Source organism: Triticum aestivum, chromosome 5A, assembly GCF_018294505.1.
Source record: "Triticum aestivum cultivar Chinese Spring chromosome 5A, IWGSC CS RefSeq v2.1, whole genome shotgun sequence".
NCBI lineage: Eukaryota > Viridiplantae > Streptophyta > Magnoliopsida > Poales > Poaceae > Triticum > Triticum aestivum.
In genome coordinates, this window is record NC_057806.1 from 81576859 (window position 1) to 81648947 (window position 72089).

Sequence of the window (72089 nt, forward strand, 5' to 3'; positions counted from 1 at the left end):
GCGAGCAATACTAAGACACCTCAAACGGCAACACGTTGTCAAAACAACCATGATATAATATGACAATAATGGTATCTCGCTAGCCCTTTTTGAGATCGCAAAACCTAAATGCAGAGCACCTCCAAAGTCCAAGCAACGACTAAACATTGTAATTCATGATAGAAAAGATCCAGTCATGATGCACCCAACATTAGCTACACACAATGCGTAAGTCATGACAGCTGTGCTCTCAGGTTCTAGTGCTTGTTTTAGAAGGTGATGACACAACATAAAAGTAATAGATAGTCACTTCGTAGAGGGAAGCAGTGATTTGCAGAGGTGCCAGAGCTCAAGTTTTTAAACAGAGATAAATGATATTTTGAGACATGCACCCTTCTCATTTACTTCACGACCATCAGTTATCAATATCTTCCATGCTAAGTATGCTAGTGGTGGTTCCCAAGCAATAAAAGTAAATATTTTGACTCCATTGGGAGTTTTTGTTTGATTATTTGAGAGATTAGCTCTTTTTGTATTTGCAGTTTGGGACTGGGCATCCCTATTACCGCCTTTTTCTCGTGTGATGGCAAGCGAATAAACACTCGACCCGAGAATAACCCGCTTAGCATGGAAGATACCGACCACCTCCTGTCGTTCCATGAACGATCCATGCACACAAAAGGATAATTATTTAGAAGTTTTTAGAGGTGGCACATGCAAATTTACTTAGGACGTCAGGGCAATACGGCATATAGCACTACAAGAAAATACACTTCCGTGATGATACGTGTTTGTCACAGTAGGTCGCTTTTTTTGTCATGCATGTACATCCATGACAAATTTATGACAGAATCAAGATAGTCATACCTGTGCTGTCGTAGAAGTGTTCCATGACATTACCAAAATTATCATCATGGAAGTGTCCACTTCCATGATGATAAATTGCGCGTCACAGAAGTGCTTTCATCAAGGGTGACCGACACGTGGCATCCACCCTAGCGGAACGCCGTTAAGCTATCGGGTCAGGTTTTGGATCCGATAACCCGTTAACAGCCCCGACCAATGGGAAATTTCCACGTGTAAAATTCTTATTGGCCGGACGAAACACGTGTCAGCTCGTCAGTGGGTCAGATAGGCGCCTATGATACATCGACACGTGGCACGGCCCAACAGAGGCCCATTCCTGTGAAAAGGCCGACCCGTTTGACTTGGTCAAAAGGTGGCGGGCTGGCCCATGGAAAGCCTGTTAACGGCCTATTCGCATATAGCCCATTTACAGCCCGCTAACCCAAGGCCCATTACGCCCTATACGAATTAGGCCCAGTAGCGTCATCTAGGCCATCCAATATGATTCCAGCCCGTTTTCACTTCTGGCCCATGTATGGCCCATGACGTCTTTCGGCCCATATGAGGCCCTATGTAACTCTTGGCCTATTAACGGCCCGTGGTGTAACTAGCCCGTAATGAACAGTGTATCACTTTACACCCATTAACGGCCCATGGTGAAACTGGCCCGTAATGAATAGTGTATCACTTTATACCCATTAACGGCCCGTTATTCCGTTGGGCCATTTCCAGCCCATGTTATCTTTCGGCCTTCTCAGAGCCCATTTACTCTTGGGCTCATTTCCAGCATTCGTTTACTTACGGCCCGTTACTATCATTTTCTACTTGTGGGCCAAATTCAGCCCGTGGTTACAGTCGGCCCGTTTGTGGTCCGTTAATACGTTGGGCCGTTTTCATAGCGTCATCAAATACGACCTATTAATGATGGCCCGTTACGGTCGGCCCATGAACGGACGATTCCAACTCTAGCCTGTTTATGGCCATAATGTGGCCTGTTATTGGCCCATGTTTGGCCAATCGATCATACGACCCGTATAAGGCCCATTGATGATACAGCCCGTAGAAGGCCCGTTGTTTCTACGACCCGTAGAAGGCCTACTGTTTCTACGGCCCATAGAAGGCCCACTGTTTCTACGGCCCGTAGGAGGCCCAATGTCACTACAATAAATATTAGCCCATGGTTATTGTGGCCTAGTTTTAAAAAATAGGTTATTGCATCCACTAGTTAACCGCAGAAAAAGAACTACAATGACTACAAGCAAACAAATAAACAAGACAACAAGGAAATAAATAAGCAAGCAACTAACGCTAGGCTATCACGGCTATTACACATATTACATCCACTGGGCATCAAAGTTTGCCACCAGTACAAATATAGGGAACAAAGTAGCATATCATATACACTGGCCGTCAAAATCGGCCACCAGTGCAAATAAACGCGGCAGCAAAACAAGAGCATAACTGAAACAACTTCGGAAGAGCTCAAGAAACGTTATCCTGGGTATCCACCATGCTGGCAATAAGCTTAGAAAGCTGATTAGCTTTGTCCTGTTTGGCGCTAAAATCCTCCAACGCTTGCCGTTGCACCAGAAAGTATGCATCAGAATGCTCCAGGGACTTCCGCAGTCCTTCCGCTTCTTGTCGCAGCACAACTGATGTCTTTCAGCTTGTAGTTGAGACTCAAGAAACCGAACTGATTCATACAGTGAGTTTGAATAGCTTGTGCAAGTGGTAGTGGCCAGTAACTCCAACACTAAACCAAGACAGGATGTGTCACTATCCTGAACCTTATCTGCATTACTTCCTTTACCGTTGCTTAATAAGGCACTCTTCCCCAATATTCTGTCAGCATTCTAAAAGAAGAAACAAGCAGACACATAACAAGTTTAGCATGTACTAGTATATGAAACTCATTTTGGTGAACCAGTTCATTAGTAAGGTGGACAGGATTAAACTACCAAGTCTTCTATTGCCAAGTACTAGTACATAATAAAAGCATCAAACAAACATATATCTATGTCCTATGGTAGCAATGGAATCTTAAATTAGAACAGTTGTTCTTCAGGTTTAGGCACTTGTTCTACATGAACAGAGTACAATAAGATGCAAGAATATAATACATAAAAATAGAAAATGAGCTCATAGACCTTACCACATTCTTGGTTCGGTACCAGTACAGAACAAGGCGTTCCCAGCCATCGTCCGGTAAATGTGTCTCAGGAGAACGTAAGAGAATTTGATGAGTTTCTTTGCTGGTGAAGTACGTTTTCTCCAGGTAATTCCGATACTACCACCAAGCATTCTTGAAGATAGCAGAGGTATTAGCACAGGTTACCTCATCCTGAGTTTCCAAATCGGTCCTTCTCTATAGAGAAAAATGGGAAAATTTGTTGCATTATAACCATCATGGAGGTATGATGTTTGGGACGAAGCAAAGTAATTGCCATGAATAACATTACTTACACATAACTCCTGGACAAACACCTGCAACTGGCATTTTCCTTCATCTTCAGTATAATATTTCCAAGATGGGAAGATACGCACATATGATTTAACAACATCAAATGCAATAGATGCTAAACTACGACTAGCTGGTTGTGCTTCCTCCACAGGAATAAGCATACTAACTGGTGGAGTTGGGGTTCGCCGTGATAGTACTGGCCCTTTGGGCACTGGAGCTGCCTTACTAACTGCTCTTATTTGGGAGCTCTGTGATGGAGATGGTGCTGTGTCAACAGGAACTGGGTTACTATCGGCTGGGGTTGGGGTTAGATTGGGTGAAGCTGGTTCTCTGTCCATCATAGTAGGGGTACAATCCGCGAGAGTTTGGGTTATGTGTGGTAGGGCTGGTTCTTGTGCATGTACAACCAGGGTGCTATCTCCACCAAGAGGTAGCACTGTTTTATTTGAAGACTGTGTTTTTAGTCCACTAGATACTGGCATCACCCGCTCCAATTCAAATGGCTGATAAACAGGAAACATAGTTGAATGTACAGGCATTGTGTGAGAGACAGATGCAATAGATAGTGTGGAAAAAAGAGGGCATGAAATAGTTGACATGTATATTGTTTAACTAAAACGGATAGCATGGCATAATTTCACATATATGATGTCTATCTAAACTGGATAGCATAGCATAACATAATTCAAAGATATGATGAATAACTAAACATGATCGCATGACATAATTCACCTACATGTTATCTAAGTAATCAAGATCGCATCATTTAATTAACATATGTGATTTATATGCTAAACAGAGGGCATTCGATATGATGTCTGAACTAAGAACATGGTGTTGAATATTGTGTATATGATGTCTAAACTATGCAATGCAAGACACCGTATGCATGATATGAGCAGTATAACCGTGCCAAGTTAGAGCATACACCTTAGTGGGGGAATAGGACTGGTCATCTGTCTCCGAATCCATCTCTGAGGAGCTATCGGGACCCAACAAGAGATCTGCTTCGACAGGTAGCACTGTCTGCTCTGAAGGCCTTGTTTTCACTCCGGATTTTTCCATCTCCCACCCAAATGGCTGATTCACAAGAAGAGTAGTTTAATGTACAAACTTTGTCGCCAAATGGAAATGTAATGAAGAAAAGGATGGGCAAGATATCATTCAAATATATGATGCCTGGTTAAACAGGATGGCATTGCACATTTCACATATATTATGGCTGGCTAAAAGACATGAGAGTGCATAATTCCCATATATGATATAGAAACTAAACAGGTGGCATTATAGAACATGTCTAAACTAAGTAGATGACATATATGATGTCAAAAGTAGGCACTTCAAGGCAACATATGCATGATATGACTAACATCATCATGCCAAGGTAGAGAAACACCTTGGGGGGTAAATAGGAGTGGTCAGCGGCGTCCGAATCCGCCTCAGAACAGATATCTGTCGGCGTTCTGGGAACGGGGGTCCCCAGACTTGCCTGCCTGCAGCCTGCGGCGTGGCTCAAAAGGGGGCCCAGCGCGGCCCATCTTCATCAACACAGACCCAAGACCCTCGCGAGGGGCCAAGCCTCGCGGGGCGGATGACACGGAGCTTCCTCAGGCACGGCCTCATTAGGCTGGCTCACGAGGAGGTGGAGAGATCAAGGAGGGGTACCTCACGAGGTGCCCGTGACACAAGCCATGACGACCAAAGGCGCCAGGCGGGCGCCGGCCGCGCAGTGTCCTCCTTTCCTCTTTGGTGCAAAGGGAGCAAGCGCAGGCGAGAGCATCAAGCAAAGGCACCCGTTTCAGTGCAACGAGACCAAGATCAGTCCAACGGCAGGGAGGAAGTCATTGTGGAGCCCAAGCCAGCGTCACCACCAGAGCCTTTGGCAGGCGAGGACCAACTTTAGTCAGGATAAGTGTACCAGATGTTCCCCTTCAAAATGGCCAATTGTTGGCGCCCTTCCCGCTCAATATTTGGGAAGAGGCCCAGGGCCTTTGCCTATAAAAAGGACTAGCCACCCCTAGGGTAGAGGGGGAATCAAGAAGGGAGAATCTAGAAGCCAAGAGAGAAACTAGCTAGGATCGGATCGAGTAGCATCACACACACAGAGAGAGAAGGGTGACTGAACTCCTCCTAGCAGTTCATCCCCCCAGCCAAGAACAGACCCTCGTGAGGCTGTTCTTCCTTGTATTGCTCATCATCATCAGCCCAAGAGGCAATCCACCACACCACACACTGGAGTAGGGTATTACACCACAACGGTGGCCTGAACCAGTATAAACCCTATGTCTCTTGTGCTGTTCTTTCCATAGCTTAGATCTTAGCGAGGCAGAGGGGTGCAGGTAGGTAGAAGGCGAAATCTCCGCGCGCACCCCCGTGTTTGAACCTCAAGGGTCTGCCGGAACCCGAAATCCGACATTTGGCGCGCTAGGTAGGGGTGCGCCAGAATTCGTCTTCCACCACCCCGTTCTCTTCCGACCATCACGTCCATGTCTGACGCTCGTCGGGCCCGCGCCAAGCACCGGGCCGCTCTCGCTTCCCGCGTCGCCCAGACGGCTCCTGTCGGCGGGCGCCCTTGCCGTTCCCCATCACCTGCCGTCAACGCCGCCACCGGCTCGGTGGGGAACGAGCAGCAAGCATCGTCTCAGCATCCGTCCATGCGGCAAGACGGCCGCACCGCTACTCCCTTGCTCACCCCAGCTGGTTCTTTGTCTTGCGTGCTCCGCGCACCCATGGAGGCTCGAGCTGCGCTCATCACGGAAAACGAGCTCCTGCGCTACCCTCCCGTCGACAACGTCTACGAAGAATGGCTCGACCGCGTCGCTGAGCTCGTCCGCGCCGCAGGGGGCTCTCCTGCGCCGTCCGTTCCGCTGCACCGCACCCCGCCCCGCACGGGTGACGAAGCTCCGGGGGCGCCCCAGCCGCCTCCTCCTCAAGAAGGCTCCATCGCTCCAAGGCGCGTGGCCCCTGGGCGGAACCCGCTCCGTCAGGTGCCAGCGCGACAAGAGCAGAGCTGCCAAGAAGTCCCTCGCCCGCAAGAAGCTGCCCGGGCGCTCCCTGCTCCAGCACGTCGCGACCATGCTCCTGCTCCCGCACGTCAGGACCCCACGCTGCTCTCAGCTGCAGCGCGTGGGGACATGCAAGACCAAGCTCTCCGTCACCCAAGGCCTCCCGTGGCCACAGCAGGCTGCCGTGCCTTCACCACCGAGCTACGCAGCGTCGTGTGGCCCGGCATGTTCAAGCCAGACCTGCCTCCTCGTTACGACGGCACAGCCGACCCTGCGGAGTTCCTCCAACTCTATGAGCTGGGCATCGAAGCTGCCAACGGAGACGAGAAGGTCATGGCGAACTGGTTTCCCATGGCGCTCAAGGACGGGGCCCGCACCTGGCTCCTGAACCTGGCTCCAGGCACGATCTCCTCCTGGGACGAGATGCGCACCCGCTTCATCGCCAACTTCCAAGGTACTCGCGACCGGCCACCCGCCGTGAGCGACATGCGCTGCATCAAGCAACAACCCGGAGAGACCCTGCAGAAGTACATCCAGCGCTTCAACAACGCACGCCTCAAGATTCCCAAGGTGACCGAGGAGGCCATCATCTCAGCCTTCTCCGACGGCGTGCGTGATGTCAAGATGAAGGAGGAGCTGGCGATGCATGAAGACCTGTGCACTTCCTTGGAGTTGTTCAACTTGGCAACCAAGTGCGCCAGGGCTGAGGAAGGGCATCTCTCCCTCCTCGAGCTGCCTTTCGCAGACCCAGAAGAGAAGAAGCCCAAGGCCAAGGATGTGAAGCGCAAGGGGGCTGCCGTGCTCGCGGCAGAACCAGACACCAAGCGGGGCAGAGATCAGCCCGAATCTTCCAAGGATAGTTGGTACTGTATGTACCACGACCTCCACACCCACAACACCAACGAATGTCAAGAGCTCCGAGCCGTGTGAGAAGGAAGGATCGGCCGTCGCCCCGACCACGGTGACTGGGGATACAGTTGAGGAGGAGGAAGGAACGCATGACGCTGGGAAGACCGCTGCCCGTGCCAAGGGTGGCGCGATCGACATCGCGAGGATCGTTGTCAAGACCCGCCTCACGAGGGAGACTGGAGGGATCAGCCTCGCGAGGATCGCCCACAAGGCAACGCAGGCCTCCCTCCGCTGCCGCCGCAGCTAAGGAGAAACGAGGACCGCCATCAGGACGAGGGAGCTGGGGGTGTCACATCCTAGCTAGTCATGCATTAGAGTGTTGCATCATGTTTACTCTTTCATCAGAAACTTGAAATGAGGATCTGTGAAACCCTCAGAATCATTTTTGAAAATGATCCAAATAAAAATTTCTCCAAAAGGGTCCAAGAAAATGCTCATGTTGCTCTCTGAAAATATTGGACAGAGATAAAAATCAAACCAATATTTTAGTGGCTCATGGACATTTATTTTTGGGCATTTGGAATTAAAGCATAAATATTTGCATTGGAAATATATTAATTATATATATTAATATATGCCCAAATATTATGCCAATTATAAAAGAGCTCTGGAATAATATAAATAGCTCCTGCAAAAATTGGCATAAGTTAAATAGATGATTTAATATATTTTTTAAATCAAAACAAATGTCAGAAATTAAAAAACAGAAAAGGAAATGACAGGAGGAGCTTACCTGGGCTCCTCCACTGTGCGGCCCAGCCAGCTGGCTGGCCCAGCCAGCAGCCAGCCCAGCCCACCTCCCTCCTCTGTCGTCTTCGTCCAGACAGAGGGAGGGGAGTGTGGCCGGCGCGCGCGCACGGCCGGAGCGCCACGCCACCAGCTCGCCTGCCTGCCTCCCCCGCCAGCGCGACGCCGTGGCGCTTCTTCTCGGTGCCGCCCCGATCCCCTGGCCTTATCCCCCTCTCTCTCCCGTGCTGCTCCCTCTCTCTCTCTCTCACGGCCGAAGACCACCGTCGCCGCCGTTCGCCATAGCCGCCGTCTCCGACCACCCCTCGCTCCCCCGACTAGCTCAGGAGCTCCGCCTCGACTCCCTCTTCCTCCCCACCGCTCCACAGCTCCCCGGAAGCCCTGCATCGCCGCCACCTCGCCGTTCCCCTCTTCGGGCCCCGACCGTCGTCGCCGTTGAATTCGCCGTCTCCGGCGCGTCCCCGAGCCCGCTTCGACGCCCACTGCAACCGCGGTGAGCTACGCCACCGTTTCCCCCTCTTCTCCCCCTCGTTCCCTCACCATAGCCTCCTCCCCACCACGGCCGAACCTCCGCCGTCGCCGAGCTCGCCGTCGACGCAGCTCCGGTGACCATTTGGTCACCCCGACGAGTCCAACGAGTTCGCAAGACCCCGTAGAGCATCCCTAGCGCCTCGCTTCGCTCGACTTCGAGCTCCAACCCCGTTCCCGTGCACGACCGAACCCCGGCGGCCGCAGCCGAGCTCGCCGCCGTCGACTCCGGCCACCCCGACCCCAACGGGCTCCGCCAAGAGCTGCGGGTTGTCCTCAGCTCCGCTCCGGTGGTCTCCGCGGTCCATTTGGTGGCCGAAATGGCCAAAACCACTTCCGCCGCCGCGTCGGGCTCGCCGGCGGCTAAACGCCGGCAGCCGACTTTGACTTTGACCACGGGTGGGCCCTGGTTGACTCCCCTGAGTCAATGACAGGTGGGGCCCAGCCCTGTTAATTAAACAGGATTAGTTTTAATTAAATTTTAATTAAAATAATCACCCTGACATGCGGGACCCACTGTCAGGTTTGACCCAGACCTGTTCCGTTGACCTGCTGACGTCACACTGACGTCAGGCTGACGCAGTAATTGATTTTCTGGATTTAATTAAATCAGGAAATTCCAGAATATTATTTAAACTTCAAAAATTCATAACTTTTATTCTGTAACTCCAAATTGGACAAATTATATATGAAAAATGATCAGAAAAATCCAATCTATCCATCTGTACTATTTTCATGCATGATCAAACAAGTTAAATTGATGTTTTAAGCAGAATAAGGAAAAGCACTTAAAGAGGCCATATTTGAGTTTGAAATTTGAATCTTTGATTCAAATTTGTTCAAACCCTTCTGGTTTTAGTTGCATTAGCCCAACACACTCATATTGCCATGTTTCATGCATGCATCATATTGTTGCACATTGTTTGGTGATGCTTGTGTATCGATGTCCTTTGCGACAGGTTCTGCCCCCGAGGAGTACCGTGATTACCCTAACGAAGAACCGTATCAGTGCATCGAACCATCAGGCAAGCAACCAACCATTTGATCATATCGATACAATCCCATGTTCTCGCTCCTGCTCTCTTTTACTGCATTAAGACAACGCGATTCAAACTGCTGTGTGCTACGGTAGTTGAACCCATTTCCTCTGCATGACCTGTCATTGCCACAGTAACTAGATGAAACCCACTAGCATGTGTAGGAGTTGATTGAGCCATATGTATGTGTTGTTCCTACCTTGCTATGCCTGCTATGCTTAGAGTCGTGTCAGGTCTGGTTCATCTGGGTGATGGGCTAGAGTGAAATGATTATGTCGGTAATGAGAGTGGTGTGGTGAACACGATTTGGTAAAGGTATCGATGAGAGGCCATGTAGGAGTACATGGTGGGTTGTTTCATTGAAGCCGACCTTAAGCACTGAGATCTGTATGTGTGATTTAAGATACAGCTACTACCATGCATTGGGCCCTGAAATATGACCCCGCTCGACTTCTTATTCACCCTAGCTCTCTGTCCAGGAGTTGCAAGTAGTTTCTGGTGTTTGTAGCCTACTGGAGGCCGTGGACAGCGCTGACCGTAGGGGTGGGCTGTGATGCGGTAGGTACGTGGCACGGTGTACCGAATACCCGTTAGGTATCTCGGGAACCCTGTTCACATCGTTCGGGGCCGTATGGGAAACCTCGGCCGGACTCCCTGCGGATGGAACCTGAATAGGCGATAAACCTGGACTAGAGGCTTAAGTGTTTAGGTAGGTCGTGGTCTACACCCACGTCGGCTTTCGCTTGAAGTCTGCCGAGCACATGTCGTGTGCAGACGCTAAGTGGTGGAAACATGTATGAAGAAGTACACCCCTGCAGGGTTATCATGATCTATTCGAATAGCCGCGTCCGCGGTAAAGGACTACTTGGTTGCCTATACAGTTCATAGACAAGTAAATGGAAACTACTAAAAGCCTCAAGATAAGTGTGAGTGCCGAGGATGGCTCTTCCGTAGGAAGACGGAGGTGGATCCTCGGTAGTGTATTGAAGTGGTGAGTAGTGGACTCGTGTGCGCAAAACCATTTCAAGTTGGAGTATCGTAGGATAGTCTAGCCAAGAGTCAAAGCTGGCTTGCTGCAATAACTCCACCAACCCTTCTTGATACTATGCATGTATGTAGGATCTGATGTAAGTCTTGCTGAGTACCTTTGTACTCATGTTGCTATAATCTACATTTTTACAGAAGACGCTGCAACCCCTTCTGATGGGTTCTATGTAGACGTTGACATCAACGAGTAGGCTAAAGACCCAGGTGGTGACCCTGAGCTTGTGATGGACCACGTAGTATAGCTAGGCTTTCCAAGCCTCTTTTATTTTACTAGTTGTCTGTACTCAGACAAGTTACTTCCGCTGTTGGCTTGTATGACTGTATGACTTGTATGTTGGGTCGTGAGACCCGTACCTTTGTGTATGATATGTATGGCTCCCTGAGCCTTAAATAAAGTACTTGTGTCGTAGAGTCATGTTGTGATGCTTCGTTGTATTTGCACATATCGAGCATATTGTGTGTATGATTGAAATGCTTGGTATGTGTGGGATCTGACTATCTAGTTGTTTATCTTTAGTAGCCTCTCTTACCGGGAAATGTCTCCTAGTGTTACCGCTGAGCCATGGTAGCTTGCTACTGCTCTGGAACACTTAGGCTGGCCGGCATGTGTCCTTCTTCGTTCCTGTGTCTGTCCCTTCGGGGAAATGTCACGCTTTGAGTACCGGAGTCCTGTTAGCCCGCTACAGCCCGGTTTACCGGAGTCCTGCTAGCCCAGTGCTACAGCCCGGACCCACTTGCTGATGACCGACACGTTCGAAGCTGGGTCATGGATGCCTGTCCCTGTAAGTCTGTGCCACTTTGGGTTTACGACTAGTCATGTCAGCCCGGGCTCCTTATCATATGGATGCTAGCGACACTATCATATACGTGAGCCAAAAGGCGCAAACGGTCCCGGGAAAAGGTAAGACGACACCCGTGGGGATACCGTGCGTGAGGCCGCAAAGTGATATGAGGTGTTACCAGCTAGATCGATGTGACATCGAGTCGGGGTCCTGACAGCGTTGGCATCAGAGCCGGACTGCCTGTAGGTTCTCCAAGCCAAACTGGTCGATGTTGAGTCTAGAAATTCTTTAGTTATATGTAGGGGAATTGTTTGTGGGTTGGAACGTAAGGCTCTTTTTACTCCTTTATCTTATGACATTCTGATCTGAGTCAGTCCATTCTTCCACCGGGGGTTAAGGAATTAGGATCTGTTCTCTCTATCAGGATCACGAGTTACTAATCAGTAGTACCTTATAAGTTTGATGGATACAAGCCTAGTTCAGTTCTACTACCACATTATGTTGCCAGAATGGTTTCAGAACTTTGATATGATGATGTTGAGTGTGTACGAAATCCTTTGTCAAATGTCTCAAAATCCTTTTTGAGCATTTACAGCTGTTATGCTGCCGAAATTTTGCTAGAAATTCTAATGCCTTTGCATTATGATTGTGCTTTCAGATGGCCACTCGCGACCTCAATCAAGTGGTTCGCCTGACTCGATGCCTAGATGTACCCGGCCATACTGCTAAGTTGGTCAGGGTAATGACTGAGGCTGGATACCGCTGGTATCCTGAGTACACGGTCGAAGAGCAATTCCGGGACTTCAATCAAAGCCAGTATCTCTGCACTGTCAGGATATTTCCATCTTATCCTGGATCCACCGAGCCTCTTCACTGTTCCTATGGACTCGGGGTTACTATTGAGATGGCTGTGCAGGACGCCGCCTACTCTATGATGACCATTATGCGAGTCAGATCTGGTTATTTCGGGACTCTGATTTCCGGTATATGCCAGGATCACTTCCGGGAGCACAAGGGTATCTCCAGGCTATCTATGCTGACTCCACTCAGGAGGATTCACGGACTCGCACCACTGCTGAGATGCTCGAGGATAAGGACCGTGAAAATCGGGCCTTAAGGTTAGAGCTCTTCAATACCCGTGCTGACCACTGGGCCACTTTGACTCGGTTCGCACCGGCGGTGCAAGCTGGATATTCAGATATGCGCGATCTCTATCCTGTGAGATCTGCTCTGCCAGACGTGATGGTTTGGCGTGATGTAGGAGGCATCACCCCACCTCGCGGTCCCCGCAGGCCACCGTTTGTTGGTCCAAGGCCTCATCCTAGCCCCTATGGTCCACAAGCTCCGCGAGACCGTCTGTTTCCGGATGATCATGTTGAACTTCCAGGCTATGGAGGTGACTTCTACGAGGACTACTACGGATCGGTCTGAGTTAGTGGTAGTATCACTAGTTCGCACTAGCCGTGTCGTCTATCGTCCTGCGTGACTCGTGGGATATGACCTAGTTTGTACTCTTTCCGGAGGTGTAGAAAAATAATGTATAGGAGCTTGGAATGCCTCCGATGAGATGTAATCCTTTTTCACCGTAATAGTACTTTGTTTGGTCTTGTACTAAACCTTGTATGGTGTGTATGACGATGGAATAAAAGAAGCAGTTTCTGTATCTACCATGTCATACGGATGATCATCTTGCATTCCGAGTTATTCCTTACATTATGTATCCTATGTCGGAATTTTATCATCCTGACTAAATCATTGTCTTGTTTACCTAGGATGGTCAACACGCGCGCTAACCCTGCTTCCCAAGAGCAGGCCGAAGGCAGTGAAGCCAGGAATGAAAATCTGCCTCATCCTCCTTCACTAGCCGAGGTTATGATGGAAGCTGAGAGAAACAAGCGGGAGACAAACCGTTTGTTGGAGCGTATTGAACAGAATACAGCACACCATCAGAGGGCTAACGTGGTGTCACTCAGTGATTTTATCAAATTGCATCCACCCACGTTCCACCACTCCGTCGAGCCTCTCGACGCTGATGACTGGCTTCGCAGTATCTCTCACAAGCTGCGTTCCGCGCTGGTAGCGGAGGCTGACAAGGTCACCTTTGCTGCATATCATCTTGAAGGCCCCGCCAGTCTATGGTGGGAGAATTATGGAGCTATGCGCCCAGCGGGCCATGTCACTACTTGGGCTGAGTTCAGCGAGGCTTTCCGTGAACATCACATTCCGGAGGGTCTCATGGACCGTAAACGTGAAGAATTTTGCAATTTCACCCAAGGCCGACTTTCTGTGGATGTCTATAGCAGGGAGTTTGGTAATCTCGCACGATATGCAACTGAGGAAGTGTCTACTGACGCCAAGAAGCAAGCAAGGTTCCGTAAGGGCCTTAGTCCTGAGCTTCGCCGCGACCTCCGTCTGCATGAGTGCACATCTTTTTCGAAACTTGTCAACAAAGCCATCAGTGCTGAAACTGGTCAGACTGACTATGACGCAACACGCAAGCATGGCCGTGACATGGGTTCCTCATCCGGTGCTGGTCCTCAGAAGCGCCGCGTGTGGGTACCCAACACCGCCCTGCCACCCAGGTTCACACCGAGGCCATCTTTCCAGGCGCCTCGCCCTGTTCAACAGTCTGCACCGGCCAAGCCCTATGGGGGTCCAACCAATAATGCTCCTCCACGTACCAGTTCCGTGACTTGTTTCAAGTGTGGGGAATCTGGCCACTATATGCGTGAGTGTCCCCAGACCAACCCCAATCAATCTGCTAAAGCTGTTGGCCGTGGCAAGCCGACAGGGAAAGTGTTCCACGCCAAGCCGGTCACCGCTTCACGTGGCCATGTCAACTGTATCTCTGCCGAAGAAGCTCAAGAGGATCCCAACGTCGTTCTCGGTACGCTTCTTGTTAATTGCCACCCGGCATCTGTTCTTTTCGATACAGGAGCCTCTCATTCTTTTATATCTGAAAACTATGCTCGCTTGCATAACGTCGCATTCGGTGATATGCCAACCTCTATGGTAATTCAAACTCCGGGATCCAAATGGCAAACCTCTAGAGTAAGCCATGGAAATGAAATCCAAGTCGACAGACTTGTTTTCCTCGCATCTTTGATAGCCCTTAAATCTTCAGATATTAATATCATTTTGGGTATGGACTGGATGTCAGCTCATCAAGCCAAAATTGATTGCTTCTCTAGGACTGTTCAACTCACCCATCCTTCGGGGAAGATAGTCAATGTCTTGACCCGAATAGCCAAGCGACAATTATATTCTCTTAACGCCAGCCCTTTGCCAGACCTTGAGGACGTTCCGGTAGTCCGTGACTTCCCGGATGTCTTTCCAGAGGAGTTGCCAGGTGTTCCACCTGACAGGGATGTTGAGTTCGTAATAGACCTCATTCCAGGAACCGTTCCGATTGCTAGAAGACCCTATAAGATGGCACCCCTAGAACTAGCCGAGCTTAAGAAACAACTCGATGAATCCTTGAAAAAGGGTTTCATCCGCCCTAGTTCATCTCCGTGGGCTTGCCCCGTCCTATTCGTCAAGAAGAAGGATGGTACGGACCGGATGGTTGTAGATTACCGACCTGTCAATTTGGTCACAATCAAGAACAAATATCCACTTCCCAGGATCAACGATCTGTATGATCAGCTCGCTGGATCCTCAGTCTTCTCCAAGATGGATTTGAGGTTGGGCTACCATCAAATCAAAATCAGAAACGGGGACATTCCTAAAACGGCCTTTGTTACTCGTTATGGCCAATACGAGTACACCGTCATGTCCTTCGGTTTAACCAACGCTCCAGCCACCTTTTCTCGGTTAATGAACTCAATCTTCATGGAGTATTTGGATAAATTCGTCGTAGTTTATCTCGATGATATACTCATCTACTCCAAGAACGAGGAAGAACATGCCGAACATTTAAGGCTAGTGTTGAAGAAACTTCGAGAGCATCGCCTTTATGCCAAATTTTCTAAATGTGAATTCTGGTTGTCAGAAGTGACCTATCTGGGTCATGTAATATCTGGTAAAGGTATTGCTGTTAACCCTGAGCGAGTTCAAGCCGTCCTTAATTGGACTCCACCCGAATCGGTCAAGCAAGTTCGGAGTTTTCTAGGCTTAGCGAGCTATTGCCGTCGCTTTGTCGAGAACTTCTCCAAAGTTGCTAAACCTCTAACCGAACTCCTCAAGAAAGATAAGAAGTTCGAATGGACTCCACAATGTGAGCACAGCTTTCAGGAACTGAAAAGACGCCTGACCTCTGCTCCCGTACTGGTACCGCCAGACTTCTCCAAGGACTTTGTTATCTACTGCGACGCCTCGCGACAAGGACTAGGTTGCATTCTTATGCAAGATCGACACGTAATTGCTTACGCTTCACGGCAATTGCACCCACATGAGGAGAATTATCCTACTCATGATCTAGAGCTTGCAGCCGTAGTCTATGCACTTAAGACCTGGCGACATTACCTCCTCGGTAATCGTTGCGAAATATTCACTGATCACCAAAGTCTGAAGTATATTTTCACCCAACCGGATTTGAATCTCAGGCAGAGACGTTGGGTTGAATTGATCACAGACTTCGACTTAGGAATAACCTACACCCCAGGGAAAGCCAACGTCATGGCTGATGCGCTAAGTCGTAAATCTTATTGTAACAACCTGATGTTACAACAAAGTCAACCGCTTCTCCATGAGGAATTTCGGAAGCTTAACCTTCACATTGTACCTCAAGGTTTTCTTTCCACCTTGGTAGCAAAACCTACTCTTACGGATCAAATCATCGCTGCCCAAAAGCGAGATAAGGGAATATCTAAAATCAAAGAGAACATTGCTAGCGGAGGTGCTAGTTGTTTCTCCACAAATGATCATGGTGTTGTGTACTTTGAGAACCGTCTAGTGGTTCCCAAGAACCAGCATCTACGGCAGTTGATCCTTAAGGAGGCTCATGAATCTCCTCTCACCATTCATCCCGGTAGTACTAAAATGTATCAGGACCTACGCCAGAGGTTCTGGTGGACTAGGATGAAGAGAGAAATTGCTCAGTATATTGCAAATTGCGACGTCTGTCGTCGTGTAAAAGCAGAGCATCAACGGCCTGCTGGCACCCTTCAACCCTTAGCTATTCCTGAATGGAAATGGGATAAAATTGGTATGGATTTCATTACCGGTTTTCCCAGGACCAAGAGAGGGAATAATGCTATTTTCGTCGTGGTCGATCGTCTTTCCAAAGTAGCCCATTTCTTACCTGTTCGTGAGAGTATAACCGCTAGTCAGCTGGCAGACTTATACATCTCCCGAATAGTGTCCCTATGGTGTTCCTTTGGAAATTAACTCGGATCGAGGAAGTCTTTTCACCTCTCGATTTTGGGAAAGTTTCCAAAATGCTATGGGAACTCGTCTCTCCTTTAGCACCGCTTTCCACCCTCAGTCGAGTGGTCAAGTGGAACGCGTCAACCAAATTCTAGAAGACATGCTTCGAGCCTCTGTTATCTCTTCGGAATGGACTGGGAGAAGTGCCTTCCATTTGCCGAATTCGCTTACAACAACAGCTATCAATCTAGCTTGGGTAAAGCCCCTTTTGAAGTTCTCTATGGACGACGATGTCGAACACCCCTTAACTGGTCAGAGACCGGGGAAAGACAATTCTTTGGCCCGGATATGATTCAGGAAGCAGAAGAACAAGTTCGTATCGTTCGTGAAAAGTTGAAAACAGCCCAATCCGTCAAAAGAGTCAATATGACCGAAAACATAAGGCTATGACTTTCGAGGTTGACGAGAAGGCTTATCTTCGGGTCACCCCTCTGAAGGGAACCCATCGTTTCGGTATCAAAGGCAAATTGGCTCCTCGTTACATTGGACCTTTTCGCATTCTTGCCAAACGAGGAGAAGTTGCCTACCAGTTGGAACTACCTCCGCACCTCTCCAGAGTCCACGATGTCTTCCACGTTTCTCAACTCAGGCGTTGCTTCTCGGATCCTATCCGTGAAGTGGACCACGAAACGCTTGATCTCCAAGATGATCTTACATATCGAGAGTACCCCATTCGTATCCTGATCAAGCCGAACGTACCACCGACGTCCATAATATCAAGTTTCTCAAGGTTCAATGGTCGCACCATTCTGAGGATGAAGCAACTGGGAAAGGGGAGGATCGTCTTCGACTCGAGTATCCCGCCTTCTTCCCGGAGGAACCCAAATCTCGGGACGAGATTCTTTTGAGTGGGGTGAGTTGTCACATCCTAGCTAGTCATGCATTAGAGTGTTGCATCATGTTTACTCTTTCATCAGAAACTTGAAATGGGATCTGTGAAACCCTCAGAATCATTTTTGAAAATGATCCAAATAAAAATTTCTCCAAAAAGGGTCCAAGAAAATGCTCATGTTGCTCTCTGAAAATATTGGACAGAGATAAAAATCAAACCAATATTTTAGTGGCTCATGGACATTTATTTTTGGGCATTTGGAATTAAAGCATAAATATTTGCATTGGAAATATATTAATTATATATATTAATATATGCCCAAATATTATGCCAATTATAAAAGAGCTCTGGAATAATATAATAGCTCCTGCAAAAATTGGCATAAGTTAAATAGATGATTTAATATATTTTTTAAATCAAAACAAATGTCAGAAATTAAAAAACAGAAAAAATAATACAGGGAGAAGCTTACCTGGGCTCCTCCACTGTGCGCCCAGCCAGCTGGCTGGCCCAGCCAGCAGCCAGCCCAGCCCACCTCCCTCTCTGTCGTCTTCGTCCAGACAGAGGGAGGGGAGTGTGGCCGGCGCGCGCGCACGGCCGGCAGCCCGCACGCCACCAGCTCGCCTGCCTGCCTCCCCCGCCAGCGCGACGCCCGTGGCGGCGCTCTTCTCGTGCCGCCCCGATCCCCTGGCCTTATCCCCCCTCTCTCTCCCGTGCTGCTCCCTCTCTCTCTCTCTCACGGCCGAAGACCACCGTCTGCCGCCGTTCGCCATAGCCCCGTCTCCGACCACCCCTCACTCCCCCGACTAGCTCAGAGCTCCGCCACGACCCCCTCTTCCTCCCCACCGCTCCACAGCTCCCCGGAAGCCTACATCGCCGGCCACCGTCGCCGTTCCCCTCTCGGGCCCGACCGCTCGTCGCCGTTGAATTCGCCGTCTCCGCGCGTCCTCCGAGCCGCTTCGACGCCCACTGCAACCGCGGTGAGCTACGGCACCGTTTCCCCTCTTCTCCCCCTCGTTCCCTCACCATAGCCTCCTCCGCCACCACGGCCGAACCTCCGCCATCGCCGAGCTCGCCGTCGATGCAGCTCCGGTGGACCATTTGGTCACCCGACGAGTCCAACGAGTTCACAAGACCCCGTAGAGCATCCCTAGCGCCTCGGCTTCGCTCGACTTCGAGCTCACACCCCGTTCCCGTGCACGACGAACCCCGGCGGCGCAGCCGAGCTCGCCGCCGTCGACTCCGCCACCCCGACCCCAACGGGCTCCGCCAAGAGCTGCGGGTTGTCCTCAGCTCCGCTCCGGTGGTCTCCGCGGTCCATTTGGTGCCGAAATGGGCCAAAACCACTTCCGCCGCCGCGTCGGCTCCGCGGCTAAACGCCGGCAGCCGACTTTGACTTGACCACGGGTGGGCCCCCCTGGTTGACTCCCCTGAGTCAATGACAGGTGGGGGCCCAGCCCTGTTAATTAAACAGGATTAGTTTAATTAAATTTTAATTAAATATCCACCCTGACATGCGGGACCCACTGTCAGTTTGACCTCAGACCTGTTCCGTTGACCTGCTGACGTCACACTGACGTCAGGCTGACGCAGTAATTGGATTTCTGGATTTTAAATTAAATCAGGAAATTCCAGAATATTATTTAAACTTCAAAAATTCATAACTTTTATTCTTAAACTCCAAATTGGACAAATTATATATGAAAAATGATCAGAAAAATCCAATCTATCCATCTGTACTATTTTCATGCATGATCAAACAAGTTAAATTGATGTTTTAAGCAGAATAAGGAAAAGCACTTAAAAGGCCATGTTTGAGTTTGAAATTTGAATCTTTGATTCAAATTTGTTCAAACCCTTCTGGTTTTAGTTGCATTAGCCCAACACACTCATATTGCCATGTTTCATGCATGCATCATATTGTTGCACATTGTTTGGTGATGCTTGTGTATCGATGTCCTTTGCGACAGGTTCTGCCTCCGAGGAGTACCGTGATTACCCTAACGAAGAACCGTATCAGTGCATCGAACCATCAGGCAAGCAACCAACCATTGATCATATCGATACAATCCCATGTTCTCGCTCCTGCTCTCTTTTACTGCATTAAGACAACGCGATTCAAACTGCTGTGTGCTACGGTAGTTTGAACCCATTTTCCTCTGCATGACTGTCATTCGCCACAGTAACTAGATGAAACCCACTAGCATGTGTAGGAGTTGATTGAGCCATATGTATGTGTTGTTCCTACCTTGCTATGCCTGCTATGCTTAGAGTCGTGTCAGTCTGGTTCATCTGGGTGATGGGCTAGAGTGAAATGATTATGTCGGTAATGAGAGTGGTGTGGTGAACACGATTTGGTAAGGTATCGATGAGAGGCCATGTAGGAGTACATGGTGGGTTGTTTCATTGAAGCCGACCTTAAGCACTGAGATCTGTATGTGTGATTTAAGATACAGCTACTACCATGCATTGGGCCCTGAAATATGACCCCGCTCGACTTCTTATTCACCCTAGCTCTCTGTCCAGGAGTTGCAAGTAGTTTCTGGTGTTTGTAGCCTACTGGAGGCCGTGGACAGCGCTGACCGTAGGGGTGGCTGTGATGCGGTAGGTACGTGGCACGGTGTACCGAATACCCGTTAGGTATCTCGGGAACCCTGTTCACATCGTTCGGGGCCGTATGGGAAACCTCGGCCGGACTCCCTGCGGATGGAACCTGAATAGGTGATAAACCTGGACTAGAGGCTTAAGTGTTTAGGTAGGTCGTGGTCTACACCCACGTCGGCTTTCGCTTGAAGTCTGCCTAGCACATGTCGTGTGCAGACGCTAAGTGGTGGAAACATGTATGAAGAAGTACACCCCTGCAGGGTTAACATGATCTATTCGAATAGCCGCGTCCGCGGTAAAGGACTACTTGGTTGCCTATACAGTTCATAGACAAGTAAATGGAGACTACTAAAAGCCTCAAGATAAGTGTGAGTGCCGAGGATGGCTCTTCCGTAGGAAGACGGAGGTGGATCCTCGGTAGTGTATTGAAGTGGTGAGTAGTGGACTCGTGTGCGCAAAACATTTCAAGTTGGAGTATCGTAGGATAGCCTAGCCAAGAGTCAAAGCTGGCTTGCTGCAATAACTCCACCAACCCTTCTTGATACTATGCATGTATGTAGGATCTGATGTAAGTCTTGCTGAGTACCTTTGTACTCATGTTGCTATAATCTATATTTTTACAGAAGACGCTGCAACCCTTCTGATGGGTTCTATGTAGACGTTGACATCAACGAGTAGGCTAAAGACCCAGGTGGTGACCCTGAGCTTGTGATGGACCACGTAGTATAGCTAGGCTTTCCAGCCTCTTTTATTTACTAGTTGTCTGTACCCAGACAATGTACTTCCGCTGCTGGTTTGTATGACTGTATGACTTGTATGTTGGGTCGTGAGACCCGTACCTTTGTGTATGATATGTATGGCTCCCTGAGCCTTAAATAAAGTACTTGTGTCGTAGAGTCATGTTGTGATGCTTCGTTGTATTTGCACATATCGAGCATATTGTGTGTATGATTGAAATGCTTGGTATGTGTGGGATCTGACTATCTAGTTGTTTATCTTTAGTAGCCTCTCTTACCGGGAAATGTCTCCTAGTGTTACCGCTGAGCCATGGTAGCTTGCTACTGCTCTGGAACACTTAGGCTGGCCGGCATGTGTCCTTCTTCGTTCCTGTGTCTGTCCCTTCGGGGAAATGTCACGCTTTGAGTACCGGAGTCCTGTTAGCCCGCTACAGCCCGGTTTACCGGAGTCCTGCTAGCCCAGTGCTACAGCCCGGACCCACTTGCTGATGACCGACACGTTCGAAGCTGGGTCATGGATGCCTGTCCCTGTAAGTCTGTGCCGCTTTGGGTTTACGACTAGTCATGTCAGCCCGGGCTCCTTATCATATGGATGCTAGCGACACTATCATATACGTGAGCCAAAAGGCGCAAACGGTCCCGGGAAAAAGGTAAGACGACACCCGTGGGGATACCGTGCGTGAGGCCGCAAAGTGATATGAGGTGTTACCAGCTAGATCGATGTGACATCGAGTTGGGGTCCTGACAGGGGGCTTCCAGGAGCCGCGCGCGATCGCCTGCATCCTGGGCAGGGCTCAAGCCCCAGCCTCTCAATGCATCTTCAAGCAGTTCACTTGCGAAGTGAATGCAGCTCGAAGCCACGCGCCCTCTCAGGTGGTCGGCGTGCGCCATCACGTTCAGCTCAGCAGATCAGCTCAAGTGTGCGGCCACAGATGGAGTCCTCCCGATGCTTTGTTCCCCAATCATCAGCAACATGGTGGTCACCAGGACCCTCATCGATGGCGGGGCAGGGCTCAACGTCCTGTCCATGGAAACATTCAACAATCTCCAAGTGCCCTACAACCAGCTTCAGCCAACCAAGCCTTTCTCCGGAGTCACCGACGGCTCCACGGTCCTGATTGGGCAGGTCCGCCTCCCTATCACCTTCGGGGCACGCGACAACTACCGCACCGAGCTCATCGACTTCGACGTTGCTCACATTCGCCTGCCGTACAACGCCATCCTTGGGTACCCAGCGCTGGCCAAGTTCATGGCCGCAACTCACCACGGCTACAACGTCCTCAAGATGCCAGGAAGTGGCGGAGTCATCACGATGCCCTGTGAAGAGAAGGACGCGGTGTGTTCCCTGGAACAAGCCTTTCAGGACGCATCACTGGAAGACCCGGATCGCGGAAGCAGGAGGCTTCCCGAGACCACCTCCAAGAAGAAGAAGACATCGTCCGGCCCGGCCCCTCAGGAGGCAGGACCCTCAGGGCCCGCGCGTGCCCAGGGGGAACCTCCTTCCATCGCATAGGAAAGCGCACCCGGCGCCCTCCTCAGGCAGGGCTCGGGGGCTCTCCCCTGGAGGGCCACCGACCTGGCTAAGGTCACGAGGGAGGCACTTGGGCACCACATGAAGGCGTGTTTCGAAGCACGTTTCCCTCAAGAAGGAGTAAGGCAAGAAGGGACAGACCCTCAAGAGTTCGTCAGCAAGGCCATTCAGGAGCTACAGGAGTCAAGAGTCATGAAAGGCGGCCGCCGCCTACCAGCTGTGGCTCCCCATCCAGGCGAGGATGGTGGGCTGCGCGTCTGCATCGACATACCAGGGCTCAATCGAGTCACCTCTCTGGAGTGCCTCTGGCCCTCGCGAGTGGGGCGCTGCGAAGGTCCACCCCACAGCTACGTTTGCATGCCTTACGGCTTGCCGAACGCGGCTGCCACGTACCAGCTCCTCATGAGGGGCATCATGGAGACTCAAGAGGCCAGGCGTTCCGCATCCCTGGCGGAGATGGAGATGGTCCGCGAGGAGCCACCAGCGCCTCCGGAGCCTCCCGAGGCCCCTGGGCCTGGGGGCTCGTGAGGATCGGCTTCCGCAGCCCACCGAGCCTGCTACGCCAACACTCCTTCATCCTCAACATCATCAGGTGACATCTTTCAAGTTTCATTTCCAGCTGGGAGCACCCCCCAGGGCTGCATTATGCCCAGGCCGCCTGGGTCCGTCCCTGCGGCATGTATCCCTTTTATTTCATGTTGTTAGCTTACCTTGTTGGGGGCGCCCCTCGGGCTGCATCATCCCCCAAGTCGCTCAGGCCAGACCCAGCGGCATGTATCCCTTTTGCGTTTATTTTCGGCTATGCATTTGACCCACCATGCTTGATTATTTGATGCCTGTCCACGGCACCTCTTCTTCTCCATGCCGACCACTTGCACGTTAAAGGGGGGGGGGGTACCTGAGCATCGCGACTCAGGGCTCTTACTGGCTCTCCAGCCCTCACCCTCTGGCCTTGTCCACAGCATCATGACCTGGCATACTAGCGACGGGTGAGACCAGCTCGACGGCCGGGACCCGAGGACGTAGAGTGCCGGCATCTAACCAAATTTGCAGGGACACATCACAAGATAAGGCCCAGTGCCGGGCGCAACCCGCCTAGAGGTAGGGCCCCGTGAGTCCCGTGCTGGCTCACGGGTGCCCAGATACACCTCGCCAGGCCCTACTGTGCCAGCCACGTGTCAAGGTGGGGCTGTACACGCCCCGGGGGCTCCTCCCAGAGGGGAGCCCCCTCCCACGTACCAGTGGAAGCACCATGCTCCGCGCTGGCTGATGACACTACCGAGGAGCGGCTTGTTGGAAATATGCCCTAGAGGCAATAATAAAAGCATTATTATTATATTTCCTTGTTCATGATAATTGTCTTTATTCATGCTATAATTGTGTTATCCGGAAATCGTAATACATGTGTGAATAACAGACACCGACATGTCCCTAGTGAGCCTCTAGTTGACTAGCTCGTTGATCAACAGATAGTCATGGTTTCCTGACTATGGACACTGGATGTCATTGATAACGAGATCACATCATTGGGAGAATGATGTGATGGACAAGACCCAATCCTAAACATAGCACAAGATCGTATAGTTCGTTTGCTAGAGTTTTCCAATGTCAAGTATCTTTTCCTTATACCATGAGATCATGTAACTCCCGGATACCGCAGGAGTGCTTTGGGTATGCCAAACGTCACAACGTAACTGGGTGACTATAAAGGTAGACTACGGGTATCTCCGAAAGTGTCTGTTGGGTGACATGGATCAAGACTGGGATTTGTCACTCCGTATGACGGAGAGGTATCACTGGGCCCACTCGGTAATGCATCATCATAATGAGCTCAGAGTGACCAAGTGTCTGGTCACGGGATCATGCATTACGGTACGAGTAAAGTGACTTGCCGGTAACGAGATTGAACAAGGTATTGGGATACCGACGATCGAATCTCGGGCAAGTAACATATCGATAGACAAAGGGAATAGCATACGGGATTGATTAAATCCTCGACATCGTGGTTCATCCGATGAGATCATCGTGGAGCATGTGGGAGCCAACATGGGTATCCAGATCCCGCTGTTGGTTATTGACCGGAGAGTCGTCTCGGTCATGTCTGCTTGTCTCCCGAACCCGTAGGGTCTACACACTTAAGGTTCGGTGACGCTAGGGTTATGAAGATATGTATATGCAGAAACCCGAATGTTGTTCGGAGTCCCGGATGAGATCCCGGACGTCACGAGGAGTTCCGGAATGGTCCGGAGGTAAAGAATTATATATAGGAAGTGCTATTTCGGGCATCGGGACAAGTTTCGGGGTTATCGGTATTGTACCGGGACCACCGGAAGGGTCCCGGGGGTCCACCGGGTGGGGTCACCTGTCCCGGGGGGCCACATGGGCTGTAGGGGGTGCGCCTTGGCCTAGATGGGCCAAGGGCACCAGCCCCTATAGGCCCATGCGCCTAGGGTTTCCACCATGGAAGAGTCCATGTGGTGGAAGGCACCCCGAGGTGCCTTGGGGGGGAGGGAAACCCTCCCCAGGCCGCCGCACCTAGGAGATCAGATCTCCTAGGCTGTGCACCAGCCCCCTGGCACCCCTATATATAGTGGGGGAGAGGAGGGACTTCATACACCAGCCCCTGGCGCCTCCACCTCCCCCCGTTACCTCTCTCCCTCGTAGTCTCGGCGAAGCCCTGCTGCTGTGACGCCCTGCATCCACCACCACGCCGTCGTGCTGCTGGATCTTCATCAACCTCTCCTTCCCCCTTGCTGGATCAAGAAGGAGGAGACGTCTCCCGTCCTGTACGTGTGTTGAACGCGGAGGTGCCGTCCGTTCGGCTTGGTCATCGGTGATTTGGATCACGTCGAGTATGACTACATCATCACCGTTCTTTTGAACGCTTCCGCTCGCGATCTACAAAGGTATGTAGATGCATCTAATCACTCGTTGCTAGATGAACTCCTAGATGATCTTGGTGAAACGAGTAGGAAATTTTTGTTTTCTGCAACGTTCCCCAACAGTGGCATCATGAGCTAGGTCTATGCGTAGTTCTTCTTGCGCGAGTAGAACACAATTTGTTGTGGGCGTAGATTTGTCAACTTTCTTGCCGTTACTAGTCCTTTCTTGCTTCAGCGGTATTGTGGGATGAAGCGGCCCGGACCAACCTTACACGTACGCTTATGTGAGACCGGTTCCACCGACTAACATGCACTAGTTGCATAAGGTGGCTGGCGGGTGTCTGTCTCTCCTACTTTAGTTGGAGCGGAATCGATGAATAGGGTCCTTATGAAGGGTAAATAGAAGTTGACAAATCACGTTGTGGCTTTAACGTAGGTAAGAAAACGTTCTTGCTAGAACCCTAATTCAGCCACGTAAAACTTGCAACAACAATTAGAGGACGTCTAACTTGTTTTTGCAGCAAGTGGTTTGTGATATGATATGGCCAAAGTTGTGATGAATGATGAATGATCTATATGTGATGTATGAGATGTTCATGCTATTGTAATAGGAATCACGACTTGCATGTCGATGAGTATGACAACCGGCAGGAGCCATAGGAGTTGTCTTTATTCTTTTATATGACCTGCGTGTCATCAAGAAACGCCATGTAAATTACTTTACTTTATTGCTAAATGCGTTAGCCATAGTAGTAGAAGTAATAGTTGGCGAGCAACTTCATGGAGACACGATGATGGAGATCATGATGATGGAGATCATGGTGTCAAGCCGGTGACAAGATGATCATGGAGCCCCAAGATGGAGATCAAAGGAGCTATGTGATATTGGCCATATCATGTCACGTTTATTATTTGATTGCATGTGATGTTTATCATGTTTTGCATCTTGTTTACTTAGAACGACGGTAGTAAATAAGGTGATCCCTCATACTAATTTCAAGAAGTGTTCCCCCTAACTGTGCACCGTTGCGACAGTTCGCTGTTTCAAACACCACGTGATGATCGGGTGTTTTATTCAGACGTTCACATACAACGGGTGTAAGACAGATTTACACATGCAAACACTTAGGTTGACTTGACGAGCCTAGCATGTACAGACATGGCCTCGGAACACGGAAGACCGAAAGGCCGAGCATGAGTCGTATAGAAGATACGATCAACATGAAGATGTTCACCGATGTTGACTAGTCCGTCTCACGTGATGATCGGACACGGTCTAGTTTAACTCGGATCATGTAATACTTAGATGACTAGAGGGATGTCTAATCTAAGTGGGAGTTCATTAATAATTTGATTAGTTGAACTTAATTATCATGAACTTAGTCTAAATATTTTACAATATGTCTTGTAGATTAAATGGCCAACGTAGTCCTCAACTTCAACACGTTCCTAGAGAAAACCAAGCTGAAAGACGATGGCAGCAACTATACGGACTGGGTCCGGAACCTGAGGATCATCCTCATAGCTGCCAAGAAAGATTATGTCCTACAAGCACCGCTTGGTGATGCACCCGTTCTCCCTGCAGAACAAGATGTTATGAACGCTTGGCAGGCACGTTCCGATGACTACTCCCTCGTTCAGTGCGGCATGCTTTACAGCCTAGAGCCGGGGCTCCAAAAGCGTTTTGAGAGACATGGAGCATATGAGATGTTCGAAGAGCTGAAAATGGTTTTCCAAGCTCATGCCCGGGTCGAGAGATATGAAGTCTCCGACAAATTCTTCAGCTGTAAGATGGAGGAAAACAGTTCTGTCAGTGAGCACATACTCACTATGTCTGGGTTGCATAACCGCTTGACTCAGCTGGGAGTTAATCTCCCGGATGATGCGGTCATTGACAGAATCCTCCAGTCGCTTCCACCAAGCTACAAGAGCTTTGTGATGAACTTCAATATGCAGGGGATGGAAAAGACCATTCCTGAAGTATTTGCTATGCTGAAATCAGCAGAGGTAGAAGTCAGGAAGGAACATCAAGTGTTGATGGTCAATAAAACCACTAAGTTCAAGAAAGGCAAGGGTAAAAAGAACTTCAAGAAGGACGGCAAGGAGGTTGCCGCGCCTGGTAAGCAAGCTGCCGGGAAGAAGCCAAAGAATGGACCCAAACCCGAGACTGAGTGCTTTTATTGCAAGGGAAGCGGTCACTGGAAGCGGAACTGCCCTAAGTACTTAGCGGATAAGAAGGCCGGCAAAACAAAAGGTATATGTGATATACATGTAATTGATGTGTACCTTACTAGTGCCCGTAGTAGCTCCTGGGTATTTGATACCGGTGCAGTTGCTCACATTTGTAACTCAAAGCAGGGGCTGCGGAATAAGCGGAAACTGGCAAAGGACGAGGTGACGATGCGCGTCGGGAATGGTTCCAAGGTCAATGTGATCGCCGTCGGCATGCTACCTCTGCATCTCCCTTCGGGATTAGTTTTAAACCTTAATAATTGTTATTTAATGCCAGCTTTGAGCATGAACATTGTATCAGGATCTCGTTTAATTCGAGATGGCTACTCTTTTAAATCTGAGAATAATGGTTGTTCCATTTTTATGAGAGATATGTTTTATGGTCATGCTCCTATGGTGAATGGTTTATTCCTTATGAATCTCGAACGTGATGCTACACATGTTCATAATGTGAGTACCAAAAGAAGTAAGGTTGATAATGATAGTCCCACATACCTGTGGCACTGCCGCCTTGGTCACATAGGTGTCAAACGCATGAAGAAGCTCCATGCTGATGGACTTTTAGAGTCTCTTGATTATGAATCATTTGACACATGCGAACCATGCCTTATGGGTAAAATGACCAAGACTCCGTTCTCAGGAACAATGGAGCGAGCAACCGACCTATTGGAAATCATACATACTGATGTGTGCGGTCCAATGAGTGTTGAGGCTCGCGGTGGCTATCGTTATGTTCTCACCCTCACTGATGATTTAAGTAGGTATGGGTATATCTACTTAATGAAACACAAGTCTGAAACCTTTGAAAAGTTCAAGGTATTTCAGAGTGAGGTTGAAAATCAATGTGACAGGAAAATCAAGTTTCTACGATCAGATCGTGGAGGAGAATACTTGAGTCACGAGTTTGGGGCACACTTAAGATAATGTGGAATAGTTTCACAACTCACGCCGCCTGGAACACCTCAGCGTAATGGTGTGTCCGAACGTCGTAATCGCACTCTGTTAGATATGGTGCGATCTATGATGTCTCTTACCGATTTACCGCTTTCTTTTTGGGGCTATGATTTAGAGACTGCCGCATTCACTTTAAATAGGGCTCCGTCGAAATCCGTTGAGAGGACACCGTATGAATTGTGGTTTGGGAAGAAACCTAAGCTGTCGTTTCTAAAAGTTTGGGGATGCGATGCTTATGTCAAGAAACTTCAACCTGAAAAGCTCGAACCCAAGTCGGAAAAATGCGTCTTCATAGGATACCCAAAAGAAACTATTGGGTACACCTTCTACCTCAGATCCGAAGGCAAGATCTTTGTTGCCAAGAATGGGTCCTTTCTGGAGAAAGAGTTTCTCTCGAAAGAAGTAAGTGGGAGGAAAGTAGAGCTTGATGAAGTATTACCTCTTGAACCGGAAAATGGCGCAACTCAAGAAAATGTTCCTGAGGTGCCTGCACCGACTAGAGAGGAAGTTAATGACAGTGATCAAGATACTTCTGATCAAGCCCCTACTGAAATTCGAAGGTCCACAAGGACACGTTCCGCACCAGAGTGGTACGGCAACCCTGTCTTGGAAATCATGCTGTTAGACAACGGTGAACCTTTGAACTATGAAGAAGCGATGGCGGGCCCGGATTCCGACAAATGGCTGGAAGCCATGAAATCCGAGATAGGATCCATGTATGAAAACAGAGTATGGACTTTGACTGACTTGCCCATTGAGCGGCGAGCCATAGAAAATAAATGGATCTTTAAGAGGAAGACAGACGCGGATGGTAATGTGACCATCTATAAAGCTTGGCTTGTCGCTAAGGGTTATCGACAGGTTCAAGGGGTTGACTAGGATGAGACTTTCTCACCGGTAGCGAAGCTGAAGTCCGTCCGAATCATGTTAGCAATTGCCGCATTCTATGATTACGAAATATGGCAAATGGACGTCAAAACGGCATTCCTTAATGGTTTCCTTAAGGAAGAATTGTATATGATACAGCCGGAAGGTTTTGTCGATCCTAAGAATGCTGACAAAGTGTGCAAGCTCCAACGCTCGATTTATGGGCTGGTGCAAGCATCTCGGAGTTGGAACATTCGCTTTGATGAGATGATCAAAGCGTTTGGGTTTACACAGACTTATGGAGAAGCCTGCGTTTACAAGAAAGTGAGTGGGAGCTCTGTAGCATTTCTCATATTATATGTAGATGACATACTTTTGATGGGAAATGATATAGAACTCTTGGACAGCATCAAGGCCTACTTGAATAAAAGTTTTTCAATGAAGAACCTTGGAGAAGCTGCTTATATATTAGGCATCAAAATCTATAGAGATAGATCGAGACGCCTCATAGGTCTTTCACAAAGCACATACCTTGATAAGATATTGAAGAAGTTCAATATGGATCAATCCAAGAAGGGGTTCTTGCCTGTGTTACAAGGTATGAAATTGAGCTCAGCTCAATGTCCGATCACGGCAGAAGATATAGAAGAGATGAGCGTCATCCCCTATGCCTCAGCCATAGGTTCTATTATGTATGCCATGCTGTGTACCAGACCTGATGTTAACCTTGCCGTCAGTTTGGTAGGAAGGTACCAAAGTAATCCCGGAAAGGAACACTGGACAGCGGTCAAGAATATCCTGAAGTACCTGAAAAGGACTAAGGAAATGTTTCTCGTTTATGGAGGTGACGAAGAGCTCGTCGTAAAGGGTTACGTCGACGCTAGCTTCGACACAGATCTGGATGACTCTAAGTCACAAACCGGATACGTGTATATTTTGAATGGTGGGAAGCTGGTGCAGTTGCAAGCAAAGCGTCGTGGCGAGATCTACATGTGAAGCGGAATACATGGCAGCCTCGGAGGCAGCACATGAAGCAATATGGGTGAAGGAGTTCATCACCGACCTAGGAGTCATACCCAATGCGTCGGGGCCGATCAAGCTCTTCTGTGACAACACTGGAGCTATTGCACTTGCCAAGGAGCCCAGGTTTCACAAGAAGACAAGGCACATCAAGCGTCGCTTCAACTCCATTCGTGAAAATGTTCAAGATGGAGACATAGAGATTTGTAAAGTACATACGGACCTGAATATAGCAGATCCGTTGACTAAACCTCTCCCTAGAGCAAAACATGATCAACACCAGAATTCTATGGGTGTTCGATTCATCACAATGTAACTAGATTATTGACTCTAGTGCAAGTGGGAGACTGTTGGAAATATGCCCTAGAGGCAATAATAAAAGCATTATTATTATATTTCCTTGTTCATGATAATTGTCTTTATTCATGCTATAATTGTGTTATCCGGAAATCGTAATACATGTGTGAATAACAGACACCGACATGTCCCTAGTGAGCCTCTAGTTGACTAGCTCGTTGATCAACAGATAGTCATGGTTTCCTGACTATGGACACTGGATGTCATTGATAACGAGATCACATCATTGGGAGAATGATGTGATGGACAAGACCCAATCCTAAACATAGCACAAAATCGTATAGTTCGTTTGCTAGAGTTTTCCAATGTCAAGTATCTTTTCCTTAGACCATGAGATCGTGTAACTCCCGGATACCGAAGGAGTGCTTTGGGTATGCCAAACGTCACAACGTAACTGGGTGACTATAAAGGTAGACTACGGGTATCTCCGAAAGTGTCTGTTGGGTGACATGGATCAAGACTGGGATTTGTCACTCCGTATGACGGAGAGGTATCACTGGGCCCACTCGGTAATGCATCATCATAATGAGCTCAGAGTGACCAAGTGTCTGGTCACGGGATCATGCATTACGGTACGAGTAAAGTGACTTGCCGGTAACAAGATTGAACAAGGTATTGGGATACCGACGATCGAATCTCGGGCAAGTAACATATCGATAGACAAAGGGAATAGCATACAAGATTGATTAAATCCTCGACATCGTGGTTCATCCGATGAGATCATCATGGAGCATGTGGGAGCCAACATGGGTATCCAGATCCCGCTGTTGGTTATTGACCGGAGAGTCGTCTCGGTCATGTCTGCTTGTCTCCCGAACCCGTAGGGTCTACACACTTAAGGTTCGGTGACGCTAGGGTTATGAAGATATGTATATGCAGAAACCTGAATGTTGTTCGGAGTCCCGGATGAGATCCCGGACGTCACGAGGAGTTTCGGAATGGTCCGGAGGTAAAGAATTATATATAGGAAGTGCTATTTCGGGCATCGGGACAAGTTTTGGGGTTATCGGTATTGTACCGGGACCACCGGAAGGGTCTCGGGGGTCCACCGGGTGGGGCCACCTGTCTCGGGGGGCCACATGGGCTGTAGGGGGTGCGCCTTGGCCTAGATGGGCCAAGGGCACCAGCCCCTATAGGCCCATGCGCCTAGGGTTTCCACCATGGAAGAGTCCATGTGGTGGAAGGCACCCCGAGGTGCCTTGGGGGGGAGGGAAACCCTCCCCAGGCCGCCGCACCTAGGAGATCAGATCTCCTAGGCTGCGCACCAGCCCCCCTGGCACCCCTATATATAGTGGGGGAGAGGAGGGACTTCATACACCAGCCCCCTGGCGCCTCCACCTCCCCCCGTTACCTCTCTCCCTCGTAGTCTCGGCGAAGCCCTGCTGCTGTGACGCCCTGCATCCACCACCACGCCGTCGTGCTGCTGGATCTTCATCAACCTCTCCTTCCCCCTTGCTGGATCAAGAAGGAGGAGACGTCTCCCGTCCCGTACGTGTGTTGAACGCGGAGGTGCCGTCCGTTCGGCGCTGGTCATCGGTGATTTGGATCACGTCGAGTACGACTACATCATCACCGTTCTTTTGAACGCTTCCGCTCGCGATCTACAAAGGTATGTAGATGCATCTAATCACTCGTTGCTAGATGAACTCCTAGATGATCTTGGTGAAACGAGTAGGAAATTTTTGTTTTCTGCAACGTTCCCCAACACGGCTATGCCCGTACACATACGGAAGCGCTATGCTCCGCGCTAGTGATAAACAACTGAGGGCGGCCCCCGGGCCGCATCAACCTCAGGGAGCCTAGAGCTCAGTGTCTAGCCTCATCGTAATGCCTCCCCTCGGGAGTGCCGCGCGAGGGGGCTGGGCACGGGGGCTGCGCCTGGGTCACGCCCAGACGCACGCCACCCAGCCAGGCCCCCCGGGCCTGATTCGTCGCGCGTCTCTCCCCGAGCGGAGCCAAGGTACGAAGGCCGTTTGAGCGTCAAGGGGGACTACTGAGCATCACGACTCAGGCGCCTAACTGGTCACGTAGCCCCTCACTCCTTAGTTCCGAAAGGCTAACGGCGGTTGAGGTATGCGCGCGGCCGGGCTCTGCAGACGTAGAACGGTAGATCCACCCACATCACACCTCCCTACTTGCTATTCGTGCGCCAAGGGGGACTCCTGAGCATCACGACTCAGGAGCCTAACTTGTCACGTAGCCCCTCACTCCTTGGTCCCGTCCTGGTTTTCGGTCGGGGCTAACGGCGGCTGAGGTATGCGCGGGGCCGGGCTCTGTCGGCGTAGAACATAAGCAAGTAGTAAGGAAAAGCGTAAATTTCAAGGAATTCAAAAGCAAATATTACAGTCCACACTGTTATCTCAATGCCAAATGCAAGTTTAAACGCCTCCCCGAGGCATGATACATGTGCAGGAATTAAAGGCAGGACAGGAGCCACAACGGAGTCACTTGTCGGTGGTGGAGCAGCACGGAGTGGGTTCGCCTCATGGAGCAGCGGGGTCAGCAGCGCCTTACTTCGGCTTGGTGCTGAAGGCCCGGAACATCCCCAGCAGAGCCTCCGCGCGACCCTTCACGGCCTCGGCAGCGGCAGCGGCACGCTCGCCCCTTACTGGCTCTAGCAGGCTATCGAGGTCGACGCCGGGATCGCGAAGGTAGATGTGGGTGAGGACCCGCATCAACGCTGCAGGAGACAGGACACACGCCTCGGCCTCGACCGTGGGGCCAAGGCCAAGGGCGACATCTTCAAGAGCGCGAACCAGGAAGGGAAGCAGCTTGGCGGGGCCATCCTCGGCGCGAGCCAGCGGGCTCTCCAGGCCGCTGTCGTAAAGCATACTCAGCAAGGAGCGAGCCTTCGCCTCCATCTCCGTGGAGGCCATGCGGTCCTCGGCAAGAACCTGGGCCTTGTCGTCCAGCTCGACCTTCCTCGCCCCTAACTCCTGCTCCAGCGCGCCTAGGCGGTTACGACCCCTCCTGAGCTTGACCTCCCTCTCCTTGACGGCCGCCTCGCGAGCCTTCATGCCTTCTTCCTGCTCTTGGCGAAGGCGGACCTCTTTCGCGAGCTGGTCCCGCAGGCCTTGCAGCTTGTCGTCCAGCGCCTTGCAGCGACCATGGACGTCGACCACCTCCCTCAGGGCTGCGTCACGAGCAGCCTTCGCCTCAAGGACGGCCTGCCTCTCCTCATCGCAAGCCGTCGAGGCCTGGACCAACGCCGCCCGAATCGAAGCGTCGGAGCGAATCCATCCTGAAGCCAGCTCCAAGCGCCCGGCCACCAAGCGAGGGTCGGTGCCAAGAAGATCCTGCCGCAGCCGGTCCAGCTCAGCAGCAGCACGATCCAGAACGGCAGGAGGAGTCGGAGAGACAGCAGTCGGTGGAGTAGGAGGAGAAGGCGACAGCGCGACCACAACATCCTGAGGCGGAGCCTGCTGCGCCCCAACGGCTGTAGTGGTGGCAGCAGGCAAAGGCACCTCGGGAGTCACTTGGGCTATGGGGGCTGAGCTCGCCCCAGCCGGCTCAGCCAGGCCTCGCGAGGACGACCAGGCAGGAGAAGCCCGTGCGTCGCGGTCACCTTCCTTCGCGGGCAGAGGCGCTGCCACGGATGGAACCTCAGGAGCTCCCTTCGGCTTCTTTGCTGCGGGCGCTAGCCTGTCCAAGAGATGTGGACGTCAAGCCTCAGCAGCAGAACAAGAAATAAAGACAAGAATCAAGCGCTTACGGGTCGTCGCCAGTGAGCTCAGGTAGCCTCCGGCCAAATTTGAAGCCTGAAAGCCGGCTGGAAGGGTCAACCTTGGGAAACTCGGGAGCGGAAGGCGCGTCTGCGGTCCGCCTCGGGGCCGGGGCAGACCCGCGAGAGATCAGCCCGGTCCTGTCCTTCTTCGGGATCGGGGGCAAGCTCCCGCCGCCCTGCTCGTCATCATCCTCGTCATCATCGCTCAGAGAGAGGCAGAGAGCGCGGGACCTGCGCCGGGGGAGGGGAGCCCTCGACTCTCCGTCAGTCACCTCGGAGTCAGGCCCTTTTTCCTGCTCCCCTCCTTCCTCCTCTTCGCTGGAGTTGTCGGAGGACACGTCCACCGATTCCCTGGGAGTTTCCATGGGCACAGGCCCGTCCCCGTTGAAGATGGGCATGGACTCCACTACCTGCTCCCAGTCGTCGCGGAGGAACAAGGGCGTAGGAGCGCCCTCCAACCTCGCCACATCGCCCCCGACCAAAGATTGGAGGACCGCGGCCAGATCTTCGTCGGCCAAGGCCGCGGGGCTCGGATGGGGCCTCCACATCGGAAGTGAGTACTGCCGAAGTGGAGCCAGTTGGTGCTCCAGGAATTCCCTCAGCAGCGACGCGCGGGTCAGCTTCGCCGCCGCCATGTTGGCCGGCCTCAGATCCGCGTCCATCTTCTCCAACACCAGCTTCGCGCGGGGGTCCGCGAGCTCTGCTCGACCCCAATCGCTGGAGCTCGTGGGTTTCTCCGTGGGCAAGATCAGCCGAGGGTGGATGCGCCCAGCATCTGCCAAGACCCACTTGCTCCTGAAGCCCTCAATCCTTTTCCCGGGGTTCGAAATGGCAATGGCGCCACCGTACGTGATGAAGCTCGCGCACGCGGAAGCAGGACCGCGAGAGGTCCAGAGGTAGAAGTAGTGGCGCAGTAAGGCGACTGAGGGCTGCACCCCTACGTGAGCCTCACAGTAATAGGCGAAGATTGCCAGGAGAAGGATGGAGTTGGGGTGGAGATGCAGAGCCTGTAGCTTATAATGGCGGAGGACAGAGAAGAAGAACTTGGAGAAGGGAGGCACCAGGCCAGCAGCAATGGTGCTTATAAATAACGGATAGAAGGTGCTCCCTTGGCCCTCAGGGGTGGCGGAGCCGGCCTTGAACGCCTTCGCCCCGTCGATGCTCTGCACCGCCGCCATCCGGCGGAACCGGGCGAGGCTCGCCTCCGACACGTTCGGCGAGTCCAGGGCAGACGAGTACCAAGCTCCGGCCGGGGACAGACGAGGTGCCATGGCTTCCTAGGTCACGCGGTCGGAGTAGATCTGGAAATTTTGGAGGAAGGAAGGAGAGGCGCAAGAAAGGGGATCTGAGCAGCAACCAGAGAAAGCAAAAAAAAAGCAAAGCCTAGGCAGATGCCGCTCCCTTATCAACTCGCGCGGTTGCTGAGGCGCCCACGTCTAGTCAACCGCCACGTGGCGCCCAAGGCCGTAGGCTGTTAGGGCCCGCGGCGCTTCGCTCTTGCCCTTTCGCCTCCCTGCACGGCCAAGTCCGGGCGCGCCTTGGGCCCGGGGGCTACTGTCGGTGTTCTAGGAATGAGGGTCCCCAGACTTGCCTGCCTGCGGCCTGTGGCGTGGCTCAAAAGGGGGCCCAGCACAGCCCATCTTCATCAACACAGACCCAAGACCCTCGCGAGGGGCCAAGCCTCGCGGGGCGGACGACACGGAGCTTCCTCAGGCACGGCCTCATTAGGCTGGCTCGCGAGGAGGCGGAGAGATCAAGGCGGGGTACCTCACGAGGTGCCCGTGACGCAAGCCATGACGACCAATGGCACCAGGCGGGCGCCAGCCGCGCAGTGTCGTCCTTTCCTCTTTGGTGCAAAGGCACCCGTTTCGGTGCAACGAGACCAAGACCAGTCCAACGGCAGGGAGGAAGTCATTGTGGAGCCCAAGCCAGTGTCACCACCAGAGCCTTTGGCAGGCGAGGACCAACTTTAGTCAGGATAAGTGTACCAGATGTTCCCCTTCAAAATGGCCAATTGTTGGCGCCCTTCCCGCTCAATATTGGGGAAGAGGCCCAGGGCCTTTGCCTATAAATAGGACTAGCCACTCCTAGGGTAGAGGGGGAATCAAGAAGGGAGAATCTAGAAGCCAAGAGAGAAACTAGCTAGGATCGAATCGAGTAGCATCACACACACAGAGAGAGAAGGGTGACTGAACTCCTCCTAGCAGTTCATCCCCCCAGCCAAGAACAGACCCTTGCGAGGCTGTTCTTCCTTGTATTGCTCATCATCATCAGCCCAAGAGGCAATCCACCACACCACACACTGGAGTAGGGTATTACACCACAACGGTGGCCCGAACCAGTATAAACCCTGTGTCTCTTATGCTGTTCTTTCCATAGATTAGATCTTAGCGAGGCAGAGGGGTGCAGGTAGGTACAAGGTGAAATCTCCGCGCGCACCCCAGTGTTCGAACCTCAAGGGTCTGCCGGAACCCGAAATCCGACAATATCTTCCTCTGGATTACAATCTGGAGAGGGGTGGGGAGGGTTTGGCATTGAACCCACCATGGAGCAATGTCTGCATGACATTGTATTGCCGCGCAAAAATCTTCTATTTTTCTCTACATGTTCAGCATGACTGTGTACAATATCTGACATGCATACGAAAAAAATATGGTGAGATTATGTAAGGAGAGCATGCAAAAATTTAGAGTTATGGTAACAACCAGTGGATCGATGTTTTTCCGTTGAACCAAAATAGCCCTAATGGATCGACGTGAATGTATAGTAATAAGTGATGCAACAAGTGTACAACCTATTTTCCATAGCCGTGTCGACCTCAGCATCATTGGGTTGGTCGCTGAAGCAGTTGAGGCAGAGGTGGCTATCGGAGGTGTGGAGGAAGATCTGTGGAATCTGTAGACGGTGTCCAGGGCACTGCTCTGTTGTGACGGATCGTTCTGTTGTTGGAGCAGCTCCGGTGAGCCATAAGACGTCAAGGCTGAAGCAGCACAAGACAAACATCGTCAATCTCAAGTGGGATTCTAATAGCATCTCCAATAGATGATGTAAAATGGATGTAAAATTAACATCACCAAAAACCACCTGACTACAACAGATGAGGTAAAAACTCTTGACTCTGAACTTAACTGTCGAAACTGAAATTTACTGTGGAATCTGAATGCTACTGTCGAAACTGAACACAATGGTAGCAGAGAGGCACTTGACATGTAGTTTAGGGAGGGCCTGCAGTTCATCTTCAACCTGCACCCCCCTGAGCCGCCAGCCACCACCGGCCGGACCGCCGGCCCCAATGCCACCTCGCCGCCCCGAAACAACTCGCCACCGCCGCCCCGGCCAGCCCTCTAGGCCCCCGCCCCTCACCCTGAACCCTAGGATAGATAGTGGGGTACCTCTCCGGCGAGCCCCCGTCCCCGCTGCAGGTGGTTCTTCCTTAACTCCGGCGAGCCCCCCCAACCCCTGAAAATCGACTAACCCAAAAGTCGATTCAGTCGACTGAAGTGTGGCTTAATCAGAGCAAAGCAGCAACACGAGCGAGGGGGAGAGCAGCAGCAGCTGGGCAAGCGAGCGATCGAGCGAGAGCCGGAGCAGCAGCAGCAGATCCGGCTGGTATGGCCGCCGCCGCCGAAGGGGCCTCACACTGGGGGAGAGCCGCTGTGGAGATGTCGCCCGCGGCGCCGGCTTCAAGGTAGCCGCTCCATGGGGGTGTGGGATGGAGCACCGTCAGCGCCGGAAGGTCGAGTTAAGGAGAAGGTGCGATGCGATGAGTGTACAACCTCTTTGGTGGCGCCGAGTAGACCTCGGCTTCGTCCGAGGAGTCGGTGAGGATGCTGCGGTTCCGGTGGAGCAGGTTAAGGCGACGCTGTGGGGATGGAGCAGCCGCGATAGATGAGGCGATCATCAGAGCAGATCCTTGGAGGTGGAGGACGGGGCGGCTGAACCGGCGGGACGGAGAGATGGACGACGGATTCTCATCCGGGGAGATGGACGAGGGACGTTGAGCTGTTGCGGTGGACGATGTCATCGGGGAAGAGGCTCCGGCTGGGCTGCGGTGACGTGGCGGATGGAGGAGGGTGGGGTTTCGTGGCTGGAGCGGAGAGGTTATGGCGGCCTGGGATTTCGAATGGCAAAAAGAGGGCGATGGGAGTGGGTGAAGCATGACTTAGGAATGCGCTTGTCCAAAATGTAGGGTGTGTTACAAAAGTACCCCCCACCGATTTGAACTAGCGGACCTTTCGGCTCAGGGTTAGAAGGGGGATTTCGTGTGTTGGGATTTGGCAGCTGGAGGGAGTTTTCGCGCGTGTTGTAATTTCAGGATAGCAAGGCGCGGGTTGTGAAGGCGCCAGTTTTGGGAGCACGATATCTGAATTTTCGGGATATAACAAGACGCGGGTTGAATTTTAGGGACAAGCCTAACGTGTAGTAATATTGTACTTGTATGTACCAAATCAATTCGCACTTCCCTCAACCAAAAAGAAAAAGAAAAAAATAAAACTATTCACACCACACAAAGAGAGAGTCTTGCCCCGTTTTACTATACAAATGCTATTCAAAGCTACTCCCTCCTTCCATCTATATAGGGCCTAATGCGTTTTCGATGCTAACTTTGACCAAATATTAGAGCAATGATATATGACATGCAACTTACACAAAGCACACCGTTAAATTCGTTTGTGAAAGGTTCTTTCAATGATATAATTTTCACATTGTGCATGTCATGTACTATTAATCTTGTCAATAGTCAAAGGCGGTCTTAATAATCTCATTACGCCCTATATAGATGGAAGGAGGGAGTATGAATCCATGTTATGTCCGATTAATTTTTTTCGCTTGCTGTATAATGCATGTAACCTACTCATACCAACATTTTAGTGCATTCCAAATGTCTATACTACCGCTGCAATTCGAACTAGATTTGAATTCGTTTCTCTATTTCAATAAGAATCTACAATCATGATTGTTGCCAACTTCAACCATCATAGTTTCCTTGTTATCCGCCAGATATAAATCAGATGACCTATAATGCAGAATGGCAGGCACACCATCATCAACAACTCCGTTTTTTATAAGAGTAGAGATAAAACATATTAAATGTAGTATACCATGTTCATAACCACACCATGTGTATCACCGTTATATATATTCACACATCCGTTTGTATGAAACACTATGATAAATTCTTCAAATATCTGAATTCGCTTTTTATAATGAAGTATATATGATCTCTATTCGTCTTTTACACCCACACAACCCTCTTATCTTTGTAGCTAGCGCTAACTTTCTCTTGTGCATGCACATGCCCGCATCCTTATCACCCTCCCTCAGCATTCTCTAGCTCCATCACGCAAATTCGTCTTTTCACTTTAGGTCGTTCACCCATGGTGTGTGTAGGCCCCCCAGCTCCTTCTTTGTGGCACACATCAATCGATATGCCTCTCTAGCCAGGTGTGCCTAGCACAAACACAAGCTTCCCCTCTTCTCTTGTCACCGTCCATGCCTCACTCCCACCACTCTTTTCATCGTTCTCGTACTCGCACATTCCTCCCCCTCGATATAGTATGCCTCTTGTACCACCTCCTACATGCATCCCTCTCTCTCTATCCTTCTCCTCATGCCTCATTTGCTTCTAACACACACATGCATGTATACCGATCGATCTCCCAACATATACCTAGATTGACTTTAACTACCCCCCATAGATTAACGTACCTCACAAGTTATGTCTCTCCTTTATCTTACAAAGGGCGATTGATCTTCCTATGTAGTTACGTCTGCTTACCACAGCCACATCGTCCGTCATCATTCATGCATGCCTCCTGACCCGTCTCTCACACGCATGTGCATAGACAACAAGCAGCCATCTCCTCTCTTATTGATATTGCGGGCGTGCCTTCCGTTTGTCTAGCAAGCCTATCACACCATTTGTTAGAAGCAACTCCACTACCACCCCCTACAACACTCTAGCTCTGTCTCTCTCCCAACCTTATTCATCTCCTGCACATATGCATGGATGCCGATCGATCTCCCTTAATACATGAGGCAGATCGATCTCCTTAATACATGAGGTAGGCCTCTCTCCTCCTCCACACACATACCAGCCATTGTACCTATATAGTTAATTGGGCCTCCCTCTTCCCCCACCACACACTGATAGTCGAGCGCTGCAGGTATGTATCCATGCCACAGAGACAAACTGCACATGTCCCATCTCACGTTCTAGTAGGCCAGCCACTCTATATCTTTGACGTGGGCACACACAAATTCGATGGCACTCTTTATCGATCGCGCGCGCGCACACACACACACATCATCCCTCTCTTCGATTCTATGGACACCTCAAGCCGATGATACCTCCACTCTCTTCTCGTGGATCGGCCCCCTCTATATATATGTTATATCCAGGACTCTATTTCACACTCATTGCATATGTTAAAATTTTTGATTGACCCCCCCCCCACAAAAAAACTCTCAAGGACCCACACACTATATCTCTCTAGGTTTGTATCTCTCTCACACAACCCCACGTAGGTGGTGTATGTATACAAGAAGAGAATAGGTGCACCGTGCACGTACTCACGCTTCGTGCCCAGCCACACCCGCACGGGTACATGGTGGAGCTCATTTCTCCGCAGAAGCTGAATTTGTTTTTGAAACATCAAGTGGCTAGAGACTCGAAAACTTATTTTCCCATTAGTGACTTGTCAGGGCGGTGGATTTTAGTTTGTACGATAATGCTGCATCCACCTAAAGTAACGAAAGTTCTTACGTAATCTTCCTAGTAATTCCCTCTTCGTAGGTGCAGCATTACTCCTAACATTTGTAATATCAGTTTGAAACTTGTAATATTGCCGTGTCCTATTCCTGCATTTTCAAAATCATGCGAATCAAACAGGTCCTGAGTTGGTGATGATGTTGTGCCTCCCATCTTTCACCAATAGCCGTCGGATCTAGATCTGACGCATACAAACCAAGCTTCTCCATTTTTGCAAAAAGATGCCCGCACTTGTTCCCTATTTAAAAACAACTCCTTATCTCTCACAATCTAGGAGTAGAAGGCCGTGGAAAAATCTGGCACGATGGCCGCTGCCGGAGCCGTCCACCCCCAATCTTGGTGTTCCGTGCAATGCACGAGCATCTACGCACGGGAAATTATGTCGAACAGGGCTAGTTGTAAGCAGGCTAGCTCCACAACCATGATGATAGTGACTGCAGACGGTGAGGCTGACTATGGTATGCCGAACACGGCGCCCATACTCAGGTGTCATCTCCGGCGCAGGGTCTTGTCACTTCACTGTGAGGAGCAACACGTAATAATTTGACCAACGGGTAGTACAGTGCTAGTACTCCTACTACTACATTGGTAGTACTACTACTAGTACTAGTAGCACCACCGTATGGATTTAGGAGTACTACCACGTCCACCGGCACCAAGGAACGTCTCCAGGTAGTATTGCTTGAGGCCACCAGGGCGAGGGGCCGCTTGGACGACATCTTCGTCTCCTTGTTCGACGAGGTCCTCGTCGGTTTCCTCGACAAGTTCACCGTCGTCAAGAAGCTTGCGGACGACTTTGACGTAAGCCTCCAGCCGACGCGCCCTAGCTCTGCGATGCCCGCCACCCTCAACGGCCACTATGGTAACAACCTCTTGGATGCACTGGTGGCCCTGCGACTGCCCACCGTCGCGCCGGAGAATGTCCACCTCGAGGTCGCGCTCGCCGCGCAGCACCTGGCGCAGCAAGACACCATTGACATAATCACCCACGTCTATGCGCAAATCATCCACAAGGACTACTACATGCAAGAGGAGGACGATAGGATGCTGGCCTTCTTGGAGCCCAGGGCAACCTTGGACGACACTATTCAGAAGCACGTTGAGCTCGCCGCCAACGCCGCTGCTCCTCACACGTTGGTTGGTGACCCGGTGCACTAGGGCGTGAGGATGTCGTTGAACGTTGATGGATCCGTATGTATTTTTATCTTTCCTTCAAATCCATGTAGTAGTATATGATACTACCTTAATTATCTTGTCGGATGGCTGAGAAAACAGGAGGGACAAGAGATGGCTGTAGCACGGACTCCAAGAAAATTGGTGTCGGATGGGACTCGTGTGGGTGGCGTGTGCCGTACTGCTAGACGTGAATGCTACTGAGTTATGGCCCATGCCACCCCACTACATGCATGTTGGTTTTGATTGAACTACATGCATGAACATGTACCAAGTCAAGCCACTCGAACTTCAGAGGAGGATACCATATCATCATACTACATCACAATCATTTTAATGCAATGTTGATATCCAAGATAAATCATTATCCACTCCAGATACTTATGCATGGCATGAGAAACTATAATCTCTAATTGTCATTGCAAACATGTTTAATCATAATGGGATGAATCATGGATACTAGGTTAAACATATTTACACAAAGAGAACAAGTCGAGTTCATACTAGTTTCTCTCTGCCATGGCCAGTTCATCGAATGTTACTTATGCATAATGCATGTTCATGACCGTTGTTGCTCTCTAGCTGGCCGCTTCTCAATCTATTTGCTAGCCTTCGCCTGTACTAAGTGGGAATTCTGCTTGTACATAAAAAATCTTGAACCCAAAGTTATTCCAGATGAGTCCACCATACCTACCTATATGCGGTATTACCCTGCCATCCTAAGTAAATTTGCATGTGCCACCTCTAAAAACTTCTAATAAATATCCTTTTTGTGTGCCTGGATCGTTCATGGAACAACAGGAGGTGGTCGGTATCTTCCATGCTAAGCGGGTTATTCTCAGGTGAGTGTTTATTCACTCGCCATCGCACGAGAAAAGGGCGGTAATAGGGATTCCTAGTCCCAAACTAAAAAATGCAAATAATTAAACAAAACTCCCTTGGGGCTGTTGTTGGTTTGGACAACACCCGTTGTTTCGGACAAGCCGTGGAGTGTGATTGTTGGTGGAGGGGGAGTAAACCTTTACTTTTATCGCTTGTGAACCGCCACTAGCGTGCTTAGCATGGAAGATATCGATAACTTATAGTCGTGAAGTAAATGAGAAGGGTGCATGTCTCAAAATATCATTTACCCTTGTTTTAAAAACTGGAGCTCTGGCACCTCTGCAAATCACTGCTTCCCTCTACGGAGGGACTATCTATTTACTTTTATGCTGTGTCATCACCTTCTAAAACAAGCGCCAGAACCTAAGAGCACTACTGTCATGACTTACGCATTTTGTGTAGCTAATGTTGGGTGCATCATGACTGGATCTTTTCTACCATGAATTACAATGTTTAGTCGCTACTTGAACTTTGGAGGTGCTCTGCATTTATGTTTTGCGGTCTCAGAAAGGGTTAGCAAGATACCACTATTGTCATATTATATCATGGTTGTTTTGACAACATGTTGCTGTCTGAGATATCCTATTATTGCTCGCTCGCTGATTATGTCATTGATATGAGTTAATATAATATTTAAGAGTTATTGTCGACATGGTTAGTTATAATGTTGGCTGAAAACCTGGGTGCTGTTTAAGCTTATTTATGCAAACAAGAGCAAAAGAGTTCGTACAAGTTTTTCTTTTTCACTTTCAGTTTATCAACTGAATTGCTTGAGGACAAGCAAAGGTTTAAGCTTGGGGGAGTTGATACGTCTCCAATGTATCTACTTTTCCTAATGCTTTTCCTCTTGTTTTGGACTCTAATTTGGATGATTAGAATGAAACTAACCCCGGACTGATGATGTTTTCAGCAGAACTACCATGGTGTTGTTTTTGTGCAGAAATAAATGTTCTCGGAATGGACCGAAACTTTGCGAGGATTTTTTATACAATAAATAAGAATCTCTGGAGCCAAGATCCATCTGAGGGGGCACCTGGGTGGGCACAACCCACCAGGGCGCACCCCCCTCCTGGCGCGCTCAGGTGGGTTGTCCCCACCTCGTGGCCCCGCAGACCTTGAAACCGACGCTATAAAATCCTATTTTTCAGAGAAAAAAACTAGGGAGAAAGAATTATCGCCATCCACGAGACGGAGTCGCTGTCACCTCCTGTTCTTCATCGGGAGGCCAGATCTGGAGTCTGTTTGGGGCTCCGGAGAGGGGGATCTTCGTTCTTCATCATCACCAACCTTTCTCCATCGCCAATTCCATGATGCTCCCCAACGGGAGTGAGTAATTCCTTCATAGGCTCGCTGGCCAGTGAGGAGTTGGATGAGATTCATCATGTAATCGAGTTAGTTTTGTTAGGGCCTAATCCCTAGTATCCACGATGTTCTAAGATTGATGTTGCTATGACTTTGTCATGCTTAATGCTTGTCACTTTGGGCCTGGGTGCCATGATTTCAGATCTGAACCGTTTATGTTATCACCATTATATCCATGTTCTAGATCCGATCTTGCAAGTTATAGTCACCTACTACGTGTTATGATCCGGCAATCCCGGAGTGACAATAGTCGGGACCACTCCCGGTGATGACCGTAGTTTGAGGAGTTCATGTATTCACCATGTGTTAATGCTTTGTTCCGGTTCTCTATTAAAAGGAGGCCTCAATATCCCTTAGTTTGCAATAGGACCCCGCTGGCACGGGAGGGTAGGACAAAAGATGTCATGCAAGTTCTTTCGATAAGCACGTATGACTATTTATGGAATACATGCCTACATTATATTGATGAACTGGAGCTAGTGCCGTCTTGCCCTAGGTTATAACTGTCTCATGATGAATATCATCCAACAAGTCACCGATCCAATGCCTATGAATTTATCTTATATTGTTCTTGCTAAGTTACTACTGCTATCGTCACTATTGCACTTGCTACAAAACTACTGCTATCACTGTTACGGTTACTGTTACTACTGTCACTATTATCAAAACTATCATATTACTTTGCTACTGATCACGTTGCTATCTCCAGGTGTGGTTGAATTGACAACTCAGCTGCTAATACCTTCAAATATTCTTTGGCTCCCCTTGTGTTGAATATATAAATTTGGGTTGAATACTGTACCCTCGAAAACTGTTGTGACCCCCTATACTTGTGGGTTATCAAAACATACCTATTGCGCCATTGGAGTTTCAATTGGATCCTTAAAATTCGAAATTTGTTGGTATGAGAAAATACAGTGATGCAAGAGCGAAGGAGTATGGAACATAGCTACGGAATTTGACCTGAGAACAGTTGCTCTTCTGCTTTAAACGTGGAGTTTGGGTTCATTGTGGTGGTCTTCGTGCTTTCTGCACTGTAGTTGCTTTACAAACTGCTCGTGTGGGGGTACTTTATGGTGGACATGGCGCTGTGTGAACTAGAAGTGGGTTACTATCTGCTGGGTTGGGGGTTAGATGGGGTGTAGCTAGTTCTCTGTCCACCGGCGTAGGTGTACAATCTGGAAGAGTCTTGATTATATGTGGTGGGGCTATATAGTTCATGGGCCAGTACAACCATGGTTCTATTTAAATCAATGGGTGGCACCGTCTTTTGTAAAGAACGGGTTTTTACTCCCTTAGATTTTGCCATCACCCCCTCCAATTCAAATGGCTGATAAACAAGAAAATAAATTGAACGAGCAGACATTGTATGATAGGCAGTGGTGGTAATTCACATATATGTTGTCTAACCAAATAGGACAACATGACACAATTTCACATATATGATGGCTAACTAAACATGATAGCATGACACAGTTTCAGAATATGATGGATAACTTAACATGATATAATGGCATAATTCAACATACGATGAGTATCTAAACATGATGACATGACATAACTATATGATTTATTTCTAAAATAGGTTGGGATGAAATAATTCACATACATGTTGTCTAAGTATACATGATGGCATGATATAATTCACATAATTGATTCATATAGTAAGCAGTTGGCACTCGCATGTATGATCTCTAAACTAAGCAGATGTCATTGAATATTGTGTATATGATGCCTAAACTAAGAATGCAAGACACCATATGCATGATATGAGAAATATAAACATTGCAAGTTAGATCATACACCTCAGGTGGGATATAGGTGTTGGGGAACGTAGTATTTCAAAAATTTGCCTACGATCACTCAAGATCTATATAGGATAAGCATAGCAATGATCGGGGAGAGTATTTCCACGTACCCTCGTAGACCGAAAGCAAAGCGTTAAGTAATGCGGTTGATATAGTCCAACGTCTTCGTGATCCAACTGATCAAGTACCGAACGCACGGCACCTCCGCGATCTGCACACGTTCAGCTCGGTGACGTCCCTCAAACTCTAGATCCAGCTGAGGCCGTGGAAGATTTTCGTCAGCACGACGGCGTGGTGATGGTGATGATGGAGTTACTAATGTAGGCCTTCGCCTAAGCACTACAAGAATATGACCGAGGTGGAAAACTATGGAGGGGGGCACCGCACACGGCTAAAGATCAACTTGTGTGTCTATGGGGTGCCCCCTCCCCCGTATATAAAAGTGTGGAGGAGGGGAGGGCCGGCCACAAGGGGCGCGCCCAAAGGGGGGATTCCTACTCCTAGTAGGAGTAGGTTTCCCCCTTTCCTCCAAGTAGGAGAAGAAGGAAGGAGAGGAGAGGGAGAAGGAAAGAGGGGGGGGGCGGCCTCCCCTTGTGGCCCTTCTCCTTTACACTAAGGCCCATGAAGGCCCAGTACTTCCCCTGGCGAATTCCCGTAACTCTCCGGTACTCCGAAAAATACCCGAATCACTCGGAACCTTTCTGATGTCCGAATATAGCCTTCTGATACGTCTCCGTCGTATCTACTTTTCCAAACACTTTTGCCCTTGTTTTGGACTCTAACTTGTATGCTTTGAATGGAACTAACCCGGACTGACGCTGTTTTCAGCAGAATTGCCATGGTGTTGTTTTATGTGCAGAAAGCAAATATTCTCGGAATGACCTGAAACTCCACGAAACATCTTAGAAAAAATAATAAAAAATCCTCGCCAAAGATGAAGACCAGGGGGCCACACCCTGTCCACGATGGTGGGGGCGCCCCCCTAGGGCGCGCCCCCCTACCTCGTGGCCCCCCTGGAACCCTCCGACGCCAATTCCAACTCTATATATTCGCTTTTGGAGAGAAAAATCAGGGAGAAGAAATCATCGCATTTTACGATACGGAGCCGCCGCCAAGCCCTAAAACCTCTCGGGAGGGCTGATCTGGAGTCTGTTCGGGGCTCCGGAGAGGGGGATTCGTCGCCGTCGTCATCATCAACCATCCTCCATCACCAATTTCATGATGCTCACTGCCGTGCGTGAGTAATTCCATCATAGGCTTGCTGGACGGTGATGGGTTGGATGAGATTTATCATGTAATCGAGTTTGTTTTGTTAGGGTTTGATCCCTAGTATCCATTATGTTCTGAGATTGATGTTGCTATGACTTTGCTATGCTTAATGCTTGTCACTAGGGCCCGAGTGCCATGATTTCAGATCTGAACCTATTATGTTTTCATGAATATATGTGAGTTCTTGATCCTATCTTGCAAGTCTATAGTCACCTACTATGTGTTATGATCCGGCAACCCCGAAGTGACAATAATCGGGACCACTCCCGGTGATGACCATAGTTTGAGGAGTTCATGTATTCACTATGTGCTAATGCTTTGTTCCGGTTCTCTATTAAAAGGAGGCCTTAATATCCCTTAGTTTCCAATAGGACCCCGCTGCCACGGGAGGGTAGGACAAAAGATGTCATGCAAGTTCTTTTCCATAAGCACGTATGACTATATATGGAATACATGCCTACATTACATTGATGAATTGGAGCTAGTTCTGTGTCACCCAATGTTATGACTGTTACATGATGAACCGCATCCGGCATAATTATCCATCACTGATCCGGTGCCTACGAGTTTTCCATATACTGGTTCTCGCTTATTTACTTTTCCGCTGCTACTGTTACAATCACTACAAAATACCAAAAATATTTACTTTTGCTTGCACTACACTTTTCATACCGTTACCACCACTATCATATTACTGTGCTACTAAACACTTTGCTGCAGATACTAAGTTTCCAGGTGTGGTTGAATTGACAACTCAGCTGCTAATACTTGAGAATATTCTTTGTCTCCCCTTGTGTCGAATCAATAAATTTGGGTTGAATACTCTACCCTCGAAAGCTGTTGCGATCCCCTATACTTGTGGGTTATCAAGACTAATTTCTGGCGCCGTTGCCGGGGAGCATAGCTCTATTCTTTGAGTCACTTGGGATATATATCTGCTTATCATTATGAAGAACTTGAGAGATCCAAAAACCAAGATCTATCCCTCAACTACAAGGGGAAGTAAGGAACTGCCATCTAGCTCTGCACTTGATTCACCTTCTGTTATGAGTAAGTTTGCGACACCTACACCTGCTTCTGCTATTCATTCTGATATGTCGCATGTTATTGATGATGCCACTTATGCTATGCATGATACTTATGATGAAACTGCTTCTATGCCTGATACTATTGTGCCCCTTAGTGAATTTCTTGATGGACAAATTGCTAGGGCTAGAGAAAAAGAAATTATTGAATCTGAATACGATGATGAAAGTGATGATGAAAATATGCCTGTTATTCCCGAGGGCTATCTTTTTGATATGGAATCTTCTGCCGCTATTTTAGCTTGCAAAGATAGATATGAGCTCAAGAGGTTATTAGTTAAATGGAACAAAGAATCACTTAGAGATAAAATGAAACCCGACCCTGCTTTTGCTACTTCACCTTTTGTGTTCCTGATAAGGATTATGAATTCTTTGTTGATCCTGATATAATTACTTTGGTTGAATCTGATCCATTTTATGGCTATGAATCTGAAACTGTTGTGGCACATCTTACTAAGTTAAATGATATAGCTGCCCTGTTCACTAATGATGAGAGATCGCGTTACTTCCATATACTCAAAATATTTCCGTTCTCATTAAAGGGTGATGCTAAGATATGGTTTAATTCTCTTGATCCTGGTAGTGTGCGTAGTCCCCAGGATATGATTTATTACTTCTCTGCTAAATATTTCCCTACTCATAAGAAACAAGCTGCTTTGAGGGAAATATACAACTTCGTGCAAATTAAAGAAGAGAGTCTCCCACAAGCTTGGGGGAGGCTTCTCAAGTTACTTAATGCTTTGCCTGATCATCCTCTTAAGAAACCTGAAATACTTGATATCTTTCATAATGGACTAACTAATGCTTCCAGAGATTACCTGGATAGTTGTGCTGGTTCTCTTTCAGGGAAAGAACACCAGATGAAGCTAAAATTCTATTGAATAATATGTTGACAAATGAAAATAATTGGGCACCTCCTGAGCCAGCTCCTGAGCCAGCTCCTGCTCCAATTACTGAGCCTATTCCTAAACCAACTCCGAAGAAGAGAGGTGTTCTATTTCTTAGTCCCGAAGATATGCAAGAGGCAAAGAAATCTATGAAAGAGAAAGGTATTAAAGCTGAAGACGTTAAGAATTTACCTCCTATTGAAGAAATACATGGTCTTAATTCACCGCCTGTTGAAGAAACTTATGATCTCAATTCTTTATTTATTGAAGAACCTCCTGATCTCGATATCCCGACACAGGTAGTAAAGGTAAATTCTCTCTATAGATATGATAAAGCCGAAGTCCCTCCTACTAAAATTGCTAGTCAGTGCTTGGATGAGTTTGATAACTTTATGTTTAAGCAATATGACTTCAATGCTTATTTTGGTAGACAATTAAAAGAAAATGCTTATATGATTAGACGCTTGGGTGATTATATGGCTAATATTAAAGGTGAACTTAAACTTGTTAGCAAACATGCTTCTGTGGTTACCACGCAAGTAGAACAAGTACTTAAGGCTCACAAAGAAGTGCTTGATGAAATGAATAGTAAGAAAAATGATTATGCTGTTAGAGTGGCTACTAGAACTGGTAGAATGACTCAGGAACTTTTGTATCCTGAAGGCCACCCTAAGAGAATCGAGCAAGATTCTCAAAGAAATAATATTGATGTTCCTAGTTCTTCTAAAAAGAAGAAAAAGAAAAATGATAGAACCGTGCAAACTTCTAGTGAACCTATTGCTAAACCACCTGATAATCCAAATGATACCTCTATGTCTGATGTTGAAACACAATCTGGTAATGAACATGAACCTAATGAAAATATAAATGATGATGTTCATGATGATGCTAAACCTAGTAATGACAATGATGTAGAAATTGAACCTGCTGTTGATCTTGATAACCCACAATCAAAGAATCAACATTATGATAAAAGAGACTTTGTTGCTAGGAAACATGGTAAATAAAGTGAACCTTGGGTTCAAAAACCCATGCCTTTTCCTCCAAAACCATCCAAGAAAAAGGATGATGAGGATTTTGAGCGCTTTGCTGAAATGATTAGGCCCATCTTTTTGCGTATGCGATTAACTGATGTGCTCAAAACAAATCCTTATGCTAAATATATGAAGGATGTCATTACTAATAAAAGAAAGATACCGGAAGCTGAGATTTCCACCATGTTTGCTAATTATACTTTTAAGGGTGGAATACCAAAGAAACTTGGAGATCCTGGAGTACCTAATATACCTTGCTCCATTAAAAGAAATTATATTGAAACTGCTTTATGTGATCTTGGAGCCGGTGTTAGTGTTATGTCTCTCTCTTTATATCGTAGACTTGACTTGAATAAGCTGACACCTATCGAAATATCTTTGCAAATGGCTGATAAATCAACTGCTATACCTGTCGGTATTTGTGAGGATGTGCCTATTGTGGTTGGGAACTTTACTATTTTAACGGACTTTGTTATTCTTGATATTCCGAGGATGATAGTATGTCTATTATTCTTGGAAGACCTTTTCTTAATACTGCAGGGGCTGTTATTGATTGCAACAAAGGCAATGTCACTTTTCATGTTAATGGTAATGAGCATACAATACACTTTCCGAGGAAACAACCTCAAGTTCATAGTATCAATTCTATCGGAAAAATTCCATCGATTATATTTGGAGGTTTTGAATTCCTCTTCCTACCATCAAGAAGAAATATGATATACTTATTATAGGGGATGTGCATATCCCCGTTGAGGTAACTTACTGTTATTCGAAATTTCTCTGGTTTCATGATTATCGGAATGAGTTTGTTAACAAGACTTGATCAACCTTGTTAGTGGATTCTTTTTGATGAGCATGAGATGGATGAAACTAGAAGCACAACCTTATGTACCCTCTCTATATTTTCTGTTATTTAGTAGAAATAAAGTAAAAATAGTATTTTTCTGTCTGTTTCCTGACTTATCCGTGCAATATAAAAATACCCCGAAAATAAAAGTCCTCAGAATGACATGCCAAGTTAATATGATTTTTTCAGGAATATTTGAGGATTTACTGTGCAAAAATTACCACGGGAGGAGCTGCCACCTGGCCACGAGGGTGGTGGGCACGCCCCCTGCCTCGTGGGCCCACGGTGGCCCTCCTCCACTTATCCCAGCACCCATCTTCTTCCTCTGTCTCACACAAACCCGAAAAACCAACTCAAGCACAAGTTCCAGCCACTTTTGCCGTGATTTTCGATCTTCTTGCTCAAAGCACCTCCCGCAAAACTGCTTGGGGATATTGTTCCTTGGTATGTGACTCCTCCATTGGTCCAATTAGTTTTTGTTCTAGTGCTTTATTCTTTGCAAATTTGTGCTGCATAGGTGACCATGTTCTTGAGCTTGCATGTCAAATTTATATGGTTCCAAGTAGTTCTAATGCTTGATTTAGGCTCTAGGCACTTGTAGGAGTAGTTGCTATCAGTTTTATTGAAGTTGGTTCACTTTTGTTTGAATTTACTAAAAATTTCAGATTATTTCAGAAAAATAATGAGGAGACTTTTGAGGGGTTCATCGAGCCGAAGCTCAAAGGATAAACAAAATGAAGAAGCTCAGAGGCCCAAATATAATTTGCCTCGTACCGCGGAGATCTGGTCGTGTGAATGGCCTTCTGATAATTTCTTGAGAGAGGCCGGGATTTATGAGGATTTCTATTCATTGATTAAGAATGCTGGCCTCACCGACTTCGTCCGCGACCAACGTCCACAGTATCTCTTACTCACAAATACTTTTGTGCAAAACTTCTACTTTTTCCCTAAAGAGTCACCTCTTTCAGTAGAGTTTCATTTATATGACGTTGTGAAGAAAATGCCATTGTCTGAATTTTGCGCAGTCTGCAACATACTGCCTGATGGTATCTTAGAGGAACCACCTCGTAAAGAGTTGGAACCATTTATTAACCTTATCTCTTTGGGAGAAACCAGGAAGATTTCTGATGCAAGAATCACTAGCATACATTTTCCTGTGTTACACTATTTTGCTTTATTTTCTAGTCGATGCTTGATTGGTCATGGGAACTATGGGAACCTTAGTGTTCCTGATATTATTATTCTGTTCCATGGTTTATACCACAACAACACTATCAGTATGGGCGGAATTATTGCTAGGCGGTTGAGTCTGAACCATACTAAAGGCCCCATCTTCGGAGGCATTTATGCTTCTCGCCTTGCTGCACACTTTAACATAGCTATTAGGCATTATGAGAAAGAAGAAAAATTGCTGCCTAATGCTTATCTAGACTATAAGAGCATGATAGCTCATGATTTTCTTGTTAAGGACAGGAATGGAGAGCTCAAATATAAGTTATACTTTGATAAACATTATCCTGAAACTATTACGTTGCCTGCTCCTTCTTTGTTTAATTTTGTAGGACCCTACCTCGTTACGTGGGCTGCCGTCCAAGCTTACAAGAATCCTGCACCAGCCCCGGAACAGGAACCACAAGATGAGCCTCCACGACAATCTGTTTATTCTTGGGATCCAGAGATGACTGTCAGCTAGTGGCAGTCAGAGTCTTCTTCTTCATCACAGTATGATCCCAACTATTCTTCGTCGCAGTATGACCCCAGCTACACCTACGGGTACCCGCCAGGCTATCCCTGGCAATAGACCAACTTAGGCCAAAAGCCTAAGCTTGGGAGAGTACGTATTTCTCACCGACATTACATTTATGCTCACACACACACTCATTACTAGATGTCGGTGCTCATACTTTTTCATTGTATCATCCATGCTAGTTTATTTCCTTTTATGCTTTCTTCTTGTGTATTTAATAAACCTTAAGAAAAAACAAAAAAAAATTAGTTGTAGCTTTTAATTAATTTACTTTCCATGCTTGTAGTAGTAATTAAAAAGAAAACCCAAAAATATTTCCCGTTCTTCTTTTGCTTGTTGGGAGCTTTCCCGTGTAAATAGTTTTATTTCCTTTCTTTTCTTTGGGGGTCATTAGGAGAAGACCATAATTAAATTGTTGAAGTGGCTCTTATATGCATTATTATTGATTTAACCCAGGGCCCATATTGCCTTGTCTTCTCCTGTTTATTGAATGCTCGCAGATTCCAGCTTAGTCCAATGCACGTACACTCTTATTATTATTCACACCATTCGGTCGTGCAAGTGAAAGGCAATTATGATGATATATGATGGGCTGACTGAGATGAGAAAAGCTGGTATGAACTCAACCTCTTTTGTTTTTGTAAATACGATGAGCCCCTCGTTCTTGATTTAGCTTATTATGAATAAACATGTTTGCAATAACAATTAGAGATCGTAGTTGCTTGTGCCATGCTTTATTAGCTATGAGTTATAATGGTTTACCTTGTGTGCCAACATGCTATTGAGATGATTATGATGTGGTATGATGGGGTGGTATCCTCCTTTGAATGATTTAAGTGACTTGACTTGGCACATGTTCACGCATGTAGTTGAAACAAATCAACATAGCCTTCACGATATTTATGTTCATGGTGGATTATATCCTACTCATGCTTGCATCCAATGTTTATTAATTTTAATGCATGTACATGGCTGTTGTCGCTCTCTAGTTGGTCGCTTCCTAGTCTTTTGCTAGCCTTCACTTGTACTAAGCGGGAATACTGCTTGTGCATCCAATCCCTTAAACCCCAAAGTTATTCCAAATGAGTCCACTATACCTTCCTATATACGGTATCTACCTGCCGTTCCAAGTAAATATGTATGTGCCAAACTCTAAACCTTCAAATAAACATTCTGTTTTGTATGCTCGAATAGCTCAGGTATCAACCAAGGCTGTACTTATCTTCCGTGTTAGGCGGGTTATTCTCAAGAGGAGTGGACTCCGCTCCTCACTCACGAGAAAATGCCTGGTCACTGGGATGCCCAGTCCCATGCTTTATGCAAACTAAATCAAAATTAATTGCAAACAAAACTCCCCCTGGGACCTGATGTATGTTGGAGACACTCGTTGTTTCGAGCAAGTCATGGATTGATGCTTGTTGGTGGAGGGGGAGTATAAACTTTACCATTCTGTTTGGGAACCGCCTATAATGTGTGTAGCATGGAAGATATCGCCATCTCTTAGTTGTTACGTTGACAATGAAAGTATACCGCTCAAAATACAATTTATCTCTATTGCAAAACCGAGCTCTGGCACCTCTACAAATCCCCGCTTCCCTCTACGAAGGGCCTATCCATTTACTTTTATGTTGAGCCATCACCCTCTTATTAAAAAGCACTAGCTGGAGAGCACAGCTGTCATTTGCATTCATCACTATTAATTTATGTTGGGTGTGACTATGATTGGATCTCTTTTACCATGAATTACAATGTCTAGTCAGTCCTTGATCTTTAAAGGTGCTCTGCATTTATGTTTTGTGGTCTCAGAAAGGGCTAGCGAGATACCATCTTGTTATATCATATTATGATTGTTTTGAGAAAGTGTTGTCATCCGAGATTTATTATTATGACTTGCTAGTTGATTATGCTATTGATATGAGTAATTATGAGACCTGAGAATTATTGCAAATGTGGTTAGTTATGATCTATGCTGAAAAATTGAATGCTGGCTTGACATAGTTACAACAACAAGAGCAAACAGAGTTTGTAAAAGTTTTTTTTTCTTTCTTTCACTTTGTCAACTGAATTGCTTGAGGACAAGCAAGGGTTTAAGCTTGGGGGAGTTGATACGTCTCCGTCGTATCTACTTTTCCAAACACTTTTGCCCTTGTTTTGGACTCTAACTTGTATGATTTGAATGGAACTAACCTGGACTAACGCTGTTTTTAGCAGAATTGCCATGGTGTTGTTTTATGTGCAGAAAACAAATATTCTCGGAATGACCTGAAACTTCACGGAACATCTTAGAAAAAATAATAAAAAATCCTCGCCAAAGATGAAGACCAGGGGGCCCACACCCTGTCCACGAGGGTGGGGGGCGCTCCCCCCTAGGGCGCGCCCCCCTACCTCGTGGGCCCCTGGAAACCCTCCGACGCCAATTCCAACTCTATATATTCGCTTTCGGAGAGAAAAAAAATCAGGGAGAAAAAATCATCGCGTTTTATGATACGGAGCCGCCGCCAAGCCCTAAAACCTCTCGGGAGGGCTGATCTGGAGTCCGTTCGGGGCTCTGGAGAGGGGGATTCATCGCCGTCGTCATCATCAACCATCCTCCACCACCAATTTCATGATGCTCACTGCCGTGCGTGAGTAATTCCATCGTAGGCTTGCTGGACGGTGATGGGTTGGATGAGATTTATCATGTAATCGAGTTAGTTTTGTTAGGGTTTGATCCCTAGTATCCATTATGTTCTGAGATTGATGTTGCTATGACTTTGCTATGCTTAATGCTTGTCACTAGGGCCCGAGTGCCATGATTTCAGATCTGAACCTATTATGTTTTCATGAATATATGTGAGTTCTTGATCCTATCTTGCAAGTCTATAGTCACCTACTATGTGTTATGATCCGACAACCCCGAAGTGACAATAATTGGGACCACTCCCGGTGATGACCATAGTTTGAGGAGTTCATGTATTCACTATGTGCTAATGCTTTGTTCTGGTTCTCTATTAAAAGGAGGCCTTAATATCCCTTAGTTTCCAATAGGACCCCGCTGCCACGGGAGGATAGGATAAAAGATGTCATGCAAGTTCTTTTCCATAAGCACGTATGACTATATACGGAATACATGCCTACATTACATTGATGAATTGGAGCTAGTTCTGTGTCACCCTATGTTATGACTGTTACATGATGAACCGCATCCGGCATAATTATCCATCACTGATCCGGTGCCTATGAGTTTTCCATATACTGGTTCTCGCTTATTTACTTTTCCGCTGCTACTGTTACAATCACTACAAAATACCAAAAATATTTACTTTTGCTTACACTACTCTTTTGTTACCGTTACCACCACTATCATATTACTGTGCTACTAAACACTTTGCTGCAGATACTAAGTTTCCAGTTGTGGTTGAATTGACAACTCAGCTGCTAATACTTGAGAATATTCTTTGGCTCCCCTTGTGTCGAATCAATAAATTTTGGTTGAATACTCTACCCTCGAATGCTGTTGTGATCCCCTATACTTGTGGGTTATCACCTTCCAATATATCGATATTTATGTCCCGACCATTTCGAGACTCCTTGTCATGTTCATGATCTCACTTGGGACTCCGAACAACCTTCACTACATCAAATCACATAACTCATAATACAAATCGTCATCGAATGTTAAGCGTGCGGACCCTATGGGTTCGAGAACTATGTAGACATGACCGAGACACATCTCCGGTCAATAACCAATAGCGGAACCTGGATGCTCATATTGGCTCCTACATATTCCACGAAGATCTTTATCGGTCAAACCGGATAACAACATACGTTGTTCCCTTTGTCATCGGTATGTTACTTGCCCGAGATTCGATCGTCGGTATCCTCATACCTAGTTCAATCTCGTTACCGGCAAGTCTCTTTACTCATTTCGTAATGCATCATCCCGTAACTAACTCTTTAGTCACATTGCTTGCAAGGCTTATAGTGATGAGCATTACCGAGAGGGCCAAGAGATACCTCTCCGACAATCGAAGTGAAAAATCCTAATCTCAATCTATGCCAACTCAACAAATACCATTGGAGACACCTATAGAGCATCTTTATAATCACCCAGTTACGTTGTAACGTTTGATAGCATACTAAGTGTTCCTCCGATATTCGGGATTTCCATAATCTCATAGTCATACGAACATGTATAAGTCATGAAGAAAGCAATAGCAACAAACCAACCGATCATTATGCTAAGCTAACGGATGGGTCTTGTCCATCACATCATTCTCTAATGATGTGATCCCGTTCATCAAATGACAACACATGTCCATGGCTAGGAAACTTAACCATCTTTGATTAACGAGCTAGTCAAGTAGAGGCATACTAGGGACACTCTGTTTGTCTATGTATTCACAGATGTACTAAGTTTTCGGTTAATACAATTCTAGCATGAATAATAAACATTTATCATGATATAAGGAAATATAAATAAAAACTTTCTTATTGCCTCTAGGGTATACTTCCTTGAGTCTCCCACTTGCACTAGAGTCAATAATCTAGTTCACATCATCATGTGATTTCACACCAATAGTTCACATCTTTATGTGATTAGTTCACATCTTCATGTGACTAATACCCAAAGGGTTTACTAGAGTCAATAATCTAGTTCACATCGCTATGTGATTAACACCCAAAGAGTGATCATGTTTGGCTTGTGAGAGAAGTTTAGTCTACGGGTCTGCAACATTCAGATCCGTATGTATTTTCCAAATTTCTATGTCTACAATACTCTGCACAGAGCTACTCTAGCTAATTGCTCCCACTTTCAATGTGTATCTAGATCGAGACTTAGAGTCATCTAGATCGGTGTAAAAAGCTTGCATCGACGTATCTCTTTACGACGAACTCTTTTATCATCTCCATAACTGAGAAACATTTCTCCAGTGATCCACTCCTGGATCACTATTGGACCCTCTTGCCAAACTCTTGGTGAGGTACACAATTGGTCTGGTACACAACATATCATACTTTATAGAACCTATGGCTGAGGCATAGGGAATGACTTTTCATTCTCTTTCTATTTTCTGCCGTGGTCGGGTTTTGAGTCTTTACTCAACTTCACACCTTGCAACACAGGCAAGAACTCCTTCTTTGATTGTTCCATTTTGAACTACTTCAAAATCTTGTGAAGGTATGACTCATTGAAAGATATATCAAGCGTCTTGATTTATCTCTATAGATCTTGATGCTCAATATGTAAGTAGCTTCACTAAGGTCTTTCTTTGAAAAACTCCTTTCAAACACTCCTTTATGCTTTCCAGAAAATTCTACATCATTTCCGAACAACAATATGTAATTCACATATACTTATCAGAAAGGCTGTAGTGCTCCCACTCACTTCCTTGTAAATACAGGCTTCACCGCAAGTCTGTATAAAACCATATGCTTTGATCACTTTATCAAAGCATATATTCCAACTCCGATATGCTTGCACCAGTCCATAGATGGATCGCTGGAGCTTGCACACTTTGTTAGCACCTTTAGGATTGACAAAACCTTCTGGTTGCAACAACTCTTCTTTAATAAATCCATTAAGGGATGTAGTTTTAATATCCATTTGCCAGATTTCATAAAATACGACAACTGCTAACATGATTCAGACAGACTTTTAAGCATTGATATGAGTGAAAAAATCTCATCGTAGTCAACACCTTGAACTTGTCGAAAACCTTTTTGCGATAATTCGAGCTTTGTAGATAGTAACACTACTATCATCGTCCGTCTTCCTCTTGAAGATCCATTTATTCTGAATGGCTCACTGATCATCGGGCAGGTCAATCAAAGTCCATACTTTGTTCTCATACATGGATCCCATCTCAGATTTCATGGCCTCAAGTCATTTCACGGAATCTGGGCTCATCATCGCTTCCTCATAGTTTGTAGGTTCATCATGGTCTAGTAACATGACTTCCAGAACAGGATCACCATACCACTCTACTGTGGAACATCCTCTGGTTGACCTACGAGGTTTGGTAGTAACTTGATCTGAAGTTTAATGATCATCATCATTAACTTCCTGACTAATTGGTGTAGGCATCACTGGAACTGATTTCTGTGATGAACTACTTTCCAATTCGAGAGAAGGTACAATTACCTCACAGTTCTACTTTCCTCCCACTCACTTCTTTCGAGAGAAACTCCTTCTCTAAAAAGGATCCGTTTTTAGCAACGAATATCTTGCCTTCGGATCTGTGATAGAAGGTGTACCCAACAGTCTCTTTTGGGTATCCTATGAAGATGCACTTCTCCTATTTGGGTTTGAGCTTATCAGGCTGAAACTTTTTCACATAAGCATCGCAGCCCCAAACTTTAAGAAACGACAACTTAGGTTTGTTGCCAAACCGCAGTTCATATGGTGTCGTCTCAACGGATTTAGATGGTGCCCCATTTAACGTGAATGCAGTTGTCTCTAATGCATAACCCCAAAACGATAGTGGTAAATTGGTAAGAGACATCATAGATCGCACCATATCCAATATAGTACAGTTACGATGTTCGAACACACCATTATGCTATGGTGTTCCAGGTGGCGTGAGTTGCGAAACTATTCGGCATTGTTTCAATTAAAGGCCAAACTCGTAACTTAAATATTTCTTCTCCGCGATCAGATCGTGAAAACTTTATTTTCTTATTACAATGATTCTCCACTTCACTCTAAAATTCTTTGAACTTTTCAAACGTTTTAGACTTGTGTTTCATTAAGTAGATATACTCATATCTGCTCAAATCATTTGTGAAGGTCAGAAAATAAAGATACCTACCGTGAGCCTCAACACTCATCGGATCACATACATCAGTATGCATTATTTCCAATAAGTCAGTTGCTTGCTCCATTGTTCCGGAGAACGGAGTCTTAGTCATCTTGCCCATGAGGCATGGTTCGCAAGCATCAAATGATTCATAATCAAGTGATTCCAAAAGCCTATTAGCATGGAGTTTCTTCATGCACTTTACACCAATATGACCTAAATGGTAGTGCCACATATAAGTTGCACTATCATTATTAACTTTGCGTCTTTTGGCTTCAATATTATGAATATGTGTATCACTACGATCGAGATTCAGTAAACCATTTATATTGAGTGTATGAGCATAGAAGGTTTTATTCATGTAAATAGAACAACAATTATTCTTTGAATTAAATGAATAACCGTATTGCAATAAACATGATTCAATCATATTTATGCTCAACGCAAACACCAAATAACATTTATTTTAGGTTCAACACTAATCCCGAAGGTAAAGGGAGTGTGCGATGGTGATCTTATCAACCTTGGAATCACTTCCAACACACATCGTCATCTTGCCCTCAACTAGTTTATGTTCATTTTGTAACTCCTGTTTCAAGTTACTAATCATAGCAACTGAACCAGTATCATATACCCATGGGCTATTATGAACACTAGTAAAGTACACATCAATAATGTAACATCCCAAATTTCTAATTTGGAATGTTATACATAGGTCATTCATGCATATCATATTTTATTTCATTTTCGTTTCGCGATCCTCGAAATTCTAAGCAACTCAAGGACCCATGGAGAGAGTTGGGGATTTCACCGTTTTCATATTTGAATTTTATCAAATATTGAGGCAAGGATCATTTGGTTTTAATAATTTTTCTCGCCGAAAATATTTCATACTAAAAATATATGAGAGGAGATAATATGACTTCTCCAAAATAAATGAAATATAGGAGGAAAAAAACTAAAATCAAATAATAATTTTTATTTAGATTTTATTGTGATTTTATTTGAATTAGGAAAAATATGCATTTTTCAAAGTTGCATTAGAGTCCCAAATAAATGTTCACTTTGTCCGCAATATTATTAGAGGACCGCGAAAATATATTTCAGGATTTTTGGAGTCTGTTTAGTATTTCTTTTATTTGTTTTTCCGCGTTAGGTTTTTTTTTAAAAAGAGAGAACCGACCTACGGGCCGTAACCGGCCCGGACTCCCCAGGCCGGCACCCTTTATAAGGTGCCCGAGCCGCCCCCGCAGCCCACCCCGAGCCGCCAGCCCGCCCGCGCCTTCCGAACCCTAGCGCCGCCGCCGCCCTTGCGTGCCGCCACCGCCAGCCGCCGCCGCTCGCGCCGCTAGAGCCGCCCTGCCATTCACCGGAGTTAGCCGCCGCCACCATTTTTTCTGTCGGTTTATTTCGGTAAACCCTAGATCTAAATCCGGTTTTTTAGTTTCCGGTTTATTTCATTAGATCGGTGTTCCGTCGGTTTATTTATTTTGCGGACGTTCGTCCGTACGTTCATTTTAACGAACACCGTTCATCCGTTAGTCGCAGACAGCGAACGTTCGTTCGTTAGCCTGTTCGTCAGTTTTTTCTTTTTCCAAGGTTTTTTCGCGATTATTTCCGATCGCGATTTCTGCCCTAATCTTCGATCTAGTATATTTTTTTGCTCATTTATCCGAATCAGGTGAAACAAGCGCCTAGATCTTCGTCTAGAAACCCTCTTTCTGTTTAACCAACTTGAACAAGATTTTGGTACTGCAAAATTTGGCTTTAGTCCAGATTAGTATTCATATCTTGTTTCTTTTGCAGTTTGAGTTTCGTTGCTCCGTTTGATTTGATTCTTTTTGCAAACCGGAGTTCTTTAGTTGAACTTTCTGGTTAGATCTTATTATTTGAGTTTTACCCGTACATCTTTGCTTGATTGCTTATGCATGCTATTGTTTGTTTGCGATAGAACACCTGGAGTGCGAAGCATGTTACTACAAGTCACTAGGTTTTGCGGATCGTCAGCAAGGCAAGTAACACATTGATCATACTCTTGCATACCTAGATTTATGCATTACTTACAATCCTCAAACACTGCATGATTAGGATGTGATTAACATGTGGGTATTGGGAAGTAGTTGATGAGGTAGAACCTATTACCTGTTTCATTATCAAACCCTTGGGAGTTACTTCTACGTTATGCTTATATCATTGTGCTATGCTCGTAGACGTGGTTTGGGTTTGAGAGTATCCATGACAGATGTGAGTTTGTTAATTAATGGTTCAACTTAAGGTGGCAACTTTAATACACATCTGGGTGGATTGTTGGTTTTGGGCACCTGGGGTTATACCAGTGTTGTCCTAGGAGATCCCGGGGTTATACCGTGTGATCCTCCTATGGCCCGCCACCCAGGCTCAAAGGGATCATAAGATTATTCATGCTAGAAACTTCCGTGTGTAGCTAGAAGCTATTATGGGCTCTAGCATAGTGGAGTAAGTTGCATGACCTCTTCTAGTGGTAGGCTAGCAGATGTAGGGGATGTAGGTTGGTACTGTCTACCCGAGGTTAGAGTTAATGCTTCTGAAAAACTATGTCTCGGTATCCGTTTCTCAAACACCATGTAGTGCAAGAAATCAAACGGAGGAGATCGAGTCTTGTGGGGAAAAGTGCGCAAACCTCGGCAGAGTGTACAAACTAATCATGGTTAGTCGTGTCCCCGGTTATGGACAACTTGAGTATCTGGTTCTTGGATTATCATATGGATCTCATCACTCTAAATTAATTTGTTAGGTTGTTAATTACTTTTAATTGGGATTGAGATGGGGGTACCATTCTCAATGTTTCAACTACCATGATAGTGAAATAAAATATATTCCTTTGTTGTAGGAAAAAATTGGCTTTTCGCAAAAACATTACAACCATAGAGCTTCCACCAGCCAAATATGCATGTAGTGATAGCCTTTACTTGTTCATTGCTCTACTGTGTTATATTGCCAACATATTCCATGTGCTGACCCGTTTTCGGGCTGCAACATATCATGTTGCAGACTTTTCAGACGAGGAGTAAGATGCCGTAGGTCGTTTTTCATGCACTCAGCTATGCCATTGGAGTTGATGGACTCACTATATCTTCCAAGCCTTCCGCTGTTATCGTTTTAGATGGCCTTAAGCCATATTTATTGTAATAAGTTCTCTTTTGAGACATTCGATGTAATAAGTGTGTGATTGCTACTCTGTTATAAATCCTTCAAGTACCGTGTGTGTCAGCATTACCGATCCAAGGATGACACTAAACACAGAGACTTGACTGTCTGAGGTCGGGTCGCTACAAATAATTTGTATATCAAATATACACTACTAGGGAAAACCTTATACACAGAACTTTAGCAGTAGCGCGTGTTAAAAGAGCACGTTGGTGCTAAGTAGCAGTAGCACGCCGATGTAAACGGCACTATAGATATAGTTGTAGCAGTAGTGCGCCTGAAGATAAAAGCGCTACTACTAAAATTCCCACGGCTTAGCCAATAGGCTACACATAGTAGTAGCGATCTACGTCGAACCGTGCTACCGCTACTTGCTTTGCAGCAGCGCGTTTACGCTGAAAGGCGCTACTACTAAAGGAAATAAAATTAAATGGAAAGCAAATAGAAAAGTAAATGAAAATGAAAGAAATAGAAAAAGGTGAAAGGAAAAAAAAAATGTAAAGAAAAAGAAATGAAAAAGGGGAAAAAAGAGAAAGGAATAGCAATAGCGCGTATCGAGGAACGCGCTGTAGCTAGCTTAGCAGTAGCGCACTTCTTGGAATGCGCTATACTGCTACTTCTGACTTAACCGCGCGGTTCATTCTTGTGATAGCCTGGCTTAAGAGGGATGATATACTACTCATATCAATAAGGAATTCCTTCTTTTCTAGGAGCCCATTCGGACAGAACTCCAAAGTTAAGCGTGCTCAGCTTGGAGTAGTGTCAGGATGGGTGACCGACTGGGAAGTTGCTCCCGGGTGCGCATGAGTGAGGATAAAGTGCACAGAAAAGACTAGTATTGATCTGTGGGGCCAGTCTAGATCTCGCCAAGAGTAACGAGCACCGGCGGGTGTGTCCGGGGCGTTACAAGTTGGTATCAGAGCCGACCCTCGTGGTTACACGGATGGTTGCGGACAGGTGCACAGTCATGTTGTTCATGACGTTTGTGACCCGTCATGGCACACGGCATGGTACATGTACCGGACTGGATGCACAGACGTATGTGCCAAGAGGGAACATTCCTGTGGCCCGACGAGGACGTCGGTTCCTCTGAGTGGGGGTGTATGTGATAGCCTGGCTTAAGAGGGATGATAGACTACTCATATCAATAAGGAATTCCTTCTTTTCCGCGAGCCCATTCGGACAGAACTCCAAAGTTAAGCGTGCTTAGCTTGGAGTAGTGTCAGGATGGGTGACCGACTGGGAAGTTGCTCCCGGGTGCGCATGAGTGAGGACAAAGTGCGCAAAAAAGACTAGTATTGATCTTTGGGGCCAGTCTAGATCCCACCAGGAGTAACGACCACCGGCGGGTGTGTCCGGGGCGTTACAATTCTTCCCCACGGCCACTTCCCCCAAATCCAACTCCTCCGATGTCACCGCCGCCGTCGCCCGTCGGCCGCCGCATGCTCTCCCGTCGCTCTCCGCACACCCTCGATGCCGCCCCGACCCCGGATTTGATGCCGCCCCAACCCCGACCTCGACGCCGCCCTCTCCCGCGCCCGAGCCTTGACCTGACCTCGACGCCGCCTGCTCCTCCCTCATCGCAGGAACCCGAGGTGAGCATGCCTGCTCCTCCCCCTCACCTACCTCTGCCTAGGGTTCTTCAAATTTTAGTTGCATCAAATTAGTTAGGGTTCATCTATGGGTGGAAACGAATCAGATGCGGATGTTATCGGATACGGGTGCGGCTTGGATGTTTTCTTAGATGACGAATAAACACTATTGTAATGCATAATAAAACGAGTAAAATTTGACCACTTACTTCACTTTTAAGTTGGATAATTGGAATATCCGCTACCACTTTCCACCCCTAGGTTCATCAAATTAGATGGTAATTAGGAAAGTAGTTCCTAGGTACTAATTAGTTAGTAAGAACTAGGTACTAATTAGGTACTAGTTTATTTTTATTTATAGTAATTTTATTTTTAGTAATGTAACATCCCAAAATTCTAAATTTTGGAATGTTATAATAAATAGATAGATTTGATTGATTGTTTGATTGATTTTCTGAAAGTGAGTGAATTCGAAACTTTTTGAAAGTTAAATGAGAGGGAATAAAAGGACTTTCCCAAACTTTCATTTTTGCTTTCTGATCTCCATGAATTCAAATTATTTTCAAATACAAAACCCTTGAGCGAAGATGATATGACTTCTTCCATTTAAATTAAATGAAAGGGTATTCGAAAATAATTGAATTTCATTTGGAAATATTTCAATTCATAAACTTCATGCAACTCAATGATTTTCATGAGAGAAGATAAAATGACTTCTTCAAATTATATGAAATATGAGTTGGGAGTTTCAAAGAATTAAATTCAAAAGTTCTTTTGAATTTATTTTCAATTTGGAGTTATTTGAGTTTTATTCAAATTATTTTTCTCCAAAAATAAAATATATGGAAATTAGGGTAACATGATTCCCTACAACAGAAAATTGGAGAGAAATAAATTTGAAATCATTTTGATATTTTTTAAAATGTTTTTTGTTGGATTTTATTAGACCAGTAGCCCTTTTTGAATTATCTGAATTTGTGTGTATTTTATTTGACTCTAGAAAAATGTCCATGTTGTAGAAAATCTTTTGTCTGCAAATTTTGGTATATTGTATGCCTATAGTTTGATGTTTTTCCGACAGCCACAGATAAAATCTGTCTTTTCAAAACCATTGTTTGTTTTGTGCATCCCTCTCCCTCTCTCTCATCTCACCCCAAAACCCTTGGACCCAATAGAGGATGAATGGATATGAGCTTGTATTTTCTAGACCGATGAGTCAATTGGAGACAGACCAATGGATTCAGAACATGGGGGATCACATGGAGAATAACCCTGTAGTCAGAAAGGATATGACCCAGCATGCTTTTCAGTGCTTTGAAAGAGGTGCTGCTACTTGGTGAAGGATGTACCAAACCATCAATGGATGGCAAGGAGTAACCACTTGGAAAGAATTTAAGTTGACTCTGCCAAAGTCTCGGCTTGTGTCCCAGAAGTTGAAGCCTTATGGAAAGGATATGAAGAAACCTTGTGCCTGCAAGATTTGTGGAGAAATAGGACACACCCATAAAGAACAAAAGGATGAATGCCCTAATTGTGAAGGAAGTCACCTAGTTGAAGAATGCCCAATTAGGCAGATTACTTGTTTCTTGTGTGAAGGGACTACCCACTATCCTGCTCAGTGTCACATTTACCCCATGGTACAATGAACCATCCAGCAGAAGAAAGAAGTAATGAAAGGAGCCCTCATGGAAATTTTAGAAGAAACTTTGATGAAGGAAAAGGTGGGGGACACACCCAAAGAAGAACCAATTAAACCCTGCACCAAGTCATGCTATTCATGTGGAGAAGAAGGACACATCTCCCAAAATTGTTTGAATGGGGATCTAGTAGAATTCTCGACAGAGGAAGTAGAATATGACCCACAAGAAATAGAAGCCATGATTGGCATGGAAAGGTCCAGGAAGAGAAGCAGAGTGGATTCCTGGAAGGACCTGAGTCATATCACCTGTTACAGGTGCAAGGAGTCAGGGCACTACCTCAATAATTGCCCAAAAAGGAAACCTCGATACTTGTCAGAAGTAATATGTTTTAGTTGTAATGGAGCAGGGCACTTTGCCAGAGAATGCCCCAAGGAGAAGGAGACTTGTGCTAGATAGTGAGTTTGCAACAAAAGGAAATTGAGTAGTAGAAGTGAGAACATTTTCTTTTATATCGAGGTGTTGAGTTGAGACATGTAATGGAAAAGCGAGAGATTGCAATCAATTGAGAGTGAATAAAGTTAGCATCGTTGGTACTGATATGGATTTTATGAGTTATTACTTTATGAAGAAGGATTTTGACCATTTTTGAGGATATGAGAAATATGGTCTATGGAAGATTTGTGCATTTTAAGGGTGGTAGTACCCTGTAAGAACCCTTGACCCCTGGAAAAGATAAGGATACTCCACTGAGTGGATTTCGGACAAAATGCATACGAGTTTTGTCTCGATATGTGTGATGCCCCAAGAGTATGTGGGATGAAGTTGGAGACCGTCAGTTGTTTGGACCAAATGTGATCAAGGAGTCAGAAGAGAATGTTAAGTTGATTCGAGATAGACTGGAGGTAGCTCAGTCTAGGCAGAAGAGTTATGCAGACTAAAAAAATGCAAGGAGGTAGTCTATGAAATTGGAGACAGAGCATGTCTTCGTGTGTCCCCTCTGCGAGGAGTTAAACGAATTGGAGTTAAGGGAAAGTTAGCCCGAGATTTGTAGGACCATACCGAGTTTTGGAGCGTATGGGAGAAGTGGCCAACAAGTTGGAGTCACCCGAAGGACTGTCAGGAGTTCATGATGTGTTTCACATTTCCTAGTTGAAGAAGTGCCATGTAGAGATGGCCAATATTCCCCTGTAAGGACGCTTGACCCTGGAAAGGATAATGATGTTCCACGAAGTAGAGTATGGACTTCATAAGTATAAGTTTTTACCCCGGTATGTGGGATATCCCACGAGGATGAAGAGATGAAGTACTATTGGATATAAAGGTGGTATGATGTTGGTAATATGGAGCAATGGCAACCCCATGACAAGTCAGAGTACTCACGTCTTCGTTTGGTGCCAATAGAAGGAAGGAAGACAGTACAATTGGATGGATTTAAGAATACTAGGAAGTTGGAACAATGATCAGTTGCCCGATGATAAGTTCAAGGACTACAAGTGATGAGATGGGCCATAACCCACAGGCCCCAGGACCTGCCAAGAAGCAAGCACATTCTTGTTGAAGGAAGAACCCTGGAAGAGGATATACCTTTGTCGACAGACAATCTTATAGGAGTAACGCAAAACCTGAGAGTTGTGAAGGAACGATAGATGTTTGTTTGGCTTGCAGAATCCATGGAATTTTCTGAACTTAGTTCATCGACAAGAGAAATTCTGCAATGCTTGTGAGGATGACCGAGTGTTAGAATGCGAGATTCACTAAAGCATATACAGGGTAATGATTTGGGTGCGGGATGGATTGATCACCATACCGACTTACTCTTATTATTCGCCTTGCTATATGGGATGGTAAATCTGAGTGACTTGCCTATAGTAGAGAGACGACGATATTAAACCTTGCTAAACCTTAGAATGGTATAAGAATTTTTCCCTTGTACACGGCAGCTTTTTGCCAACCGTAGGTTATACGGTGAGGATCAACCCAGACCCATTTCCTGCAGGAGAAACCATAAATTGTTGACCACCATGAGATGTCGATAGTTGATTAGTATTGGCGCCAGACCTGTCCGCTAAGAAGACCCAGTCTCGGAATAACCTTACCTAGATGAAAGACAGAAGAACTGAGGAAAAGGTTATGCCACTACTGGAAGAGCTCAGAGAAGGAATTTTCTCGAGGATCTGGGAAGACCGGCCCTGTAACACCCCGGATGTAACTTTCCCAATTTGTACTCCAACTCTTGCCGTTTCCGGCGTTAAGTTATATTTATTTCTCGAGTTCAGGTCTTTGCCTCCATGTGTTGTTTTCGTTGTCATGCATCTCATATCATGTCATCATGTGCATTGCATTTGCATACGTGTTCATCTCATGCATTCGAGCATTTTCCCCGTTGTCCGTTTTGCATTCCGGCGCTTCGTTCTCCTCCGGTGGTCTTTTCTACCTTTCTTTCGTGTGTGGGGATTAAACATTTCCGGATTGGACCGAGACTTGCCAAGCGGCCTTGGTTTACTACCGGTAGACCGCCTGTCAAGTTTCGTATCATTTGGACTTCGTTTGATACTCCAACGGTTACCCGAGGGACCGAAAAGGCCTCGTGTGTGTTGCAGCCCAACACCCCTCTAATTTGGCTCAAAACCCACCAAACTCTGCTCCATGTCCTAGAGCGTTCGATCACGATCGCGTGGCCGAAAACCGCACCTCATTTGGACTCTCCTAGCTCCACTTATGTCTATAAATAGACCCCTCCATTTTCGGATCTCTCCCTCTCCCCGAAACCCTAAAAAAAATCCCGCCGCCGCCGGACGTGTCCGTGCCAGGCCGGACGCGTCCGCCCCGCCGCGCCCAGCCAACCCCGCTCCGCCACGTGGCACGCCTGCCCGCCGCCGCCGCCGAAGCCCGCTCGGCCCGGGGAGAGCCCCCGAGGCCCGAGGCGCCGCCACCCGTGCCCGCTCGTCCCCGCCGCCAGGGCGTGCCCGCGCCGCCGTCCTCTTCCCCGAGGCGCCGCCCGGTGCAGCCGACCGCCGACGCCGACGCCAAGGCTCGCTGCCGCCACAAGACCTCGCCGCCGCCACGGGAGCTCGCCGGAGCCGCCTCCCCACGCCTTCCTCCGCCGCCCCGCGCCGGGATCCGGCCGGATCCGGCGAGATCCGGCCCGGACCTGCCATGTCCGGCGCCCAAAGCTCCTCCGGCGAACACCTCCGATGAACCTCGAAGTCCGTGCACCAGATCTGAGATCGGAGCTACAGTAACCCTAATTTTTTTCGCGAGGTTGATTTTCTCTAAGTCCCTGGATTTTTAGTCCATGTTGCCCTGTTCGAGGCCCCGTAACTTTGCATCCGTATCTCCGATTTGGGCATATAGTATATCAAAATGTTCGCCTCGATGAGTACATCATTTAGTTCCATTGCATCATTTTCATTTGAGCTCATCTTGATGCCCAAAATGCTGTTAGAAGGAGGCTTCGTGAGTTAATTGTCAGATCTGCTAGTTCATCTTAGACTTTTGTCATTTTTGCCATGATTATTGTGTGCATGCTATGCCTGTGGGTCCTTCATATGTTTTGTTAAGCATTTTGTCTTATTTCCACAGGTGCAACCCATGCATTTTAAGGATGTATGTGGTGACTTGTGAAAGCTTGCAAAGTGAGGCACCCGGTAAATCTGTTTTCAGGGACTTAGTAGTTTTCACTAAGTCTGGGATTGTTTAGTTCATGATGCCATATGTTCAGCTTGTTTCCTAGTGATCCGTGCGTCTTTTGAGGATAATCAGTAAAGGAGTTTTGTTAATCATGTTATGCTATATCCATCCATGTCTTTGTTTGCAATTATGGAGCACCCTAGCTTGAGTCAATCGAGCTCTACTTTTGCTTCATGGTGAATCTGGGCAGATCGTCAACTCGTTTGCGATTTTGCCGATGCTATTGTAGTTGATCCGTGCATGCTATGTCATTGTTCTTGCCATGTCTAGCTTGTATTTTGCGCCTTATTGATGGATGTATGCTTGCCTTGCCATGACTTGCACCGTGGTGAGTGCATCGAGCTCATTTACATGCCTTCGTGAGTTATATTTCAGCATGTCTTAGTTTCACTAAGTCTGAAAACTGATTGTGTTTTAGCTATGTTCGTGTGCCCGTTAGTATATTTTGTGAACCCTTTTGACCCCAGGTCACTTTGGGTCTTTTGTTAAGCTTGTTGAGTAGCTCCATGCCATGTTCTTACTTGTCTTAATCAGGTCATGTATCATGTTGTTTTGCTGCTCCGAAGAGGGCTTCGTGATCTGAAATTTCAGACAAGTGTTAATTTCACTAAGTCTGGAATCTGTTTTGCATTTGCGTTTTTGACATGCTTGTTTGAACCTCATAATGATGAATTGGCCGTGGCTTGGTGCTAGTATTTTGTTAACAATCTTGTGTGCATCCCTGCCATGTATTTTGTTGTCATGTTTCGTGGCTGTAGCATGTTCATTTCGTTGCATTTAGATGCCTACTTGCTGTAAATCACAGACCGGTGCAAATATTGAATCGCTTGCCATTTCCAAACCGTAACTCCGATTCCGGCGTTCTTTATATCGTTTTCAAGCGATTTCGTCTCATCTTTCCAGTGGCACCCTTGGAATTCCAAGTTGAGGCCAGGTGCATGCATTTCCTGTCATATCTTGCATTTTGCATCCCGCATTGCATCCCGCATAGCATATCTTCATTTCATCATATTGCTTGGTCTTGCACGTGGTTGATTGTATCCTTGTTGCTTGTTTGTATTGTTTGGGTAGATCCGGGAGACGAGTTCGCTACCAAGGAGCCCGTTGAGTTTGCTTGTGAGGATCCACTCAACTCAGACAACTGTGTAGGCAAGATGATCATACCCTCGAAATCACTACTATCTTTGCTATGCTAGTTTGCTCGCTCTTTGCTATGCCAATGCTACGATGCCTACCTTTTGCTTGTCAGCCTCCCAATTGCCATGTCAAACCTCTAACCCACCTTGTCCTAGCAAACCGTTGATTGGCTATGTTACCGCTTTGCTCAGCCCCTCTTATAGCGTTGCTAGTTGCAGGTGAAGATTGGAGGCCGTTCCTTGTTGGAACATCTTTTATTTACTTGTTGGGGTATCATTATATTGCTATGTTATCTTAATGCATCTATATACTTGGTAAAGGGTGGAAGGCTCGTCCTCTTGCCTAGTGTTTTGTTCCACTCTTGCCGCCCTAGTTTCCGTCATATCGGTGTTATGTTCCCGAATTTTGCGTTCCTTACGCGGTTGGGTTATAATGGGAACCCCTTGATATTTCGCCTTGATTAAAGCTTTTCCAGCAATGCCCGACCTTGGTTTTACCATTCGCCACCTAGCCTCTTTTTCCCTTGGGTTACCGGAGCCCAAGGGTCATCTTATTTTACCCCCCTGGGCCAGTGCTCCTCTGAGTGTTGGTCCGACCGAGTAGACTACGGGGCCACCTCGGGGCAACTTGAGGGTTGGTTTTACTCGTAGGATGTCTCATTTGAGTGTGCCCTGAGAAAGAGATATGTGTAGCTCCTATCGGGATTTGTCAGCACATTCGGGTGGTGTTGCTGGTCTTGTTTTAACCTGTC